Source organism: Bactrocera neohumeralis, chromosome 2 (assembly GCF_024586455.1).
Source record: "Bactrocera neohumeralis isolate Rockhampton chromosome 2, APGP_CSIRO_Bneo_wtdbg2-racon-allhic-juicebox.fasta_v2, whole genome shotgun sequence".
In the NCBI taxonomy this organism is placed as follows: Eukaryota; Metazoa; Arthropoda; class Insecta; order Diptera; family Tephritidae; genus Bactrocera; species Bactrocera neohumeralis.
The window spans coordinates 19361144-19433232 of NC_065919.1; the positions used below are offsets into that span (position 1 = coordinate 19361144).

General features: G+C 35.8%; 2 protein-coding genes across 6 annotated transcripts in view; both read left to right on the plus strand.

Moving 5' to 3' along the window:
* The first annotated feature begins 11288 nt into the window (after nt 1–11288).
* On the plus strand, nt 11289–56522 carry LOC126759685 (helix-loop-helix protein delilah). Of its 2 annotated transcripts, none has more exons than XM_050474694.1 (3): nt 11289–11798; nt 54631–54831; nt 54925–56522. In XM_050474694.1, exons 2-3 carry the CDS (start codon nt 54666–54668, stop codon nt 55971–55973), a joined length of 1215 nt encoding a protein of 404 aa, XP_050330651.1. In that variant the 5' UTR covers nt 11289–11798; nt 54631–54665; the 3' UTR covers nt 55974–56522. The 2 variants fall into 2 exon arrangements, with proteins under 2 accessions (XP_050330651.1, XP_050330661.1); XM_050474704.1 differs by lacking the exon at nt 11289–11798 and adding an exon at nt 23118–23199.
* A 4317-nt stretch (nt 56523–60839) lies between these two features.
* The window catches only part of LOC126755740 (uridine-cytidine kinase), a 14565-nt gene continuing 3315 nt past the window's right edge, over nt 60840–72089 (plus strand). Inside the window, exons 1-7 of one of the 4 annotated variants that reach the window (XM_050468490.1) lie at nt 60840–61070; nt 61387–61452; nt 61532–61722; nt 61784–61929; nt 62013–62110; nt 62204–62252; nt 69054–69221. In XM_050468490.1, coding sequence (XP_050324447.1) covers nt 60969–61070; nt 61387–61452; nt 61532–61722; nt 61784–61929; nt 62013–62110; nt 62204–62252; nt 69054–69221 — 820 coding nt within the window. In that variant the 5' untranslated portion in view covers nt 60840–60968. Of the gene's footprint in view, nt 61071–61386; nt 61453–61531; nt 61723–61783; nt 61930–62012; nt 62111–62203; nt 62253–62733; nt 63363–69053; nt 69654–72089 lie in introns of those variants that run through there. The other 3 variants (XM_050468493.1, XM_050468486.1, XM_050468498.1) reach the window with 3 other exon arrangements.

Consider the following 72089-nt stretch of genomic DNA (forward strand, 5'->3'; position numbering starts at 1 on the left):
GTTGTGCGCTAGGCTTGTGAACCACCACTTAAAAACCGCACCGAACTGGAAAGAAAAAAACAGCCTCGGATGAGAGACCCCCCATTTGAGAACGGCTGCAAACGTACTAAGGATTGTGATTTAAGGGCATAGACCTGGAATGTCCAGTCCCTTAATTGCGAAGGTGATGCTACCCAGCTGGTTAATGTACTCGTGAGAGTAAAGGCTGACATTACCGCCCTCCAAGAAGTGCGATGGACGGGACAAGGACAAAGACGAGTAGCAGACAAGTAGTTTTTGAGGCCATATAAAAGAGCGCAAATTCGGTGTAGGATTCGTAGTCGGAGAGAGACACCGTCGCCCGATGTCAAAAACGAAATTTGCACCTTAAAGCCAGGGTGACCAAAGAAGGTATCTTTGGCACAACAGTCAGTAAATTCAGCCTCCACGATGAAACATCCCCAAATGGGTTGAGGCTGATCGACTTCGCTGGGGTCCGAAATTATTTTAAAACAAATTTTTTAATATTTTTAATATAACTTCTAAGGCTACATTGAAATTTAAAAACTATGAAAAAAAATTTAAAAAAATTTGTACTCACACTTTCTCCAACTCCGACCCACTGTGCTTACACCGCCCATTGCATGCACATTGTTGCGTCCACAAATGGTATTTGTTTTTAAGCCAAATGAGTTGTTTATTTTTTACAAGCGGCAAATAGAAATTTTATTTACCAGTTGAATGAGTGATAATTTCATTCATGAAATTACATGCTTGCGCACGCTACGCCATGGACATAATGAGCAAATATGGCAGTAAAGCGTAGTGGCAACAAAGCAAGCAAACAAAACCGAGAGAGAGAGAAGAAACCGCTTTACTCATGTGGTAGAATATAAAACTGTGGCTTAAAGCACACACATACATATACACATAAATATATATTTGCGTATGGGCGCAACAGCTGGCGCACGTTGGCAGTCGGTGCATCCACACACTGCATTAAGTCATGACTCGAGTTGACTTTTCCTCCAACTTCACCCCCACTCCACGACAAGTCGACATCACTCAGCAGCCGCACTCGAGTTAATATTTAATAATTGCAGTTTAATTGAGCGCGCACTCAATGTGTGCATGTGTATGAGTGTGTGCGCGTGTTTACTTGTTTGCTTGCCCGTAAACTAGCCGGAAAGTGAGATGCTGGAGCAGTGGAAGTGAAAAAGTGGCGGAAAATCAATAAAAAAAAATCACAGCGACTAAAATAAATTTGCGTCCAAACAGCAATCACTCACTCAGTCACTTATTCAGGCGCTTACTCAATCGTTTAAGCGGTCAGCGGGGCAGGCGGCCAGGCAGTCAGTCGGCCAATTGAAATGCCACTTTCCTTTCAATGCCATTTTTAGTAGTTTTTTCCACTTTATTACCTAGAAAAGAAACGAAAACATATTTGAGCAAGAAAACACCTACATTTATGGCTTAAATTAATCACAATGTCGGCATCGGCTTCGGCAACGACGAGGAAAATATAGAAAATAAACAATAGTAGATATAGCTACATATGAATGTGTGTGTGGATCTGTATGTATATATGTAGTATAGGAAGTATTGATGAAAACGATGCCAACAAAGTGATAAAAAGATATAAGAAAATTTGACGGCGAGCGGCTAGTTTGTATGGTAGCTATGTGTATGCTACAGTGATCCGATCTGAACAATTTCTTAGGGGTTGCTCTACTGTCTTAGAAAATAACTCATGCTAAATATCGTGAAGATATCTCGTCAAAAGAAGATATGTCCATACAAGCTTTTGCTTCCGATCGTACAGTTTGTGTGGCAGCTATATGCTATAGTGGTCCGATATCGGTTAATCCAACAAATGAGCACATTCTTGGAAAGAAACGATCGTATACATAATGTCAGATCGATATTTCAAAAACTGACATACGGACAGGGCTAAATCGGCTGTTCACTATTGTTTACATAGTGACATAAAAGCAACCGGAAATTATAATTAAACTCCACAGATATGCAATGATATTTTAAAAAAATGTATTTTTCTAAGTTAGTAGGACTGTCCCTAATTACAACGCCAAATATGAACGCGATCTGTCAACCAGTTTGTTGATAGCAGCTGCTTAAGTCGGCACACCTCAGTATTGCGTTGCGATTTTTCCAATGGATAAAAGTGTCAAACAAAGAATTTGTCTCAAATTTTGTTTTCCTAAGCAAATTTCTTATGCGGAATCGTTACAAATGTCGGGAAGGCTTACGGCGATTTAATTTTATCAAAAACACGAGCCTACGAGTGGTACAAAGCCTTCAAAGACGGCCGAGAAATCATTGAAGACATGCCTCGTTCTGGACGTCCTTCGACCTCTTCAACTGATGAAAAACTAGGATGCATTCTAAAATAATAAAATTACAATAACAAGAAGATAACTTAAACTAAAAAACAGAATTGTGCCTGAAAATTCGTCCCTCTTGAGGGGAGTGTTCGAGAGATAAAATGGCACTAACAACGCTGGGGAGTAGTAGTGCTTGAAAATCGACATCAATCGCGAGACCGTTCGAATGATTTTGGCGAATATTTTGGGTATAAAAGGCGTTCTTGCTCGACTCGTCCCGAGAAAGCTGATTTTTTTTTCAAAAAGAGTACCGCAAACAGATCTCTTTGGCTTGATCGGGCCAAGGAACATATGCTATGTAGCAACTTTATCAACCAGATCATTTATAATGGGCGCTCGATTTCGAGATTACTTATTTTTCTAAAGAAAAAAATAGAAACAAATTTAATGGGGAATGTTTATTATCATTCGAAAGAACATTATTTTGTTTTTTGAAGTTTATGCCTTTCAAATGTTGGCCGCGGCTACGACTCAGATGGTCCATCAGTTGAGTACAATTTTCGATGATTCGAGTGAGCATTTCGGTATGATATCACATGATATTTATGGCCAATCGACCAGTCCAAAAGATGATTTGCTCACCGAAGTGTTCTCTCAATAAATCCATTGATTGCGTGGAAGTGGCACCGTCTTGTTGAATCCAAATGTCGCCGAGATCACGAGTTTCAATACCAGGCATAAAATAGTCGGTTATCATGGCGCGATAATGGTCGCCATTGACGGTTACGTTATCATCGGCATAATTTTTGAAGAAATATGCACCAATGATTCCACCGGCCCACAAACCATACAAAAACATGTTTTTTTCTGAATCAAATGGCAGCATTTGAATCCCTTTAAGTTGCTCTTCGTCCCAAAAGCGGCACATTTTGCTGTTATATACCCATTGAGCCAGAAATCGGTCTCATCGCTCAACAAAATTTGGCTCGAAAACGTCGGATCTTTTTGAAACTTTTCAAGACTTAATAGAGCGAAGCGATGTTGTTTGGGAAGGTCAAACAGATTCAGTTTTCCGTGAGCTGTATCTTGTACGTTTTTAATTTAAGATCTCGACGTAAAATGTGCCAAATCGTTCCACATATCAGTCCGAATTGCTGCGAACGGCGCCGAATCGACCCTCCACGGTCTTCGCATACACTCTCAGCTACGGCTGCTTCATTTTCTTCATTGGGCGTGGTATATTCGGTCAAATATTATCCAATTATGAATGCTGGGTCTCAAGATGGGTGATGGTGTTGCGAAAAGTACGCTCAGTAGGCCGAATATGTTGACCATAAGTTGAGAGAAATGAGCGAAACACTACTTTACAGAATGTAAATTTTCGTAATAAAGTTGACCGATTCGTAAACATTGTTCAAGCGTAAGTCTTTCCATGATGAAATGCCAAACAATACTGAGGAAAAGTAACGTCACAGCTTGACACGATTCTCGCGAGATCTGTTGAAAAGACTATTGGAAAAAGTACCTCTACTTGGATCACCCGTTATATTTAACTCTATATCTAACTCGATTATTTTTAGGGGATACAAACAACCATGAACAAAACTATTACATTCTGTAGTACGTGTTTCGAGGGTGTAAATATAAAGAAATGATAAAGAAAAATACAAAATCCAAAATAAAATACTCAAAATGATCTTCGGTAGTTCGTCTAAAAATATCGTACACTAATTATTCAATTTAATTAAAAAACATTATAAAAAAAAAAAATAGTAAAAATCCTAAATACAAAAACAACGAAATTCTAACCCACTGACGAGTAATCTTGTGGCGAACCTGTTTCGTTCTTGTTTTCAGCGCTGAGCAACAGTTAAGCACAAACATAAACAAAATATGGTAAACTAGTTCTTGCTTACAACAACAGCGACACAACTTTAATGTTTTGATTCACATTCATCGGCACCTACACATTTCGGTGTATAGGTATGTAGCGGGCATTGCTGTTAGTTGATATTTATATAGACATTGTGTCATTCCGCTGAATTATTTCAATGCCAAGCGAATTTCTTGCTCAAATTTCAATTCAATTCCACACAGCTGATCCATGCGAGCGCGAGATAATTTAGCGGAAATTTGACTAATTAGCGGTGTTAAGCCATGTATTTCGCATGACTAGCAGGTCTGGAATAAATTTTATTATTAAAATTAATTTTCGAAAATTAAAATTTATTTCCTCATAATTTATTTCATTGTATTTGATGATGCGAAAATAAGCCAAATTATTCAAAATAGTTGTTAATTGATATCCATATTTATGAGATTATCTCAATCGATGGCGGGTGGAATTGTGAACAAGGGTAGCGCACCGTATAGATAATTTTTTATGTTCGGGGGTTCAGATGCTCCCTGCGCTATGCATAATGGGAGCTTTAAAAACAACTCTAACGGCGCCTCTTGAACAGGTACTAAACCTGCCACCTATAGACTTCTTGGCTGAAAACTGCGCAGCAAAATCGACGGGACGACTACTGGCTGTAGGAGAATTTACATATAGAACCTTCGGACATAGCTCGTTGGGTAATAGGGGTTGGACAAACACCGACTACGTGATCCCACTTTTCAACTGGCAAAGAAGGTTCAAAGTAAACATAGAAAAAGAGGGCTGGCGTAAATGTATAGGATGTTAGCTACGCGCGAAACTCTAAAGATCTTTACGTTGGTGTGGGAATATATTGTTTAGAGTTATGTAGCCAAGCAACAATTAGGCAGTAACCTCGTATCACATTTCGGCCAGAAGTGTCTTGGGAAATAGGGCGGCAGTGGAAGAAAAGCACAGAGGGCAATGAAATAGTGGAAAGAATGGTGTACGGCTAATATCCGAAAACAAGATCAATGCGTGGATCTCAACAGAAACATGGTAAAGAGTGCAAAAATCGTGTGCAAAATGATAGATTGGAAGTACACAAAATTCCTATTGGCACTCAATAGAAGAGGCTGTAGTGATGACTGTCTGATAGCGACACACGCCCGCAAAATGGAGCTGACAGGTCGAGACCCACTCTAATACATTAAAGGAGGTATCGATAATGAGGCCGCAGACTCAACTGACAGACTGTTGAAATTTGCGTCAAGCGCAAGCATCCTAAAGGATGACTACTTCTCTTGAACCTCGCAACTGAACTACACCTGGAATCGCAAAGGACCGAAACTGTTGTATGCGTGGCTTATTGGCCTACCAGATTAACCCAACCTAACCAAACCTAACCTAATCTCCACATTTAATTTCCACATCTCTTTAGAACGCAAAATATTTGCCAAGCGATATAAATGTTAAGGAGACTGTACTTTAGACACGAGTAATTGAGTGGCACAAAGCATTCAGAAAAGATCGTGAAGCCATTGAAAACTTAATTCATGCGAGTTGTCCATCTACCTTTGTTAAGGGTATACATGGGTTTCACGGCTTCAAAAAATCGGCGTAACAGTTTTGGAGACACTGTCTTAAAAATCTCGAAGTTGGCTACTTACAAGTATATAGACACTTTAAGCTTCAAAACCGAGAATTTTTTCGATTACAACTATTTAAGTGGAATCAAGAAATTTTGCCAAAAATTTGCATTTAATTTTTGTAAAAACATATGCCAAAAAAAATTTAATGACGAATCACGAAAGCAGGCGCTTGAAAATCTCCTCAGAGAGGTAGCAGAGGATTTCAGCACATCTTCTGAATCGACTCAATACCTTTTGGTTATTGATTTCATTATGAAGCGTTGGAAGGTTAAACCCGCACCAAAAGACCTGAATCTTCTCTAAAAACGGCGTCGAGTAGATGTTAGAATAGAGTTACTAGACAACGTATTTGAAGACCCTACATCCATCTAACGCATCATTACTGGTGACGAGACGTAAGTTTATAAATATGACATCGTAATTAGCTAACAATTCATCGAATAATCATCACTTAATGTATCTTCCACTGGAGCTTGGGCCTCAATAAAGCATTTCCCTCTACTTCTGTTTTTTGCTAGAATCTTTGGCTCGGTCCAAGATTTTTCGCATTCATCGATATCTTTTTGTAAGGGTCTCCTCAACGTGGCTTTAAGGCGGCATCTCATACGACTTGCTTGTGGGCTTGAAACCAAAGGTTGGCGGCCAATTTATGTGGCATCTTTTCGCAGCGGATGTCATATCTGTCTCCATTCTAGTGGTATAATAATCTACAGTGCTTGTTATAGTTCAATTATGCAAGGTGTTTGTTCGATTCGCCACTAAACTAAACTATACCAAAGGTCATTTTAGTTGCGTCTTGAATCTTAAACTTCCTACAATTAACAAGTTTTCTGCTTTAAAAACTATATTAATAAATAGTTCTGAAATTCGTTTGACGAAGATTTCTTTACGAAAGTAACATCTTTCAAATTCAAATTCTAGATTCATCCATGTAGAAAAGGAACTAAATCTCTCCAAACCGGTTTTTAGTGTTTTCAATGATATTTTTATTATCATTTTGATAATTTCTAAGTTATTTTTATTGGTTTTCAACTAAAATAAAATATATATGCCTCTTTCTATTTAGAATATATACCCTTAATCTATATTAGTTCCAAGAAACGTATGGATCTTTTATGAAGAAGCAATCGACCAGCTATCACATTAGCTTCATATATCGGACGCAAGCATTGCTGTTGCTCTAGTCTGCAAAGATTAAATGAAACAATAGAAAACAAATTAATTAAATTGCAGTCTCACTGCGTGAAGTCACTGATGAAAAGTGGTTACCCAGTACGCAAAATGCCATGGAACTGATTGATATTTTCTAAGGCTTGAAATTCAACGCAGAATCAGTCTTGCCAACAGATGCTATTTTGGACTGAGTCAGTTGCCTACGCAGCCCAAAGTAGCATCTGTTGGCAAGCGTGATTATGCGTAGTAAAGTCCTCTCTTGACGAACAAAGACCAAACTCTACAAGTCACTCTCCATACCCGTTCTTCTGCTCAGTGCAGAGGCATGGACGATGACAACCTCGGATGAGTCGACATTACGAGTTTTCGAGATAGACTAGACCGGATAGAAGAGAGCACTCCAGCTTTAAAGGTTTTCGATTCACCGCCGGTGGAAGCAGAGGAAGAGGAAGACCTATACTCCATTGAAAAGAGCAGGTGTACAAGGACCTAGCTGTATTTGGTATCTCGAAACGTCGCCAAATAGCCATAGCTGATGTTTAGCCCTCGTATTAAGGGTCTTTATATATATATATATGTATGTATTTAATTAAGGTCTAAGTCCTCTATTTTATTTCATTACGATATTTGTTCTTGAGGGCTCTAGAGCTCCATAGATTCTAAAAATGTTGGGTATTCTACTTGATATTATAAGATAATGCGCTTGAGTTATCTTCTGTTCAACTGAAATCCCTTATAATATTCCGAACAATATTTAAATTGCTTTAATGATTTTGGTCTACCGATTTTTAATGACATCTACCAGAGCTTGGTGCCTGTTATAACGGTCGGATAGTTCTAAATTGAGACAAGCAGAATATTTCATTGACATACTCTCATCTAACTACGAATCACTCCCATTAAATAATGATTCAAAGTTAGATTATGTCATATTTCAGTAGATTCAGTAGATAACATGGTGTATTCAGTGTCTTTAAATTTTTGGATTGTTCCCTAAAGTATTATTGGTTTTAAGAATGATATGGGATATCTAGAACAAAGCATTCAAGGAATTCTGGTACATCATCTTACCCGAACAGCTAGAAATTCACTCAGCACTGGAGTTCTATCGGGTCCAGAGCGACAGTATTCCAAACTATTTCTAGAAGCAACTGCCTGGTTAAAGCGAATTATTTGGTGATGCCAAGAAACGACGAAGGCAGACAACAAAAATACTTTTATTGTGGCATTTTATGGAGAATGGAAATTGGTTTTTAGATTCCCGCAAAGTTCAAACCATTTCGAGTTCTATTATAGTCAAAACTAAACAAGAAATATTTGAACAAGACGGAAAACCTTTATAAGTTTTTTGCAAAAAGATCTTTCGACGTCTTGGATTTCTTGTAATACATAACAGTTTTTTTGTATTGCTAATATAAGCCTAGAAGATGTTGCTAATTGGAAAGTTTAAAACCGAAGCCTTCCAAACCACTTTGTTGCTTAAACTTTCGTTTTTTTCTTACTACATTCCGCGCTTTCGTATATTCAACGGTTCGCTGGGTTATAAGCGAACTGTATTCACTGCTTTTGTGCTCAACTTATTAAGCGAGTAAGCAGTATATTGATAGCGATGATGACGATGCTGTTGGCGCGATGATGGTGACGCTGCTGATTGTGTGTGGTGGTTTCCAAACGATGCGCATGCGTTCATGGTTCAACTGGTTTTGATTGGCTTCATCACACTTTACGCGCCATATACTACTTGTTGCTGTTGTTGTTAGTATTATTGCAGTGTTTGATTATTGACAACTGGTATCATGGTTTTGTTGTTGCCACTGACAGCTTACCACTAACACGCTTGACTGCACGCTGTCAATAAGTCTGTATTGACAACGAAACGCTGCAGGCGGTCAGCAAGATAGAAGAGCGAATACAGCAGCGCGCACAGTAGGTGCATATATGTATATATATAAACATATGCGTTTTGGTAGCTATAGTTGATTATGTTACTGCAAGCGGTATTTGTAGTGCGCGCAAGCCAAATTCATTCATAGAAATCAAAGTTGCGCGGCTGCACATACGCGCTACCGCGGTGCTTAGCGGAGGTTTTATGTCGCGCTGGTTTTATTTTATACAACTTTATTTGCTTAGTTTTTAGATATATTTTTTTAAATAGTTTTTTTTTTTTTTTATTTTACGCGCACCGCGCTGCCCCCAGCACTTAATATTGTAAGATCGAAACCAAAACACCCACGCTAGCGCGCGAGTGGGCCGTTTATGAATGTCACCAGCAACAGCGGCTACACTTAAGTCAAAGTCAAAACGCCTCGCTGTTAAGTGGCATCGAAACCGAGCGCTTGTGCGCGCTCGCACCTTTGCTTGCTGTTCAGTCGCTGTTGAACTTGCGCCGCGTTAAGTTCTTTTTAGCGCGCTTAGTTGGACTTATGCGCTTTGTAAATTCGAGTTAGCGCGTGCATTTAACTCAACGCGCTATTGTGCTTATTAGCTCGATGCGAATTTAATGTGATCTGGCAACGCGCCGGCAAGTAGCAAAATTAAAAGTTAGTGATCACTCCAGCGTTAGTCAACGCGCGCCTTCTCTATATAAGCACAGCGCGTCGCCGCGAGGTAGCGCACACACATCAACAGCAGCAGCAGCGTCAACATCACTCAAGCGTTTACTTTTCGTGCTTGCAGTGCGCTTACTACTTGCCAGCGATTGACAGCGCATTCAGTATGTTTTAGACGCGCGCAGCTAATAGACGCAGCATATTGAAAGCACTCCTCGTGCGCGCGTTCAATACGTTTAACGGCAGCGTGAGTAAGCACACACTGGTGGCAATAACTTTACGCTGAGTATATTTTTGGTACAAATATAAATTGTGTACATCGCATAATTTGAGCGTATTCAGTAGATATAGATTTGCTCATCACGCAGCGCGTCTACGCGGTAACGTCATCAGCAGGAACTAGCGCGCAGCTAAACACACATACAAACAAAAAGCAGGCATATAAACGTTGTGTCGCGTGTATTAGCTGCTCGGTTTCGGTTTGTGGTGCTATTCGGGAGCGCGTTATAAAAATACCGTTGTGATGCCATGCGTCGTTGTGGGACATACTCGGATGCGCGCTGAGCGATAGATACCCAACTACAATGGGAATGCGTTGCGGCATCGTGCATAGCTGCGGACAATTCTGATAATTGGATATTTTTAGATTGCATGTGAATTTGAAACGGTAGCTAACAGCAACAGAGGAAAGGCAAAAAGAAAAGTACAACAGAAGACAAGAAAATTCTTAAGTTCCAAATCAGCAGTGAGTGTATAATTCGGTCGGTGTGTGCGGTGTATAATTGTTAAATTAGTAAATTTTGATTAGCACTGTTGGCAGTACGACATTGATTTCCTCGCGTGCGGTTAGCTTGGAAATCTGGAACAGTTAGCGGCTGGCTGAGTGATTGAAGGAAGCGGCAAGAAGCAGCACGTTGGATGAAAGATTTATGGCGAGAGAAAGAAATGAAAATTTATTAGAGGAAATATTATAAATAAATAGCTAAATTAAAGGTGTAAATACGACGTGTGAGTGAGGTGTGGAAAAAACAACAACAACAAGCACGAAAAATATAACAGAAATACAAAAATATACGCCGTGTGAGTGAAGTGTGGAAAAACAACTACAACAAGCACAAAAAATTTAACATAAATTAAAAAAAATTAAAAAATATTTTAAAATAATTTCAAAATTTAAAAAACATATTCAAAAATTTAAAATAATACAAAAAATATTTTTAAAAATTTTCAAAATTAAAAAACATACAAAATATATAACAGAAAAAATTCAAAAACAACGTCCTGTCAGTGAAGTGTGGAAAAACTTCTACAACAAAAACAACAAAATTGAACATAAATTAAAAAAAAATTAAAACTGTTTTTAAAAAATTAAAAAATAATAATATTATATTAGAAAAAATATTTTTAAATAATATTTTTAAAAGATTTCAAAATTTAAAACACATAAAAATATATTAAAATATTATAAAAAAAATATTTGAAAAAATTTTAATACTAAAAAAACATATAAAATAGTATTAAAATAATTAGAAAAATATTTTTCAAAAATTTCCAAATTTAAAAAACGTAAAAAAAATATTTAAATAATATAAAAAATATTTGTAAGAAATTTCAAAATTTAACCAACATAAAAAAGTTTTAAAATAATTAAAAAAAATATTTTTTTAAAAAATCTCAAAATTCAAAATACAAATTTATAGAAATTAAAAAAAGTTCAAAAATTACAAAAAAAATATATATATAATAAAAATTAATTAATATTAAAAATAATAAATACGTACTAAAACAGAAACAACAACAACAAAAAAATCACAGAAAACATTTTTTTTCCAAACTGAAAGACTCGAAAATTTAAAAAGAAATTAAAATTCAAAGAAATTAAAATTAAAAAAAACACGCACCAGAAAAGCAAAAAAACACAACAACAAAATTTCCAAATTTCAATCAACCACAAAAAAAAATAAATAAGCAAATACACCATAAACCAAAAATTTTCTTGAAAAGTGTCCGCCATTTCATTTGATGAACTTCAATAAAAGGAAATAAAAATATCCCGCGGCTACGTAGTGAGTGAGTGATTGCATTGCATTGCTGTTGAAGACAGCCGCATAGACCGCATACATACATACGTACATATGTGCATGCATGCGTAGGATTTTTCCCCCAGCAAGTGACTGAGTGATTTATTAGTCAACGGCTGTCAGACGCTCCAGGAGTACTTGCACTTGTACACAAATAAAAAAATGTATGTATATATTGCTGAAAAACGAGGGAAATATGCCTATAAATATAATAATAGCACAACAACACTAAAACAAATACAAAAGTTAAGAAAACAAACAAGTAGTCCACACTTTCAAGCAGGTGAAGGTTAGAGTGTTGATATTGATGTTTAATATTGTTGTTATTGCAGTTAGGTGCAAAATGCCGATTTGGTTTTAAAATTCATTCTTTCTTATACAACATGGTTCCCATCACTTTTGTAGTACGATTTGTCCTTTCCTTTAAAATAAGCCTCAGTTTGGCGATCACCTCTTCCTTCGACGAAAAATTCTTTCAAGTAAGCATTCTTTTGAGATCTGAAAGCAAAAAATAGTCGCTGGGGGACAGATCTGGAGAATTTGGCGGATGCGAAAGCAATTTGAGACCCAATTCTTGAACTTTTGTCAACGTTTTCACTGGCTTAAGATATTGCCTTGGTGAAACAGCACTTTCTTTTTCTTTAAATACGGCCGTTTTTCGGCGAATTCGTCCTTTAAACGGTCAATGTCGCTATGTGGTCAATAGTCGCTGTTAGGCTTTCTTTCTTTCCTTCCTTCAAGGTAGTCAATAGCAATTGTTACAGGCGCATCCTAAAATACAGACAACATTATCTTGCCAACCGACTGTTGCGTTTTGCCACGCTTGGGAGCGGGCTCATCGTATGCAGTCCACTCGGATGACTCTCAGTTGCACTTCACAGTGAAATGATGGAGCCATGTTTCATCCATTGCAACATGTCGACACAAAATTTTAGTTTATTACGCTTAAATATCTCCCAACACTGCTCCGAATCATCAACTCGTCCTTGTTCTTGGTCAGAAATGAGCTCGCGCGACACCCACTTTGCACAGAGCTTTCTCACTTTACGGTCATCCAAATCTATTTTGTTGACTTTGTAGATGTTTTCGTCGTTAATAACGTCTTTTGAGCCTCCACTGCGTTCACCGACTTCAGCGCTCGTTTCATCAAGTCTGAACATAGCATACCAATCCTTAATGGTGAGTTTTCCTGTGGCAGTGTCCGGAAACTCTCTCAAAAAGCAACATTTTATCAACACACAAAACTCTTGTTTATCCATTTTTTACAACAACATAAGTTGTTGAAAAAAGATTCACAAAATAATGATCTGACAGCTGTCAAATTTATACACGCGTCTTTTGAAGGGTAGTACTAACTAAAACTCATCTGGGTTTTTTTCAATTAACAAGTTACTAAAAGAAACCGGCGTGAGGAAAATAAAGGGATTTCAGGAAAAATGTCAAAAAATGCGAGCTTCTATTCGAGAATTAAGGATAATATTTAAAAAGCAAGTTCTGAGCGATGAGTGACTTTTGGTTATATTTCCTTGAGTTTGGAAGCTAATGGTCAAAATTTTGGCTCCAAAGAAACTAAACGAATCAACCTACACACACTTCTCGTACTGTTGGAAGTGACTTTAAATACTATAAATAATGCTTTCTCACATCTAAGCGGGTGTTCTAGTATATTTCTAACACCCAGAAGAAGTTTCGGAGACCCTATGAAATACTCCCTAATAAATAGCGATTTCTCCCAGAATCTGCTCATTTGTCGGAACCGCCGATATCGGACCACTGCAGTACAGCGTCTACTAATAGAGATGACGTGATTTTGACAGCTTCTGTCTGCCCTGTTTGTGTACGGATTTGTGCTAAATTTCGTCAGTGTGTTCAGTAAGGAATGCCATTTCATCATGTCATCTGTCCATTTGGTACAATCTTTGCAAATTTTTCAAGATTATTGTGCAAATTTATGTTCTCCGTTGGCTACCGTTCACCGAAAAATCATCTTCTCAGATGAGTCCATTTATGGTTTAATAGCTTCGTCAACAAACAAAGTTGTCGCTATTAGGGTGAGTCATATACTCGACTGGTTCAGAAAATGTAATTCCATCCCCAAGAACTGATCGTTTGGTGAGTATTGTGGCATCATTGGAAATTATTTCTTTCAAAATCAGGCTGGAAATGTCATTACCATCAATAGCGGGTGGTATAACATGTTTTTAACCGATTTGTTTTCCTGGAATTTGACGAAATCGATGCGGACGATCTCTATTTCCAACCAGACTGTGCACCGTCCCGTGTTTAAGGGGCTATACCAGTGTGACACTTTCAAAAAAAAAAAAATCATTCGGCCGGAATCATGTCAGCAGTTGGGGCACTTTTTTTGGTACCTCCGAAGACAGCACATAACTCCGTTATTTTTCAACATTTTTGTAAAAAAAAAACTTAAAATATTGCTGAAAATAGACCTTTTTACGTTCAAAGAAGTTCGAAACATTCAATCGAGTACTTTCTTTTGAAAAAATTCACAAAAATCGCCTAATTATTCATGCGTTACACTGGTATAGCCCCTTAACGTCTAAACATGGACAAAGTTTTTCTACACGTTAATTTCGAGAAATGGCTCAGTAAAATGGCCTAAGAGAGCATGTGAATTAACACCTCTAGAGCTCGAGGACAACATTCAACGCACTATATCTCAAATGCTACACTGCGAAAATTGTCTTAAACGGGTTGAGAACTTCTCAGACCTTCTGATTATACCATATTTGGACTCCAAATCGACACGCCTTTTCGAACTTCATTGAAGCTCCCATTATATTGGCGCATTACCAGATGGAATCTTACAATTTTCTGCACCCTCGTCTGATATATTCTGATCAATTACTTTGGCAAACATACTCGCGATTACATCTCTGAACTATAGAGAATGCGGACTGAGTATTGTGGATAATTTTCATCTGTTTATTTTAATTATACTTGTATTTCACTCTCGTTTAAGCAGCTAAGTATTTCGCATCATCACTAATTAACACGGAAAAACATTGCCTCAAATATTCTTTTTATGCCGAAATTTATGTTATTTGCACAACAACAAAAACGGCATTACTCCAAATGACTAGCACACTTCAAAGGCCATTACACTTCCCCATAAACAGAGAGATTAGCAAGTATGTAATTAGTAGCTTTATTTATTGTAGTAGGCGCCAAGTGCTTAGTGTCTTTCGCTCCCCCAGCGAATGTGGTTAGTATGATAATACCAGCGCAATTAGATTAAAAGTAATAAATGTTTTATACACTCGCTCATGAATGCAAATTAGCAAACAAAATAGAAGAAACAAATAAATATCTGCTGGGCGAAACAAGTAGCGCCACTCTAAGGCTGTGATATATGGAGCTGGCATAGCAGTATATCAATGAAATAATGAGGCTGCGAAGTAGGGGAATAAAGAGCAACACTTACTCAGCTGCTCGGCCCAAAAGTCATAATTAACTATCAGCGCTTTGAGTTTATAGCAGACCGTATCGCCCAAATTTTCGAAAGATTTTTACTCTTAAAAGAAAAAAGTTTTCAGGGGCTTCAAAAATGTCCTCTGTTTGTAAGATTGCCTCTTCATGCGATCCACACTACTATCGAAGAATTTTTTTCATGTATAAACAGCAAATGCTAAATCTTGGGAATGTACCCTCAAAATATCGATTCGGGCATTGTTGAGACAATCTCAACTCGTCTGAATGTGTGCATTCAGCCGGTTCGCGGTTCGCGTCTGGATTATTGTATTGTGGATTTTAACAACGGATTTTGATTTCGGACGGCAAGGAAAACTTTAACCGTCGATGTTTATATTGACTATCTGAGTAAGTTACAGATCAATCAGCCACTCCGTAGTGAATACAGCTCGCCAAAAGCCAAAACTTCTCCCTTCGTCCGATAACTTCAAGACATAGATAACGAACAACGTTAGGTTAGGTTATACTGACCGACTGTCATGCCATATACAATCCTACTGGTCGTTAGTAATGCCAGATTGAGGTACCGTTTATGTTGCCATACAAGACGACAATGCTCTTTGCGAACTTTAAGAACGATTTGATATCTAATTTTGATACCTCATCCCCTGAACTGCGAAGCTTCTAGACAACTAAGACGAGTTCTAAATGACGTTTGAAACATAGGCGGTGTTCCAGCATTACTTTCATGCCTAACACCGTGCACTTCCTCGCCGTAATTAATAATGGCCATCAGACTAGTACGTGATGCCTGTAGGTTGTGATCCGTTATGAGGCCAAGAACCCTGCTTTCGATACCGTGTGAGTAAAAAGCATTTGTGTTTTTCTTCGGGGCTCTTAGACATGATTTTAGCGATTCGCTTTCAGCTCTTTCGAAAATTGCTTTGTCCATCTTTTTTATTGATATTCATATTTCAGTTACTGGCGCGGTAGCCAGACGGATGGCACTTTTTGCAATCTCATCAATTATTTCGAGGAATATCTTATTGACCTGGAACCCAGTATTAATGCAGACGCTTTATCTACTACCTCCCTGCTTCGACAGACATTCTCTGACTTAATGCAATGTGAGATTATTAACTTAATTGCCGCCTAGCTATCGACATATTCAAGTATATTAATCATCTTTATGTTGTTTTCTGCATTGGTAGCCATCTCAGACGTTTTCCCAACCGCGAAAATTTCCGCTTGAAAGATACTGCAATATTCGGAAGCTTGAGGGGTCGCCTGAGATCCCACTCCCCACTCAATTGGCTATTTTTTTTGCCTCCGTATAGATGTTATAAGTTCTGCTGGCGAGTCGCATACTCTTGCGCCATCCATCCTCGTTTAGTGTGACTTCAAACCCTCTCCCAAATAAAGCGCGGGGGAATCTGATGTATTTTATTCACCAGCTTCCTGCTTATTGCGTTATGCCCGAAGGTCCCTGTAGAGCATTCACCTAACTTAGTGGTCTTCCAAAAGTGAGCCGAAACCAAAAAGCCAAAATTCGCTGAGATCACTGAAGGCCATCTCAGCCGTAGCTTATAACAAATATATGGAAAATTAGATGAAGCTTTGGCATTCTTGTACTAGCTCAGGAGCCTATTTTGAAGGTGATAATAAAGATTTGTATTAAAATATACGTGAAAATGTAGTTTTTCGGCAGTCCGGGTCAAATTTGATCAGACCAACAAAACTTATATGAACACTGAATACTTTCTAAACAACTTAAAGAAGTAACCAAAGCATTTAATTTTTTTTTTTTTTTGGTTTTGTTGCGGTTTTTGGCATTACAATTATTGGTCCTCTAACTGTTATCTTTGCAAAAGAAGCAATGAAGTCCTTAATTTAAATACCAACAAACGACAATGTTCGACGATTTCAAAATTTTCTCTGCGCCAAGTGTGGATCTGAATATTTGATTGTGCATGTGTGTGTGTGTGTGTGTAGACTCGCTCGTTACTGCACGTACGATAATAAAACATTCAATGTATGAGCGGTATCTGCATGCTTTCGCATAGAATCAGAGGCAAATGTATTTAGTATAATGAAATAAAAATATAGACATACACATACAGGCATGCATACACACGTACATATGAAGATATAGAACTCATTGCACGCTATTGCTTGGGCGAACAGCGGTGGGTGTACGGAAACGCAAGCGGACATACCCATACGTAGCCGTCAAATAGGCAGACAGACAATGAAATAGTCAAATAGGTGACTGGGCTGGCATGCCGTGTGATGCTCTTATTATACAAATATATAGTACATACAAACATAATGTACATACATATTTTTATATATTAATACGATTATATATATTGCTATGCATATATCTGTTGGAGATTTGCTTCAAGTAGCAGCGAGCGCGGACGGGAGAAAGACGAAGAAAAGCACGGTGATTCGCTGGTTGGCAGGCGAAAAGATAGGCACGCTCATTTAAAATAAATTTCTGCAGACAATGGTTGCATGGGCAAACATATTTACATTAGATATGCATATGTTTATATGTACGTCTGTTCTGCTACAGTGCTGTGACGTGACAAAAGCAGTGTCACAAGATGATGGCCCAGTGTAGCAGCCTAAAAAGATTTCGCTGCAGCGTTAATATTTGTGGAAACCTGCATTTTTTAGCAGATGTTTCACGGAGGATCAAACGTAGCTCAAGGTTGTTTTAGTAATCCTAGAACTAGAAGGCAAAGGCATGGTGGTCTGAAAATATGTTTATTCTTAGACGTAAGCTGGAATCCGAGGCTGTTTTCTTCTTTTCCTTGGTAGTGTTTTTTACGTGGCCGGTCCCAAACCCAGCGCACAACCCTGGAGAGGGATGATTCGTCTTCTCACTTTAGCTCGTCCTCAAACGGCTGTTTTTTGGCTACCCAGAGGATACTTCGTCTAAAACTGGAAGTTGTGAGCTGCTCGAGACATATGTAAGTAAAAAAATCGTTTCTGGCCACTCCCAAGTTAATGACGCTCAAGAACTCTCCTGACTTGTTTAAAGTCTTCTACAGGTCTGGTATAGAACCATCCTTCAACATTTGTGTGGAACTTTTATTTCTTGAAGAAAGTTCATAATATCTGAATTATTGCTATCCTAAAGTTGCAAAAGAGATGTTTCAGAAAATAAATTCTACAAGGCAAACACTAAATCGGATATATAGCCACTAACTTTGCTTTTGACGAAAATGCTATTCTACACCGATGGCATTGCCCTGACTTTAAAATGGTTCATACGCTTCATGTAAGTTCTGAAACAAATTGTTTTTCGAAAATAGTGCATTAGGAAAGAATGGTTATTATTCTTATGTGACTATCAAAACCTTTCCACTCTACCTTTCCAGCTCTCTGTCCTCCGCGGAGCCATAGGTTAAAATATACATATACATACTAGGGCTGTAGAAGTGCTGCAGAGACGTATGAAAATGATTGTTGACGCTCATATTCGTAATTTTTCCATGTACTCGTTGTATTTGTAGCGGCAGTAGAGATTCATCGCCGAGTTGAAAGTCTTTGGACGGATAAAATCCAAGTCCATTCCGATTACGTTGACATGACGTTTGTGGGAACGGCCCTTGAATTTTTCTCGAACAGTTTTGTTCAGTAGTAGAACTTGTCAGCCAAATAAGATCAGATCCCCTAACTTTTACACAAAATAACATACAACAATCTTGAGACGCATGAAGTTTTTAGAGGTTTGTTTACAAAATCCGTGGTAAAAATAGCGCGTCAAAAACAAAACCGTGTCTGCTTGGAGTGAAAGAGGGAGCTCCATACGCCAATTTGAATAAACAGCGCACAATATAGGGGGATCTACAACCAAAGCAGACATGGTCAAACTAAGATGAAACATAAACCAAGGACTTACTACGTAGTCTCAGGAGAAGTAAATACAGACTTACAGCTACCATAGGTGGGCACCAGCCATTTGGAGAACATGCTTTAAAAATGTGAAACCACACATTAGAACGCACCGTAGCTGCAAACTTGAATGAAGCAAGGAAACGGTTCTTCACTCTGTCAGTGAGTACCCACAAATCAGGTATTGAAGTTTTGGAATCCACCAGCCCTTGAATGCCTATCTACAAAAATAAAATAATGGAGATAAGTAGTTTCATTCAGGACACCAAATCGTTTGAACAACCCAATGGAATATGAACTCAAGATAACTTCATAGCCGACGGTTCGCCGGAACTCCCGAGAAGCGACTGTAGTTCCTCAAATATTTTAGCTTTTCTGGACTTTAAGCTCACAACACAACGTTTCGTGGCACTAAAATTGGAAAAACGGTAAATTCAACTGAAGGATGCTTACAAAATGGTAATTTCGGTCAGCAAATATAACCAGATATTTCAGAAAGAAAGTTCTACTTCCTCAACTTCTAATTCTTTTAAAATGCTTGAAAAGAATTCTCTTATCACAAAATACTACATTTGTTCAGCACGCCACTGTACAAGACTGCGCCAATTTATCATAGCATTCTATTGCCGGCTTCTACAAATCTTTGTTTTTCTATTTTTTTTTTGTTTGTGGCCAAAATCGCATATCGTGCGCTCAAGTAGTTCCATTAAAACCAGGAAATGTAATAACGAATGTCTGCCTCTAGACATCTATGAGTGTATGTACGAATGTCCGTCCGTATGTATGTTTGTATATGTGTATGAATGTGTTTGTGCCAGCAATAAAACCCAAATATCTACTCAAGTACAACACGTCGCGCCAACAAACAAAACAACAACACCAACTAATACCTAATAAGCGAGCCAACAACACCAAGCACACCCACCCACTTGAGCGCTTAGCAACAAAGACTAAACAACAACAAACTAAACTTATGATGCATTTGCCGGTTCATTGTCTTGCAAGGCGGCGGCGCATAAACTTTTCGGCACAATTATAAAGAGGAAACATACTTGATTTTCATGCCATTAAGTTGGCGAAATGTATGCGGTCTATTAAGGACGCCATAAATGTGGACACAAACATGCATGCGCATATGTACCGTTATGCGGTAAGCGCGTATCTGCAAGTGGCGAGTATGTGCCCACGTGCCCATGTCCTTTCCATATGGCAAGCCGATTGGCGGGCAGGTCAAAGTTCGTCTCTCAGCTAGTCAATGCCGACGTGTGGCCGGCACACGCATGTGTGTGTATGTGTGGAAACGTGTGCATGTGTATTCCTGTGGCTTGCCGCTGATAAGAATTTAGGCCACATTCATAAAACGTTCACTGCGTTTTGATGTGTGGGCGTTTCAAGGCGTTTGTCAGTTTCGCTGTCGACAGTTGGCTGTCTTTCGAGGTAAATGGTTCGAAGCTAAGCGTAAGGGTCTGTTTGTAATAGTGTAGGTAATGTGGTTAGTGCTTTCTTGTTGTTGTTAAATACCTCAAGATTTATTAGGGCTATTAAGTGAGTTAGTGAGAGAGTTTTCCATTAACAGAGAAATAAAGAGTACTTTATACGAAGCTCTTTAAGTCGAAAGAAGTGCTTGAGAGCTTACTGCTATCAGTTGAGCACACTGAAATCTACTTGAGATCTTTGGAATTGTCGTGAAAAAATTTTGTGAATGGAAGTGCTTTAAAAATGCATCCAAATTCATCCAAAATTAAGAGTCGCTAAAAACTAGTTCCGACATAAGTTTGGTCATACGCCATCAATTGGTTGTCCTCTCGTTTTTTGTGCAAAAAATTTGCATTGGCTTTTCCTCATAGTTATACTAAGATAACTTGAAGTCCTGGGTTTGCTCACGATTATGAAATTAATATTCAAGATCTTTAGCTTTAGTAAAACCCTCGGTAGATCCTTAGTGCAGTCTCTTTCAAGAAGGTGAGCATTCACTTCGACGCCAGACCGGTCATAGAAGGCAATCGGCTGCCTGGTCCTTAACTACACCGCGTCAATATGGTCATCTGGATGCAGTGAAATACAAACGAGGAAGCGACAGACATGTCAGAACACTGCACTCCGAACTACAACAGGATGCCTTTTGATGTCTCCCATCGAACACCTGCACAGTGAGGCCCGTAAGCTCTCTGTTAACTAGCATAATGTACTCCTCTCCAAGCAGTTTTTGCAGGGGTACTTTCGTAGAAATCATCCCTGCAGTCACCGGGCGCAACAAACTTCAGACATACACTCACCGCCATTCACCCAATACAACCTTTACCGACTCTTTCTCAGTGAATGGCGTGCTTAGAGTCTAACCACCACACATTGCAGACAACGAGCTCTACTGTACTGATACTGTAAGAGGTTAAACTCTTACTGATCCCAGTTTCCTGGGCCTACTGTTGGATGACCCCAATGACAACTTATCTAATCCTAACAAACCTAACAGGGATTATGTAACCGTTACAACAGCAACAACAACAGCGCCAGATCGACAAGACCTGCTCTGAACCCGCTCGCTGGGCGCTCAAAGTAGCTTAAGTGTCTGACCTCACGTTCATGCCATTGACTTTACTTTCTTATCACACTCGTCTGGGTACCTGGTTAGAGCGTTATTGCCGAAAACTGCCTAAGACAATCTGGTCGCAAGAGAGGTACCCGTGTCTCGATAACATCGGACTGCACTCTTTTGCGTTGTACTCTTGCATCTTTGCGCTGGACCTCTTAACATCGCTTGTCCTTAGCAGTCGCTGGTCATCAACGATCTGCAGTGCGACTGCAAGATTCTTCCCGCTTAGGAGAGCCACTGAAGTACTGGCCCTCAGTAAGATTCTTGCTGCTGCAATTGCAAATGTTCTTACTGGTCACTGAGCAGTAGGCTGTACAAGGTACAGCTGAAAATTTTGTCGCAAGCTAAGTGTCAAAGTTATATGGAGGAAAGTAAGCTGAAAACATTCAAGCACTTTCTCCGTCATTGTGCAGAAAAACTCAGGTTGAAACGTCTCAACAGTCATATCTTTGGGGAACTTGAGGAAATAGCCGGAATTGACCCCAACCGCCTTAATAAATTTTTGGTAAGCTAAAAGTGCTCAGCCGGGTTTTCAACATCTTTACGATCAAAACTTAGGTTAGTTTAGGTAGCACAAAGGACTGCCGTTCTCAGCTGTCCAAATGAAATTTGGTTTTTCGGTTCGACCTTTTAACTTAGCAGTACTAACGCTCTTAAGCCTTCAAAATTTTCGTTATAATCAAACTACCGAACAGAGAAAAGAGAGGTAAGCAGTATAGCCGAATTTAATCAAAGAAAGCTGCTGCTGTCGAAGTTATTGTGCGGGTTCTTGGTGACACTCGAAAGCTGCACGACTGAATACATTAGTCTGGAACGCGTTAGATACAGTGGAGCGCAAGGAGTCAATGATATTATTACTACCAACCTAGCCAAGAGCATGCAAACTTGGAATGTACCCGGAAACGCATACAGAACTTGTTTAAAATTCATCAAAGGAATAGAACCTTTCCACCGCCGCTGCATTGACGTTTTTTTGCATACTAGATCTCGATTACATCTTTCGGATAATCTTTCACAACAATCTACAGTGAAGATTTCTCAACCTATAGGTTCAATAAGTCATTTATGGGTAAGCTAATATTCTGAGAATAATTCAAAAACAAGGCCGTAACTCATTATCCTCAAAATGTAGGATCTCCCAACAGTAATCTAATGTGTGATTGAATATGAAAAAGATTGGCGTGGTACTCAGAAAGTAGGCGTACTAATAGAATAAAATTTTTAAAGTTACGAAACTGGGCTCCAGCTCTAAATCTTTTCAAAGATCTTTCAAAATTTGGAAATCGCTTTACTTCTGATTCGGCTAGGATATCTACTCAATACCATTATAATGTAGCGAGCCATTACTTTCGAATCATCTCTTATGAATATGTACTTCAATTGGAAGGAAGTATAAAATAGAAGAGGGTAGGATTAACCCTATAAATGGGTGTGACTAATGCCCAAGTTCGTTAATTTGACAAATATCAACCGAAGATGCCAGAAAATATTAAAAGTATGCTGATAGCGATATTCCTTCACAAACGCTGATAAAAAGGGTACAAAAATTAAACGAAATTTTAACTTCTCGGCAATTCAATATACAAAAATGCACAAGGACTTCAATATCATTAAAAATTGAATACTCATAATTGGTAAGGCCTCAAATTTATTTCGCTGAAACATAAAATATTTTACAACACTTCAATTTTTTATTTATTTTTTTTTTGTATCAAGTAATTCTGCAACTTGCACTTGCGCTCGTTTTTGTATCGAATAATGTCGAAAATATTTCGTAAATGCAACAATTGATAAGCCAGCAGTAACAACCACTATATGGGTACACCTACGCGTTAACATTGAAGCAGAGTGGAGGCAGTTGAAGAGGCGCCCACTCGCGCCAAGGAACGAACGATAAATACGATTGCAATAAGCTGCTTTGGTACACCCACGGCCATTGAAATATGTACGTCTGGTTTTAAAACTGGTCTAACTGAAATTTAAATTATTTATTGAATGAATTTAAATGTGAAAAATATTTCAAACGAATTTCGTATGAGTTTAGAAGCGGTGTTGCAACACACCGGGAACTTCTAGATTTTCGTAAAAGAAAATAATTATGTTCTTTAATTTGCTAAAGAGCAAGTCGTTAGAGACTGCTTCGAATAGCCAGTTTCTGCACGCTCCTGAAGTAACCCTACCAATTTATTCCAATCCAATTAAAAAACCTTCTAACTCAGGCTCTGTTTAAGAAGGTTCATAACCTCAACGGATTATTACCTTTCAATCATATGTGTAGTCTTTCTTCACCAGGATGAAGCCATGTGTAGAAGTTCACCCAAGTGAGGAAAGTTCTCTGAGCGCCATTCACTTGCGAGTGGTCAGAAACGATTCTTTTACAAGCAGCTCACGACTTCCAGTGTTGGACCAAGTATCCTCTCAAATATCACGTATCAATTAGGCAAAGAAACTTTGCTGTATGAAAGTAATTGCCGTGTCTAAAATTGATTATACGTAGTTCGGTTTTTCGGAAGGGTCATATGTCGAACTTCACGTCACGGAGAAATGAATGGAATTTAGGGTTTTGCACAAGCTGTCGGAATCTTTAAGGAACGACTAACTACCGGCTGTGCAGTGGTATCCCATTCTAATAAAAGTAGAGCTAGCGATACAAAAATTCAATTGTTTCGGTGTCGAAGTTTTTGGTTTCGACCAACCCGTTACGATCTTGAAGAAAAGATCTCACTCAGAGATTCGAACGGGCTTTGCGGTATACCAAAGTAGAATATGACTTGTACTGAGATATTTACGGATTTTCACCAGCATACAATATGGGATCGTATCAGTGAAGATCAAAACTCTGTTGTCTTGATGGGACTTCAAGCCGCTTAAGAAGTTACTGTGACAAGATAGACTCTATTTTGTCCTCGATAACGAGATCTTTAAAAAAGTAGCAAACGTGCAAAACTGCTTGTTGTAGTTATAGCTGCAGAAAACATCCCTGTAGTAATTTGGTGGAATGCTGCCAACTTGAATGTTCTTGGTCGGATAAAAAATGCGTGTCCGTTATGGATACGTCGACCAAAATGTCGTGGGTGTCGTTCTTATTCGCCGTTTTGAAGTCGAGTTGTCGTTTAGAATACTTAGTTTTTTTTTAAGACGCCAGTTTGGTACAAAGTTCGTTCAAAAGGAAAACACAGAAAACCTAAAATTGAAACTATAAGCTTTACTTCGAGAGTGAGTCTCATGATATTTCTGTTTTTTATCGAAACTTCTTGGACGCTAAACGCCTCTTACCACTATGAGCATATATTCATAAAACATACCCATTTCCATGGCGATATCCATATCGATATTTATCACTTTGCTGGCGCATAATCAGAAACACATATGAATGGGTCGCAAATAAATAAAGTTTCATAAAGGGAGAAAAAAGAAAATATTAACAAATCCAAACACGCTCACGTCACTTCGCCAGTGCCAAGTGCGGACAACTCAGCGCGCTGTGCACATGTGAACTCGCGCGCGCGCTCCGAGCAGAACTTGTATTTTTGCGGCACGCGCGGTCAGCCGCTGATGACGCTGCTGGACGGCTGGCGCTTCCGCTTGCGCTGTCGCCGTGATTTTTGCGGTCGGCTCAAAAGCGTTTGTGGGTGTTTTAATTGCACACATTCACGACAACAACAACAACAACAACAACAGCGCCAACAGCAGCGTAAGCCTCATTTGTGTGGATGAAACCAAATGCGGGTGCGCGCGGGCGCGGGCGCGGCAAGTCGCTGAAGTTGTCAGCTTTTGAAATATGCTTAAATTCACAAGTTGTTGCTGCTGCGCGACGCAAATACATAAGTCAATAAAATCGTAAGCCCACACAACCGCTATGCGGTCGACAGTGCTGGCTAGCTGGGCTCAGTTGTGGCTTAGCGGACGCGCGTTGATTGGCCAGCGGCGGCGCGATAGCGGCCGACAGCGGCTGAGCACACTACTACATATACATATATATATACATACATATATGTATGTACATAAATTGCCTGTATAATTTACATAAATAATCTTAATAGTATTAATTTTTGGTTTTTGTTTTTGTGCTTAATTCGTTTTGTTGACGTTCAACGCTGGTTTTTGTTGCTTCTTGTTTGCGATTTTTACTTTTGCTTTTGTTTATGGGCTTTTTATGTTGTTCTTTGCATTTAACTGTATTTGTTTTGTTGTTATCGTTGTTGTTTGTTTATTGGCCAGCAACACGCAACGCGATACCAACAGGTGTGAATGAAGAAAAGTTTTATTTTTGTTCGCATGAGTCAAGCAATGAATGAATGAATATGAGTGTATACACCTTATATATATGGATGTGTGTGTGTCTATATCACATGTGTATATATCGTAACTTTCATTGAATTAGTGCTTGACTATGTGTACTTTATTATTAGTCTAAGCGTTTTGTTGCTCTGCTGATTCCATTCGCCGTGCACCAAGTGCTACTGGGAACACTTGTGCTGCTCCAATCAAGCCTTGAAGTATACTTCAGTGGCATATAACACTACTTCAATTTCAAATGCGGTAAATACACCACTCAATGTTTCACACCGCAACAATTTACACGTCAACTTTTTCATATGTGTATAAATACGTAAGAACGAGGGCGAAGCAATAAGTGCAGTAACAGTTTCTATAGGAAAACTTGACTGTGATCGTTCAGTTTGTATTACAGCTTTTTGTTAAAGGTAGCGGTTTGGAGCGATAAGAACCTGGAAAAACATTCTGGTTGATATCTTAAATACTGAGGGACTAGTTCGCGTATATACGGACGATCAGAAATTTTATAGGGTCTCCTATGTTTCCTTCTGGTTGAATATACCATGTTCAGTGTATAAAAAAAGCTCAAAAAGCTCAAAGGTGCCATACTTATTTGAGTGAATAAGAATAAAAGTCTGTCGAACACTACGAAGATACGAAATGAATGAGATTGGTGGAAGAAGTCAACGAATTGCTAAGTTTTCTCTATTGGAGTAAAGCTCAAAAAGCTCCTAGGCTCATCAGTTGTTTTTGAGTTCACTTAAAGCACTTTAAAATTTATAGAAAACACGTTTGTTTTTATAAAGATACTTATTAAGAAAACGTGGTTAGGTATGTTAGGTAATTACGGAATTTGCTTTACTGAAAAAAGCTGAAAAAGCTCCTGAATTTAATATTTAAAATTAATTTCAGTGACTAACAACTTTAACAACTTACTAGAAAATACTAGATAGAGGCAAGAAAGATCCACGATATGGAAGGGCGATTTCATAATTCAACGTACTGTGAAATGTTGTAAAAGAAAAAAAGCTCAAAAAGCTTAAAAAGCTTTCCAATCTAATACTAATTATTTGAGCTAATAAAAATTTGGACAAAACCTGCGGATACTAGTTGGACACAGTGAAAATTTAAGCTAAGAAAGAAGCTGCTGATTTTACTGGCAAAAATGAAAACTTCTAAAAGCTCCTTATAATTTGAGTGACTAACAACTTTAATAACTTACTAGAAAAGACTAGATAGAGGCAAGAAAGATCCACGATATGAAAGAGTGATTTCATTATTCAACATACTGTGAAATGTTTAAAAAGAAAAAAGAGCTCAAAAAGCTCTCAAACCTAATACTACTTACTTGAGTTACTAAAAATTTGGACAAAACCTGCGGATACTAGCGGGACACAGTGAAAATTTAAGCCAAGAAAGAAACTTCTGTTTTTATTTGCAAGAAAGAAAAGCTCTAAAAGCTCCTTAGGTCATCACATTTTTTAAGTGACGTATTCCAGACAGCGAGAGACCACTTCCATAGATAACCTTGGAATCTGTAAAATGAACACTATGCTATTATATTGGAGACAGTCCCACATTATTAGCAGACCGCGGATAAAGACCGTTTCTTGACATAAACGTATATTGCAAAGAAACTAAGGCAACTTTATTTAGACTTATCAAATTGGCCTCGTAGTTTTCTATAGTGACCAAATGCTCCTGCGGCCTCTTGTATTGATCGGTATGCACACTCGTAAAATGATTTCAAGTGGAAATATTTGCAATGGGGCCGTGTTAAAAAAACTTACACTGAGGTTGGCAACCCTATTTCGGTGGAAGAATAATACCTTTTGGTTTTTTCCACTGTTTTTAATATTTTGAAATTCTTTTTAGATAAATACATTTTTGGATTTATTTTAAAACTCTTTGGAACCAATGCTACTACGTCAAGTGTAGGCTAGAAAGCGGAAAGTTAGTCTGACACAATACCATCCACAAATCTTCTTTAATTTTGTAGATATCTTAAGGAGGGGATTCTACTATCAATAGTCGAGCCGCCGTAATTCAAACGGGGTCAGCTCTTCATCTGCAAGAGAGTTCTCATCATGTTTTTGTTCCTCCATACTTTGCAATGTTGTCCGGCTGTTTGCACAGAGCACATGAAGAGGGAGGGATATCTAAAGAACAGGAGACTTCTACATGAAAGGGTTAGGTGTAGGTGGCAAGAATGTAGGGACAATAGCCTAGTGACTTATGAGTACATTCGGGACATTGGGTTTGTTGAGGGTAACCCAGACTTCAGATTTTATCTGAGTCTGAGTTTTCTGCAAACGGGGCATGGGCCTCTGAATGCATTTTTGGCGGCGAAGGCGTTTAACTGAGAATTAGGATTAGATAATTCTGTGAATAGTGAATGCGTGTAATGTGCGTATGGGGTCCAACCACTAGTCACCAGTCCGGAGCAGTATGGAAGCTCAACCGGTAGTAGTTTCGGCTAAGAGGTCTGGCAGGAGACTTAATTTTGGTACCACGGGAAGCAGGAGCCCTTGAAGTACGCTCTAACTTGCTCATGCGGACTGTCTCTTTTGGGAGTATCGTGGCGGTAAAAACCCGAATGCGGGAGGCACTGACGCTTTGTCAGTTGAATGTGGAGTTGCATTGCAACCGTTTTCCGGACTCAAAGTACGGCAGAGGTTTTAGATGGACCTCGAACACTAACAGATCGTAAAGTATAGAGAAAAAACGTGTTAGTTCTATGATTCTAAGAGAAGAATGAAGTCTCGAGAATTTAGCTCAATATTTCTGCAACTGACTTCTAAGAGGTTAACAACATAGGCATATCTTTATATAAATTGATGTCAAAGGTATATGGTGCTTTATGAGCAAATAAGTCGTTGAGGATGTACCAAGAGCGGTCATTACTCCCAAGCCCTGTCTCGTTGAAAAAAATGTTTTCTACGCTTATTTTTGTGAACCCTGAACCCCCTCAATCTGTACAGCTCTGTTGCCATTGACCATTTCAAGCCAAGAATGTAAATATTTTACACTTGGTATTTTAAATACTTGAAATACTTGAGGCACATGCAAAACTTGAATTAAATTCACGAACGGATGTGTGGGCCAACAAAACGATTACTTCCTGTCTGCCTATCGGTCGTCAATTGCCGGTTAATAACCAACTGGCAGGCGGTTCGTGTGGCCCACTCGAGACCATGAAGTTTGAAGATTTTCAAATTTTCGCACAGTTACTTTTTGTTTTTATTTTATTTTTTCTTGTTCTTATATTTTAAACATGCCACAATTTAACCGACGAGACTGCGGCGATCCAAAACAAACCCAAAAGTGCAAGCAAAGGCAAAAGGAAACAAATATAGACGGAAAGGGTTGATGTACATACATTCACGCGTGTGTGTGTGTGTAGAAGCATTCGTTTGCTAAGGAGCTGCGTTGAGCTGCCTGGCTTTTCTTGAACAGTTAGCGTGCAGTTTTGAAGCCTGATGTGTTGCTTGGCGGACTGAGTGGCTTCATTATAAGTTTTTCCTGTTTTCCTTTTGATTTGGACTGCTTGTTCTTATTTCGCTTCTGTACGCTGACAAAGTGGTGGGTGTGCTTTTGCGAATTTCCTCTTTATATTAAGACTTTATGTTTTCCTTTTTGTAAAGCAAGCTGTATTTATGCTTGTGTGTGTGGGCATGGCTGTGTGTGCTAAGGAGGCAAGGCAGCAGCTAAACGCAACTTCATTTCGTGCTTTGGGCAAATTTGCCAGAAATTGCATTTAAGCTGTGAAAACATAACATAAATACAACTAAAACTGGAATATTTGTAATTGAGTGAATAAAGGGTGCTTTTTTAGGGATTTACATTTTAAATCAAAATATTTTGAATCACAAAAAAAACATGTACTATCAAAATTAGTACTTTTAAAATTATCTTTGAATAAAATTTATTTAAATGGGGTTGCCATATTTCATAAAATTTATTTAGTATTTTGTAGCATATTTCTATATTTGTTATACCAAAAACTTAAGTAGCACTCGAAAAATTAACTGCAGTGATTTAGATAAAATATTTTTGCTAGAGTTGCCATAGGTCAGAAAAAAAGAATGCCGACGAAGAAAATAAACCAAAATATTTTGAATTACAAAAAAATTATTCTGACAAAATTAGCACCTATAAAATTATATATACAGAAAATATACCCAAATAGGGTTGCCACATTTAAAAAAATTTAATTAATTTTTTAGAGATATGCTACATATAAAATATATATAAAACTTATACTAAAAAGCGTTAGTAGCACTCGAAAACTCAACAATTTAGTTAAATATTTTTGCTAGAGTTGCCATAGGTCAGAAAAAAAGCGTGCCGACGAAGAATTAAACCAAAATATTTTATGCCATAAGAAACAAAGCATAAATTAATAAGATTTATGAACAATATATTATTTGTGAGTAAATATTTCTGACCAGGCTTGCCAACTAATTTGATTTTTTAATTTAAAATTTAAAAACTATCACATCGACTGAACCAATGAAGAAATAACAAAAAGAATGTCAGAGCGAAAATTTGTGTTCTCTTTGTAATTATAAAGTTGTCTACTGCTAAAAATACAACAAATTCTAACAGTGTTGCCACTTTTGGCAAAATTTTAAAATTAAAAAAATGTATGGCAAAATGAAAGGCGTTAGATAAGGTGACGTGATGACAACTTAAGAACCCAAAACTTTTTATAGAGTTGCCACATAGCAGGTCTCGTTTTTGTATGGTCAACATAATCGGCCTACTGAGTGTACTATTCGCAATTTGACCCTGCATTTATTGTTGAATAATATTCGACCGAATAGACCACGTCCAGCACGCAGTGAAGAAAATTTAGCAGCCGTAGCTGAGAGAGTACAAGAACACCGTGGTGAGTCGATTCGGTGCCGTTCGCAGCAACTCGAACTGCCGTATGGAACGACTCGGCGCATTTTACTTCGAGATCTTAAATTGAAAACGCAACTTGTGCAACAACTGAAGCCGCTCGACAATCCCAAGCGACATGGTTTCGCTCTATAGGCTCTTGAAAAGTTCCAAGAAGATCCGACGTTTTCGAGCCAAATTTTGTTCAGCGATGAGGCCCATTTCTGGCTAAGCGGGTATGTAAACAAACCAAATTGCCACATTTGGAACGAAGATCAAGCTGAAGGAATTCAAGTGCTGCCATTTCATCCAGAAAAAACAACAGTCCATATTTCTTCAAAATTGGTGCCGATGAGAACGTAACCGTGCCATTTTGATGGTTTCAACAAGACGGCGCCACTTCCCATGCATCGCTTCAATCAATAGATTTATTGATGAGTAGATAATTTCATGTTTTGGTCTAGTTGATTGGCCACCAAGATTGTGTGATATAACACCGTTAGACTTTTTCCTGTGGGAATATGTAAAGTCTAAAGTCTATGCGGACAATCCCAACCAGTTGAAATGTTCGAATGAGTCATCGAAAATAAATTGGTCTCAACGAATTGACCATCAGAGACGTAACCGCGGCCAACATGAGAGAGATAATCTTCAAAGAATAAATGCCAAAGAATGTTCTTTCGAATGTTAATAAACCTTCCCCATTTTTATAGCATAAAATAATATGAAAAGTTTATTATTCGGTTTTTAATCGGTCAATTTAGACAGTAGCTATAGCTACAATGGCCCGATCTCAACAACATTTTCGGAAAGTATAGCCTTATGTATGCCTTATTCTGATGAAGATACCTTGACAAATAAAAAAGCTATCATACAACTGACAGATCAAACTCAAGTCCTTGCATGGAAACTTTTTTATTTGTCAAGGTATCTTCATCAGAATAAGGTAGCTATATACAACTGACAGATCAAACTCATCTATCTGCTATAGCCATACAATCAGGACGATTTCTTTGGAGATTATGCCGTTGCTTTGAATAATTATCTACTAATAAAGAAAATAAAGAAAAGGATCTATCAAAAGCTGAGTGACTAGTTCTAGGACAGATAGAAGCACAGGGCTAAATTAACTCGGTTCGTCACACTGAATCCTATATATATCTACTTTACAGAGTTTCCTTTAGAGTATACTTACTTACAGGGTTTCCTTTTGGATATTACAAACATAGTGGTAAATCCTGTACAGAGTAACCCTGAAAGTGTTAGGGAGAAGTTGTAAGGGCTTTTGTGCTTCTCATTTCAGTGGCATGTTGCCGATACAGTCCCAAATCAAGACCTCTAGGGACGGGAAGCCGATTACTTCATTAAAAAATTGCACTCAAGCAAGGCCACTTAGCCGCCAACCAAGATAAAAAATACCCACGATCTCCCTCATTCTAAAATGCTAACCGTCACAAGTAATGACGGAGAACAAGCGCAAACAAACTAGAGAAAAGTGCGCACAAAAGACACACTGTATGTGCGAAATGCGTGCGAATGCTTACAAGCCCACGACACCATTACAAATTTACTTAAGTCTTGCAGCTATTACAATTTGAGTATTTTGGGTAAACCAAAGCAAAGCAATGGCGGCTAAGACCTTGTCGTCGTGGAAGCGCGCGCACGCACCGCAAACACGCCCCGCTCCCGTTCAGCAGCGTTAAGTTGTAAAGACGTTATACGTATATATATGTATATGTATGTGTGTGTGTTTGTATGCATTGTACTCGAAGCGATTGCATCGCCGCCTGCCACTCATATCCTTCCTGACTTCCTTCCTTCCTTCCTGCCCAGCTAACTTGACTGCCAGGCCGGCTTCCTTCGATTTCAATTTGCTTAGTGCTTGAGCCACGTCAGGCGGCAACAACTCGTAGACAATGGCGCGCATGCAAAAACAACATGAATGAGCATTGTATGTGCGGGCGGTGGTATATTTGATAAGTGGGCGTTGAAGGATGTTCAAAATGCTTATGCGTGTGTGAGTGTTTGTGTGTGTGTGTGTGGCGCTGTCATTCAATGCGCTCAATTGAATACTGAAATCTAAGTGTTAGTTTGTTATTTCTGTATAAATACTAAAGGCATTTCTGGGAGTAGCCAGGCTGCAAGCTGTAGCCACCAGAGATGCGGGGGAGTGCGGCAGTGCAGAACCGTGCATTAGAATGCATTAAATCACCTGCAATGTTGTATGCCACACAAAAACCAACTCTTAGTGCAGATAACGAGAAGCAGAGATGCGGAACGGCAGCGGGAGTGGTTGAGAACGCCTGCCGTCTCACGGCCAAGAGAGAGCCGCCTAAATTGCTCAACTCACAATTCGTATGCGTGCCGATTAAGACGAGAGCCCAAATTTGCACAAAAGCACTGCAGAACTTCTGAAAATAATAGGCAATAGCAGGATAATGCTCCGTAGCACATGCAATTCCAATAAGCCGAAGCCATTGTTGCCGCAACACTGTTCGCCACTCGAATACACAATACAACTTACGAACTCGATAGATATATAGATACATACATATGTATGTATGCGCATACGTCAAACTGTTGGCCATTGTACGTCTAAATCACATTAAGCATACTCATACCGACATAAACAAGCCGGCGACGTGCTGCTTCATGTCAAGCCTTCGTGCAACCAATGTTTTGCAATTTAACCCAAAATGAACCCACTCAATTGAGCACGTTTCCACTCAACTCAACACGTTGCAGCACAGCAAATGGCAATTCACAAAAGACGAGAGACGAGTCTGCAACACAAACGGTGGTGCCGGACTCTGTGGCGCAATGGGTCAAGTTAGAAAATGCCAGATTTAACTGGGATCAATTGTAAATCTGTGTCGATGCATGTACCTGTATGCAACAACCTACAAACGGTTCGTCAACAAGGAGACATGTCAGTGCGAAAAGGATTTAGAGATCTTACTAAAACGGTGCCAGTACATTTTATTGAATTAACGAAATTTTGTTCGATAACTGTGTAAACCTCGGGCAAACAAGTTCGGGATCTGAAAATCCGAAAATTGCTTAGGAAGGAGTTTTGCAGGGTATCCAATGTGGAGTTTGACACGAAAGTTATGCAACAATAAGTTTTCCTTCTCGACTGAACCGGTTTTGCTGAGACTAATGTTAAATCAGATTGTCCTTCAGTTTTTTTAACCATCCAGGAAAACTATCTGCTACTGGAGCTATACACTTTTACAAATTTGCGTCGATCTCATAACAACTTGTCAGTTTTGGTAGGACTTTTTTGATGAGAATTGTAGTAGTATTATTAACGATCATAATAGGTTGTCAAAAAAGTATTGCGGTATTTTCGCTACTTGGCGCTGAAAGCGCGTAGTTCTAGTTTTATTCGTCGCATCGGGTCATGCTATACCTTTTTGGAAAGCTCATTTCACGCGTTAACACGTGTTTGATTGATTGTCGTTTCTTTTAAGTCGTTCGTGAGTTATAGCGTCGCAAACATGGAGCAAAATAAAGAGAAAATACGGCATATTTTACAGCGCTACTACGATAAAGGCAAAAATGCATCTCAAGCCGCCAATAAAATTTGTGCAGTTTATGGACCCGATACAGTTTCCATTTCCACCGCACAACGATGGTTTCAACGTTTTCGTTCTGGTGTAGAGGTGGTCGAAGATGCGCCACGCTCCGGAAGGCCTGTCGTCGAAAACTGCGATAAAATCGCTGAATTGGTCGAAAGAGACCGACATAGTAGCAGCCGTAGCATCGGTCAAGAGCTGGGCATGAGTCATCAAAAATTCATTTCAATTTCAATAAAAAAAAAAAAAATCCAATAAAAGTACCGCAAGACTTTTTTGACAACCCATTATTTATTCCATATGCTACTGGCAGCGAAAACGGTATCAGACTCATGGTAACCATCTGTAATAAGGGACATACAAATATACTTGGCAAGTTCCCTTTTGCGCAATCCTTTAGAAATGATCCTTAATTCGGTCCTCAATATTAACTTGCTCTCCAGGGAGGAACACTATCCCAGCCCACTATGAGGTGAACGAAGACGCAGAGATTATACGGAACAAACTGGATAATAGAGTGGTTGATGGTATTTTTCAGCAAATTTAGAGATCAGCATCGCTTTCTGACTACCATATCACTGGCATGTCTTCCAAGGGACGACCACAGCAATTAGAGAAAGACATATTGTTCTGACAAAGTTGGTACTTACAACAAGAAACATATTTGTATTCACAGATGACCAAGCGGCCTTGAATTTACTAAAGTTTACTAGGGTTTCATTGCAGATAGTGAAAGAAGAAAAGCGGAACTAGCATTCAATTTTGTTCGTACTAAAATTAAGTCCGAAGACAAATCCAAAGATCCGCACCGCATCCGAGTTTGTACTTTATAACGGGTTTTTCAATGGCGACGCTGCAAAAGTAGACCGATAGGGACAGCAAACGACGTTATATTTTTCGGGCTCTTTTGACATTCCTCTTCAGTAAGGTTTGCCATTTCATCATGGAAAAATATACGAACCAACAACGAGTCGAAATTATTAAAATTTACCACCGAAATTCGGAGTCCGTGGCCCCAACTTTAAGAGCGCTAGGTTCAATTTATGGTCGTCATAATCGTCCTGTCAAATCAACAATTGAGCATCTAGTGGAAAAATTTGAATTCACAAGCATAGTACAGAATGTTTCCGTGCCAGTGAAACAAAGAAGTGCCCATAGTGTCGAGCATATGTATTTGTATTCGCCGCTAACGCATTAATTGAGAAAGACCCAAATCAGTTTCCCACACGTTGTTCTCCAGCGTTGGGCATCTCTGTGACGTCGTTGTGGCGAATTTTGCGAAAAGATCTTGGAATACATCCTTACAAAATCAAATTGACGCACAAACTGAAGCCACTTGACCACCAGAATCGTCGTATGTTCGTGAATTGGGCTGGGCAACAACTTGAAAATGATCCGGATTTTCATCGAAAAATCATCTTCAGCCTTGAGGTTCATTTCTGGCTGAATGGCTTTGTCAATAAGCAAAATATGCGTTATTGGTCATTCAGCAATCCACACGTAAATACTTCATGAGTCACCATTGTATCTTGAAAGAATTACGGTTTGGTGCGGTTTATGGACTAGCGGCGTCATTCGACCGTACTTCTTCCGTGATGATCAAGACCGGCACGTTACTGAGAATGGGAATCGCTACCACTCAAATGATAACCGATCTTAACCGGGTTGGCTTCTCTGCAAGCGATATTTAGTGCGCTGAATAAACTTAGCATTTTTTCCTGATTTAAATGAATCTGCTCAAAGATTAACTTCTTAATTTATATGAAACACAATACTCAGTTAAACAATCTCTCTCTCTCTCTCAACCGCTATTTCTACACTATTTTTTCTCTGCCCCGTTGCCATTCGAGAGTTTGTAGTGTGCTTGTTAAGACGACTTACATAAAGCTCACTCTCTGACATTTGCTAAAAACACTTACTATATTTCTGTTTTAGAACACAAATAATATCAAGTTATCTGATTAATAATATACCCTACATCATCGTCATCAGCTCGAGGCATGCATAGTAGGAGCTTCGGAATCAAACTTTATGAATAGAGGAATACTAAAAATAATCTTTTGGAGAAAGTCTTGTCACAGCCCTCTAAAATTTTAGCCAAAAGTTTATCTAGCTTCATAAAATACAAATAAATGCAAATGAATTAATTTTCCAATTTTAGTTCATAATTATATAATTATTACACATAATGAGTGCAGTGAGGCGTAAAATAATCTAAATTACATTGCCGGCCAATGTTGAGGAAATTAATTGAATTGTATGTCCATGCAATCTAATTTTGCAACACATTTGCACCAGGAATTGCTTTGGCAGCAACTCAACGGAAATATTCTGCATGCATGAAGAGTTGTTAAGTATATTTATAGGTATATGAGAGTTAGTTTGGCAGTTAGTCTGGGATTTAAAGCCTAGTAGGAAAAAAATTAAAGAACTAGGAGTTCAAAAAATTATATTTTTTTATTAATTATACTAGTAAGACCTTATAATTTGTGCTAGAGAATCGACGATTAGCAGTCAGAGATTGTACCGGAATCGTTGGAATATCGGAAGGATCAATGGAAACCATTTTGAAAGATATTTTGTGCCTAAGAAAAGTTCTAGCGCGATTGGTTCCAAAATCACTAAATTTTTACGAAAAAAATCGTCTAGTTAATGTCTGTGAAAAAATGCTTTACGACTATCAGGATGCCATGAAAGGTACTATCACTGGCGGCGAGTCTTAGATCTATGCCTGCGACCGGAAGCAGACATTCGATCATCCAAATACCGCGGCAAAGGTGAGCCGATGCCGAAAACACCACGTCAAAACAGTTCAAATATCATAGTTATGTTGACAGTTTTCTTCGATTATTGAGGTGTGCTGCACTCCGAATTCCTTTCGACCAGTCAAACTGTCAACAAGAAATACTATTTGAGTGTTATGCGTCATTTGCGCGTTGCTATTCGTAAAAAAGCCGCAATTATGGGCCGACAAATCTTGGTTTTTGCACTACGACAATGCACTACTGCATTGATTCTTCGTGAGTTTTTCGCCAAATTTTCAACCGATTTCGTTCAGCAACCACCGCATTCGCCTGATTTAGCTCCGTGTGACTATTCAGCAAACTCAAACGATGCTCCGGGGAAACCGTTTTGAGTCAATTAAAGAATTTAATCGTAAATCGCGTATTGAAAATCTCTACGGGGTTAATATTTACAACTGGTTGCTTCCTCAATGTGTATATGTATGTCAAATAAGCCGACTTTTAAGTTATTCGTTATGAAGAATGTTGAATTTCACTCATTCACTGCCGGCGCAGAATGTTGTGGTCACTTGACTTGGTATTTGTATTACATTTCAGCTTGTAAATACCGGTACAATGTTACTTAACTTAACGCTTCAGAAAATATTAACAAATTTCTAATATGAATAATATGTATGTAAATAGTTTGCAATTTCCACTGAGATTTCGAAAATCATTTGCGTCAATGGCAGCACTGTAAGCACAGTAAATCCGCACATTTGTTCCAAGCTTGTCTGCATATATAACTTATTATTACATATAAGATGCACATAGAAGAATTTGGAGCAAGAAATTATCATAATAAATATGTAGTACATATTTATTGTAAGTCTTCCGACAACTTTTTCTTCATCTCATCAAATATACGCAATTCAAATTTGAAACAAGTGGCAACCCTCAAATATATTCTCAAAAATATGTTCAACAATAAGTCTTCAATCGATTTTTACGTTACCTTTATCTCAACAAATTTACTCACTTAAAATTTTTAACAAGTGGCAACCCTCAAATTTATTATCAAAAATATTTTTAACTATAAACCTTCCGACGACTTTTTCGTCTTCTCATCAAATTGACTCAATTAAAATTAAAAAAAAAAATGGCAACCCTCAAATATATTCTCAAAAATATTTTCAACTGTAAATTTTCTGACCACTCATCTCATTAAATATCAAAAATATTTTCAACTGTAAGTTTTCTGAAGACTCATCTCATCAAATTTACGCAATTAAAATTTTTAAACAAGTGGTAACCCTCAAATATATTTTCAACCATCAGTCTTCCAACGACATCTTCGTCATCTCATCAAATATACGCAATTAAAATTTTTAAACAAGTGGCAGCTCTCAAATATATTCTCAAAAATATTTTCAAGTATAAGACTTCCAACGACTCTCTTCGTTACACTTATCTCATCAAATATACGCAATTAAAATTTTTAAACAAGTGGCAGCTCTCAAATATATTCTCAAAAATATTTTCAAGTATAAGACTTCCAACGACTCTCTTCGTTATCCTTATCTCATCAAATATATTCAATTCAAAATTTTTAACAAGTGGCAACCCTCTAAAACATTTTTAACCTTAAGTCTTCCAACGAACCTTTCGATATCTCATCAAATGTACACACTTCAATTCTTATTATTAGGTGGCAACCCTTCTTAGCTAGTATTTTTTGCTGTAGGTTTTATTAAGGCCACAAAAATACCTCAGACCTTACCTAAAAACTTAATTTCAAACACTCGTTTATCTTTTGAACTAAATTGGGGTCTCCCTTTTTTTGAACTGAGCAGGTCACACTTAAATTTCAAGCGTCGGACATGCTTTCGTCCGACCATATTCTACAAAGAAGCTGATGCATGCTACTTATCAGTTTTTCCCCGCCGTATTTGAATAGCTCGGCCGGCAATATATGTATGTATGTATCGACCCCCGCCGATTTGTTGCTCTGCAGACGGGTAATTGGTATTCCAACTGCTTCTTGGTCGGGCAATGAAACGTCTGCTCCATCGTCATCGATTAGGAAATTGGGTTCACAATCTCCTGGTGTTTTGCTTTCACTGTCCTTCAAGAGGATGGAGAAGTGTTCCCTCCATAATTTTAGTATGCTTTGGGCATCAGTCTTTAGATTACCTTTGGGGGTTCTACAAGAGTATGTTCCGGTCTTGGAACCTTCTGTTAGTCGCCACATCTTTTCGTAAAATTTTCCAGCGTTACCCCTGTCGGCCAGCTTGTTAAGTTCTTCGTACACACGCATTTCGGCCTCTCACTTTTTTGTCTGCAAATGCGTCTCGCATTCCTTTTCAACTCACGGCTTTCGTAGTAGTCTGTTTCCTCTGCACTGCATCGTGGTACTCCTCATCGTACCAGCTGTTTTTTTTCTTGCCTTTTCCGAAAATCGATGGTTTTGTTTGTGGCGTAAGGCTTGGCTTGTTAGATAATTAAAGATTTCTTAAGTGATTGACGAGTTTGATACTTAGTATAAAATAGGAAATGTCGAATATATTTAAAAAATATATACCAAATTTTGAGGAATGATTCTAAGTTGTCTTTGACCGGTTAAAGTTCTGACCCATTTTGTAGACTCGACTGTTATTGCGACGGTTGTTTGGGATGCCTTACTACTTTCGATCTTGTCCTTTGCTTCATCCTAGATTCGTTGCTATATAGGAAGCTTAGCAGAGTGGCTTACTGACGACGCACCTAGGTCTTTCCGAGACCCATTTTAAAACCACCGTTATCCAGCTGTACGCTTTACTTTGTTTACGGTATTCGTTATAAACTGTGGTTAGTTGTGAGCTTCCATATGGAGACTATTATTTGGTAAGGATGTACATTATAACCAAAAAAAAAACGAGGGCCTGGGTTCGTAAGCATCTAAGAGAATCGATTGCTTCAGGTTTCTTTTGACCTTATATAAACTTTAACGACGTTTTCGACCCGACTTTGACGCATGGTCCGATTATTGGCCGTTCAGATTATACCGAAGTCGGCCACCAGAGGCATATAGAAGTAGGTATAGACTAAATAGTAGAATAGTTCAGCGCCACCTCTCAACTTTGCTAGTCTCTATCTTGAAATATATATAAGGTTATAGTTATATAACCTTCTCTATTTCTTCCACAAGCGATCTAACTCGCTTTGTACCAATCTTTAATTAATTGAATTTGACAAAAAGCGCACCGACTAATGTGGCTAATGACATTTTACAACAACTCGGCTTATGTTATTTTAATTGAATATCTCTTTAATTATTCTTGGCTTTTGTTTTTACAATCGGAAATCATTGAAACACGAAAATCAGACACAAGTACCAAACGTAAAACTCGACGCCGATCATTACTAATCCATTACAAGTAGTGTGCGCGCGTACTCTTTTTCTATTAAAGTCACACGTAAGTACATTTGCGGTGTTGCGCCATTTATGGGCACCGAGTGATGTCCGAATTTGGAAAGTTCTTCGAACTGTTCAATGCTGACAATTTCTCATACTTGGCGGAGATGTGAAGCGTTCACACTCGGAACGGCCAACACGAGCACACATATCGACTAACGACTGCGAGTTAAGAGTATTTGTGAAAAAAGAACGAAACGATTTTTGGTGTATTTGTACTCGTTAAGCGGTGACATAGTTAGTTAAGTTTGAGGACTGACCGTCACGTCAATATGTCGGCGTAACGCGACAATTTGTATGACATTTGTAATTTTTAGGATTTGATTTTTTGCTATTGTTGTAGTTGTTAAATATCATTTTTATGCCAATGATAGTCACAGCAATCATCGAAATATGTCATTTGTGCGGCGGAAAGAGAGAGAGAGAGAGAGAGAGGTAAGAAAAGAGTAGTGCCATAAAAGTGAATGTGCAAATGTGTGGTGGCACAGTGGAAGTTCAAGTGGCCTTGAAGTGTGTAAATGATACTTTCGAGTAGCTGAAAAATTGCGCTGTAAAGCAGTGTCTTGACGTTTTCAGCATTTTCAACGTCACTTTTTCACAATATTAAATTTCAAATAACTTTTTCGTACTTATCTGCTGCTCTTCTACAAAATTACTTATACGAGTATATAGAAGCCATATGTACATATGTATGTATATAGGATTTCCATAGTAAATATATAAAGGGACATACGCTTAGTTGCAGCATGAAGCTCAGTTGCAACATGAAGCAGTCTATGTAGGTGGATGCCTTGAGATGCGCCGGCGAATGTTTTAGTATAGAAGTTACTACTGGTTTGATGTGCTTGCTTGGAGCAAAGCTTGAAAGAACACAAAAATGCGCATTAGGGAGACAAAAATTTGGTTATGATAACGGAAATAAGTTCTAAATTTTTGATACTTTATAAATTATACATCTAAATGGTTATGATAACAGAGACCAGTTTTAATGTTTTCAGTATTTATAGACGAAGCCGATCCTAAAATAATATGCGATATGCCAAAATCTTTAATACAAATACAATTGTATTTCTTAACAGCGTTTCAAGTGCCATCGCTGGAGAAAATGGCGATGAAATAGTTTTTATTTTTATTTTTTAGAACCACCCTAATACAAAAAATTATATCCAATATATCCCTCAATCTGACTATAGCTTTTGATGATGATAATGAAATATTTAAAAAAAAAATTAAGAACCACCCTAATATAAAAATAAATTATGTATACATACATATGGTATATTCGGCAGTAGTGGCGTAGCTTTAGTAAATGACACTGAAAAAAAATGTATTCAATTTATTGTACACCACCCTAATACACAAATGTGAACACCGACATGTACACATACACTAGTTTCCAAAATTTTAATTTCCCAAAAACATTTAAAAACCACCCTAATACAAAAAAGATGCATATCTAATACAAACCTCAATCATGTCATAACTTCAGATGATGACACTGAAAAAATATTAGATTATATTATTTAACTTTTAAGGACCACCTTAAAAAAATAAAGTATGTTTATGTGATACATTCCTCACTCATGGCATAGCTTTGGAATATCGCACTGAAAAAAGTGTTTATAGGATTTTTTAAGAACCACCCTAATTAAAAAAAATATAGGCGCCTGTGTGCGGATCTTCAGGCAGAGAAATTTTAATACTTTTATAGCTTGAGTGATGTAATGGCGCTATTTATAACGGAAATACCGATAGCTTAGTTTATATGTTTTTTTTTTTTTAGAGTAGTGGGAGTCATACGCTCTGAAGGTAGTCAAATTGCACAATGTATCCTTTGCCAAACTTATTCCATTCTTCTTTGGCACCACGAACATAGGTCAATCGGGGCCGACAACACAATACTTCGCCAATTGCCTCTATCCTTTGTACATCCCTAGTCTACATCGTCTTTCATGCCATGTGGTACGGCCCAGCCAGCGCATTGGTTAGAAATTTATTCACTTAACTCTATTCAAGTCACAGTCGAGATCACACAGTTCGTTATTCCATCTTCGGTTCCATAGCGTGGTCGTCGTCCATGTTTTTCGCCATGCTGTATAATAGGACAGGAATGATAAGAGACCTGTAGAACGCAATTTTTGTTCGTCGTGAGAACGACTACCGATCCCAACTTTTGGCAAGACTTATTCTGCGCCTAATATCTAGCCTAAGATGGTTGCTGGATTTTATACTGGTTCCGAGATAAAAGAAGTCTTTCACTTTTTCAAATTTATGCAACCAACAGTTGTAGTTCCGAAGAGGTAGGGACTTTTTGTGCGTGGCCTCCACGTTCTTTGACTTGCCCTCGCATACCACAAAAGCAACTTCTTTCGTTTCTTCTTCTTGGATGGAAAGGATAGCGTTATTAAAGGCCTTTCATGTCAATCTCACCTGTGTACTGTAGTAAGATTGTTTTATTAGAGTCGATAACATCAATTCAGATTAGCGACCCGTTTCACTTTTTCCAACATTATATAGAAGAAAGCGCACGAGAGGAAATCATCCTATCTAATGCCTCGTCTAGTACCGGATGATTCAGAGAGGTCTTTCCCATTTCGACGGAGCTGATGGTCTCCGTCATTCTGCATAACCGTACGAGTTTTGCAGGGATCAAGACTGCTGAGCTGTATTTATTTTTAAACGACGACTATGTAAATGAAATAGTACTTGGAGTTCTCGAGAGAAAATAAATCAATCGACAGGAATTTGTCAACGTTTTTTATATTTAAAACTTCGTGAAATTCAAATGATGAATTTGGAACTAAAGCCATATAAAATGAGGTTGTTATAGGTCAGAGAAGACTATTTGCATTGTTACTGTGTAGTTTATTTTTACTTTTCCATCGCGCCAGCTCGGTCTTCATGGTGCTCTTTCTAAGCGTGCTATTCAACGCATAATTGCAAAATTCGAAAATTATTATAACCTCCACGATATTTTGCCACCTTCTCATTGAAGGAAAGTCGGTAATGAAGGAAATATCGCTACCGTTCATGCCAGTGTTGAGGCCAATTCGAATCAATGGGTTCAAAGTCGTTCTATAGAGTTTAGTTTCTCCGATGACAACATGGCGAATTTTACCGTTGGAATATGCTCTGCATCCGTATAAGATTGTGTTGCCACAAGAACTGAAGTCGACAGACCAGTTTAAGCGTCTTAGCTTTGCCGATTTCGAGCTGGAAATGATCGAAAAATCATCTTCTCAGATAAAGCCCATTTTTGGCTTAATAGCTTCGTCAACAAAACAAAATTGTCATTATTGGAGTGAATCAAACCCTCTTGTGGTTCAGGAAACGCAATTGGATCCCCAAAAATAGACTGTTTGATGTGTATCGTGGTACGACAGCATCATCGAGCTATATTTTTTATTTCGAAATGAGGCAAGAAATGCCCTTAGCGTCGATAGCTAGCGCTATAACACGATTTCGTCCTACTTTTTCCTGGAATGTTATTAAATCGAAGCGGACGATCATTATTTCCAATAAAACGCCATCGCTTGTTTCACGTCTTAACATGGACACATTGCCTGCAAAGCTTGGCGACTCGTTAATTTTGGAGGAATGGCAGTCAAGATCATGCGATTTAACAATTATTTTCTCTGGGATTGATAAATCAAAGGTCAATCAATCAGCAACGTTCGAGGAGCTGAATATATGCAAACGGAATCGTGATGGTCATTTAACTGACATTTTGTTCAAATCTCACAACAAACGGAACCCATTTTGATCTAATTTGAGTGTTTTATTTCATTTAATTTTAAAATCACGTTCTTAATGGTAGACCATTTATACTATATTCTATATAATACTCAACATACTCGTTAATATGATGTGTTAATTTCTTTTCACATAAATTTATCACGCAAATTTATGCTGGAGTCTCAATGTCTACAACTGATTTAAATATCAATAAACTATTTATAGGGTGTGCTTTTAGAGAAATAGAATTTTTCTACAGGAATTGCTGTCACGCTAACTGTCACAGCAAACATACAGGTATGAGTGTTGAGGCTTATGATGATGCCTATACCGTGATTAAATTACGATGCACTGGCAAATGCCGGTACAAAGGTTAAGATGCGTTGAAATTTTGTTACAAAGCAACTACTTTGTGCAATATACTTGTACTTATCTTTACAATTGGACTCAATAAGCTTTCAAGCACTCAGAACCAGTTAATGTGTTGTGTGGTCTGTATGCCGAAGTCAATAAAGGTTTTTTTTTCAAACAGAAGATAGAATCGTACCTTTTACTCTATAGCTCATGACGCTAGAGGCAAGCGCGTCAATATCAGTCATCCAGGATCTACATGTATGGTAACATTGTAGGAAATAAATGATGTAGAATCCTTGACTCATTCGCAATTTTTGGGCTCATGACTTACATCATATAACAAAAAAATATGCGGTAATACTTCTAGGTGAAGCCCCTGGGCCTACTACATAAACGTAAGGTAATATTTTAGGAAGTAAATGATGTTGAATCCTTGACTCATTTGCAATTTTCGTCTGGGTCTGAGATTCCAGATGTATGGATTTGATCTTCTTGTGAACCTTCGAAGCTAAAATGAACCTTAAGGGGGTATTCTGGTCTAGAAATTTAAAAAAATCGAAATTTTTTTTTTTATTTTCAAAGTTTAACTATTCAAGAATATGTGTACAAGAGGATTTTTCAAAATTCAAATTATTTTCGGAGATATAGGCATTTTTCTGACCCGGCATCCAAACTGGTTCGGCCGGAACTAATCGAACAAAAGACTTTACGCGAAACTTTAAACGCGTTTTTCTCAAAACTGACCTTTTCGGAAGGATACCCACGATTTCTTAGGTTCTACTGGACCGATTTACTTGAAATTTTTATAAAGTCTTCTTTATAGGCTTGTCTATGGTTGGAACTAGCCCCATCTCCAAATTTTTATTTTATTATTTTTAAAAAATTCGAAATAGTCAGAAAAAGCGATCCAAAAAAACTTTTTTTTTCAGGCAGTCGCTTTTTTGTGAAAAAAATTTTTCCCACTTTTCCGTAGTTCCGGCCATTGCGACATTATTCTAGATTAATAATCTTTTTTTTTGATTTCAGATAACTAGGAGGGTTGAAATCATGGGTATGGTCACGTGGAAATTTTTAGAGAACCCCCACTTCGTCAGCTCATAATTTTTGAAATTTTTTATTTTTTTTTCAGTTTTTAATTTTTTTCTGTCCTCTTCTAAAATTAACAAATAACTAATAAAAAATGGATAGTAAAAATATGAATTGCCTTTTTTTACGACACTTTAAAAATTACCTGAAATTCATGCTTCTAGACCAGAATACCCCCTTAAGTTGATAAGCGTACCCTGTAGAGACTATCGCTAAAGACTTTAAAGATTTTAAAATTTGCACGAATATGCTCTATAATGTAAGCCGGATGGTAGCGAACTGCTATAGGACAGTAACTAACGCATCTTTCATCTGAAAAACATATAAGTTGTTAGAGAAAGAGACGATGAAATTCCTCTTATGCATAAACTAACCTACACTAATGTTGCTTGGTTTCAAGATTGAGCTTTCAAGACAGATATGGTAAAGAACCGACGAAGGCTCATTTGCCTGATAATCAATTTTGATTACTTCGAAAATTGAACGGATTGGAATGAATCTAGTATATTTGGACCACAAACCATAGAACGGACGAAATTTTGTTAACTGAATGATATTAATAAAATTTTACCACTTAGCCACCTTGCTCTTGAGTTTTGACTATATAAGACTACGTTTTATCGGAGTACGGCAAGGTGAAGGTTGATGCACCTTAACCTGAGCTTGAAGTGAAGAGTTGAAAGCTCTATATGGAGCATGATTGGCGCGTTAAAGTAGACGAAGTGGTGCAAAATTTTACTGAGGGAATGGTCTTTCGAAGACACAGTTGCGAAGATGTTGACCATATGGTCGAGATTAATGTCAAACACAGAGTGAAATAACATTGTTTAACTAAGACAACCAAACTATCGACATTTTTTTCATACTTCCGTGTTTCATTTCGAACAAATTTCATACACTTAAAACAGCACCCTTTAAGTTTACGCACACATACTTATATATGTTCATGAATATTTAAATTTTTCTTTATGCGTTTTTATTTATTCATTTTTTATGCCAATGTATGTGTATGTATGTGTGCTGGCCCATTCACACCTAAGGACACCACAGAAGACACTCGCAATCGCCATTCATTGAACGAACATTTATTTATTGGATTTAATAAAAATTTATATTGACATCATTTAAAAGCATATTTTACCCAATTGATTAATTTGATTGCCCAGCATTTTGCATGCGCAATGGCAGCACCATTTGGCGGACAGACCGGCAAAAGCCAAGCAGCCAACGGACCAGCGAGCAATCGAACAGACGAGCAAAGCGATGGGAGCCGTTGGAATTGGGAGGAATTTTGCCATTGATTTTTGTTTGTGGCAATATGAGCAACGGTGGGAAGTAAGATAGAGGCATTCAAAAAGTATATGATAATAAATATGCTAGTAAGAAGAGGAAGACAATGCAATAATTTTCTTGAAAGATTTTGATTGCCAAAATTGGTGTGGGTTGTTGTTAGAGGCGAGCAAGGTCTGCTATTTTTTTTTTAATTTATTATTTAATTATTTTATGCACATACACACATACATAAATGCATATGTAGGTGGCTTGTAGCAACACAAGTATGCTTGTATGTTATTATGATTTTCCGGTAGTTTTGTGACATTTGTTGTCATGCGTATGTCCAATTAATGGCAGCGATTAAATTCAATTTACTTTAATTGGTATCGAAAAAGGCAAAATACAAAAGAAATTAATAATATACGCGCACATACACATACACAACCACCAGTATGCGGCCGCCGAAAATTATATTATTTCAACGCCAGCGGATGTTTAACCAAACCCTAAATGCAGCAGAAGAGGCGAAATGTTAAAATAAAAACAAAAAATACATAAAACCAAGCAGAACCAATGAAATAAAATGGAAAAATCGGAAAATGAAATTTGCTGCCCGAAGAGCGATCAATAATGTTAATGAAGCGTGAAATGTTAAGGCTCTCCCTGTGTCATTAAAAAAGCGTATAACAGTAAAACAATGACAAAAAACGAGTATGCTACAGTGGGTGGCCAAAGAAATACAAGTCCATAGTACGAGGTAGATGTGAAACGTGTAGGGTGCGGCTAAATGCAGTTGGAAACGGAAAGAAATTAAAGCAACTTAAATCGGCTTATGCTCTTAAGCAGAATTCGTATAAGTTATGCGAGACTCGACAGTGTTTTTTAAGGCAAGCAATAGTTTGTCATCAAGTCGTCAAAAAAAAAAAAGAAAAGGAAACACGCTTTTTCATTATCGACTGAGGCATCCAACTTTTAGTATTAAGTCTACTTAAGTTTGTACGCACGATTTCTGTAATTCTGAACAACTTAGTCGAAACTCGTCATTTTTTTCTATATTGTTATCGGACATATCCAATTAAAGCAAAATATGATTTGATGATGATGAAACTATAATACCCTTTACATACGCATTTCTTATTGCATTAAAAGGTATACTCTTTATCTTGATTTTGATTGGTCAATTTGTATGGCGGATATTGGCTATAGTGGTCCGATCAAAGAATTTATTCGAAGACTGTAGCGTTTTCTTGGATAATAATATATGCCAAATTTCGTGAAGATACCTCATTAAATAAAAAAGTTTTTCATACCAGAACTCGATTTTAATCGTTCAGCTTATATGATAGCTATATGCTCGAGTTCTCCGATATCGGTGGTTTCAAAAAATTACCAGCTTCTAGGGGAGAAAAAGACATGTAAAACTTTCAGGTCGATATCTTTAAAAGACAGGGACTAGTGAGCTTTTTCAATAACCTTTTTTTGACAGATAACCCGTGAGTCGTGTCAAGCTGTCATATTATTTTTGTTCAGTATTCTCTGACATAGCCTGGAAAGACTTACGCCTGAATAAGGTTTACAAATCATTCAATTTCATTACAAAAATCTCGTTCTGTGAAAAATGTCCTTCGCACGCTTCGCTCAACCTATGGTTATCATAATCGGCCTACTGAGCGCACGACGGGCTACACCATCACACATCTTGAGACTCAGCATTCATTATTGGATAATATTCGACCAAATAGACCGCGTCCAGCACGCAGTGAAGAAAATATAGCAGACGTGGCTGAGAATGTACAAGAAGACCGCAGAGAGTCGATACTGTGCCGTTCGCAGCAACTCGGACTGGCTTATGGAACGACTCATTTTACGTCGAGATCTTAAACTGAAAGCGTACAAATTAGAGCTTGTGCAAGAACTGAAACCGCTTTACCCTTCCCAAGCGACATGGCTTCGCTCTATGCGCTTTTGCAAAGTTTCAAGCAGATCCAACATTTTCGAGCTAACTTTGTTCAGCGGAGAGGCCCAGCTTGAGTTTTGGAAAAAAGTTTCGTCTTTTTTATAGTATGCTAACTACTACTACTAATTTAGCTAAGAGCCAATCTATATAATACAATATAATGGTTATCATTTTAAGGTTAGGTACGACTATATTATACCCCTCAACTCAAGATCCACAGTAATTAAAGTAATAATTTAGGAAAAGGTGGGTTCACTTTCTCTTAAAATGTAACATATTTAATTTGTAAGGAGAGGTAGGATCTTACGGGTCTGCAATGACAGCCAAACTGCCAGAATGGAGATTCTAAAGGTTTCAGTGGGTAGAGGTTAGTTTAGGTTAGTCTGCTAGCCTAGTAAGTCACACATACACAAGTTTTGGGCCTTAGCGTGGTCCGTTCAGTCACGAGGTCCGTGCCCTCACTATCAATACCTCTTCTAGTTACACATACCGTGGGCCACCAGATGCTTAAAACGTAGCCTTACTAATGTGAGCAATTACACAAGTGATCGTCTATTGTTTCCCTGTTGCCTTGCTCATAATATTTTCTGCAGTCTTTTCGATCTATTAGCCCCATTCAGCAGGCGTGTGCCATCACCAGACAGTGGCTTGGGAATATTCCGATCTTGTTACCACAGTGTTTTCTATCGAGTCCCAAAATGAATATTGTTTACTTCCGATCTACTGCTTTACACATGAATTTTTACTCTTGCAACCAAGTAGCTCTTTCCATCGTGTTTAACATGCTTCTTTCCAGACCGTCGTATAGACAAAGCACTTTTTCATGTTCATTGTTGATCACGTTTTCGGGTTTCAGTAGAACTACAAACAATTTCTTTGATCGTATACGGATATTGATCCAATTTAATCAAAAATCATCTAAACGTAAGATGAAAAATTGATCCGGCCTGTTTTTGATAAGATGCTAAGTGTAGGAAAAGCTTTATTTGGGACTGTCTCGTGTTCGAGAACAGCTTGCAAGATTTTTTTTAAGCTGCGCCAAAATTTCCATAGAAGCACTTTTTATTACGAGTACGGCAACACAAATAATATTACAGTACCCTTGGGTAACATCTTGCGCTTGGTTATAAATTCATGCGACATGAGAAAGTGTATTGCTTAATCTACGACGGATGAAAGCCGAAACCCAAATTCGGAAAATCATAAATAAGCAAATTGAAATATATTATTTGGGCAATATCAATCAACGGCGAGACGAACAGAAATTAAAAACCACTAACCAGAAGGCGGCCAGCAGACGGGCGTAGGCGTAGGTGTAAGTGTAGGCGTTGGTTAATCTTGGCTTACTGTCGTTAGAGAGGAAAAAAAATCATTTTTTCAAACAATTAAAAGAATGACAAGCCACATAAAACAATTGGAGCGCATTGAATGTGAGGGCACACTTCCGCTTAGGGCACATCTGGGACTGCCAATGTCTAGCCTACTGTCTAACAGTCTACAAAGCTTTTTATTTGGTTCACTGGCTCAGCGACGCTTCGGATGAAATGGCCTACTACCACTGCTGTTGAGCTAAATATTTATGACAATCGCTTTGAATACATAATGCGCACCTTTACGTGGCGGGGGGTTGAGGTGTCTGCACCCGGCTGTGCCGAACCATATCGATCGGATGTGGCGAAGCCAATCAAATCAATCACTCAAATAGTCATACAAATGGAAAACTTATGACAAAAATGTATAATATAGCTATTTAGAATGGCGTTGTCAGTGAAGCAGGGCTGAATTGAAGAAATCATTGAAATCGTAGTGGCCCAATATGGATAAAACTTCTTAAATTCCAGCACAGCAACAGTAGTACGCGCGTTTTACAAACAGAAACATGCATAAATATGTATGTATATAAGTATTTGTACAGTTGCTGAAATAAATATTCGGAAAGCTTGTAAAATTTTAGCTTATAAATTTTGACGTGGAACTCAATCCAAACAAAATTGAGGTTAGAAAAAATTATTAAAGTGGCTTCTCCTAAATATATTAAATAACTATATAAGCCTACTTGTGCTCTAACGATATAGGTTTAGTACAAAGAGGAAGCGAGTTTTTCCAGAAGTTTCATTGCCGTCCTTTTTATAAAAATCCCTGAAGAGCCCTGGGTTCATTAGTGTTGCTGATGTCTAACTTCGCAGCCAAAGTAAGCTATATAGTAAAGAAATAACATCCTAGTCGGCTAAGCCTGATATATGTAGGTTTGTAAAAAAATCAATCACTCTAACTATTTTATCTCCGTTGAGAATACAAAGGGGAAAAAATTGCAAATTAATAAAAGACTGGCTCAATATACCAAATTTAGGTGAGCAGAAATATCTTTTTTACCGATAAGACTCACTAGAAACAAATAAAATGTATTTAAGAAGCTCCACATTAAGGCTCATGGGTACTGTAAAGAAAGAGGTTTTGATCCCTAGGTACTTTTGTAAGGGATTCTAAATAGTATTGCATTGAAAGCAGCTTTGAATTTCACCACTGTAATATACCTATTCAGTAGTACCTCTGGATGAAGATCCAGATCTAGATGTATGGTAAACTTGTAGGAAGTAAATGATGTAGATTCCTTGACTCATTCGCAACTTTTAGGACCATGGACTGAATCATATAACAAAAACATATCCGCAATACCGCTGGATGAAGATCCAGGATCTACTACATAAACGTGCGGTAATATTTTAGGAAGTAAATGATGTAGAATCCTTGACTCATTCGCAATTTTCGTCTGGGTCTGAGATTCGAGATGTGTGGATTTGATCTACTTCTGATACTTCGAAGCTAAAAAGAACCTAAAGTTGATAAGTCTACTCTCTAGAGACTATCGCTAAAGACTGTACGATGTTAAAATTTGCACGAATAATCTCTATAATGTAAGCCGGATAGTAACGGACTGCTATCGGACAGTAACTACCGAGTCTTTCGTCTGAAAAACATATAAGTTGTTAGAGAAAGAGACGGTAAAACTCTTTTTATACATATACTAACCCACACTGATATTTCTAGGTTTCAAGATTGAGCTTTCAAGACCGATATGCTAAACGATTGATCCGAGGGCTCATTTACCTGTTGACTATTATGATTTCTTCGAAAAATTAATGGATTGGAATGAGTAATATACAAACTGAGTAATAAAAATCTAGGCAATGTTCTAAGCTGGGACCGTTTTTAGCACCGATCTCAAGATTGCTCAACTAAGGAAACTCTAAGTAAAAGACATGTGTATGAAATGGGGTAACAAATTGTGATCTCTTAAAACTAAGAGACATTCAAATTCAATGTTAATATGCGGTAAGGAACGCTTGTCTGAAAAGACCACAAGACACTTTAGGAAAGGATTTCTACATTTGTTATAGAAATTGTATAGCCGACTGTATTGTTCACTAATCTTAGTACCGGCTAAAGCCTATAGTCGCACATATTATTAGTGTTGCAAATCGTTAGTCTGGGCGTTTACGTAGCCTAGCTTGGGCCGCACACATAAAAACAACGCGCTTGAATGAGTGAGCGGTGGCGACACATTGCCTCTTGGATTAGGCAACACTGGCAATGAGTAACAAATATAAATATTCTTCGTCGTCGTCTCTGCTATTGCTATAATATAGCGCTTGCGGTTGGCTGTCGCCGCCGTTTGCCGATTTTGTCGTTTTCAACTCCTTAATAGGAAGTTTCATGGCATACATGTTTGACGTACACGAGCAATGGATTCTCACGATTGCTTGCCACACACACACCGCCGGCTCCAGCTCTAGCTCCAGCGCCAGCGCCAACAACTAGTTACAACAATTTCGTATATATTATAAACAATTAATACAATAAAATAAATAAACATTTTTTAATGCGCAAATGCCGTTGTCAGCAACAAAAACAATAAACAAAGCAACAACAAAGCCAGTTGTCGACGAAAACGAAACGACACGAGATAAATGTGTTTTCATTGGATTTTTCCTTATTTAAGCTTTGTTGTAGGTGAGCGAACTCCAACAACAGCGACAATCACTTGAAATTGTTTGCTAATTCAGATTTCCTTTTGTCGAAGACGTCGTTGACAACATCCTTGACTTAGTTTTGTGCGCCTGCGCAGTGAAACTATAATGACACAGTGAAGTTGACGCGTAGTTCCGAATGCTTATGAAATGGAATAGGTCGCGAAGGCATTACAAAGTGACTAGAGAATAGGAATTTGAAGAAATGCTGAATGTTATTACTTGTTGTTATTGGCTCTATGAACCGTTATGGGTTTTTTAACTTAGAAGTTGTGCCTTCTTCCTTTAGGAATTCGGGGTCGAACTGTATGCAAAAGTTCATTCGATGCCCGCATTATTCAAGTTCTTTTCAAATCTTGGCAAAACCATTAATCATTCTAATTCACATTTTATTAACTATTCTCAACATTCGAGCATGCTCTTGGCAAATCTTTCTAGATCTACTGATCTTCAGTAATGTCAGATGTAGGTTTAATTTCAGGTGAAGTATTCTTCATACAGGACGTCAACTTGATATCTAATTTTGACACTTAATCTTGTCACTTAATCTTGTCACTTAAGCACGAAGCTCTTAGATATCTCAGACGAGTCCTAGATAAGGTTGAACAGAAGCAAAGAACGTGTTGCAGCGTCTTTCTCATGCCTACTTCCCTGCATTTTCTGCATTTATTATCGTTACCTATGCCCATCCGACTCGGCCAGTAGACTGGGACCTGCCATTAGGCCAAAAACTAACCTGCAGTCCTTTCGAGACCATGTGAGTAAAAATCATGCATTTCTTCGGGGCTGCATGTTCTTAAAACATTTCTTCTCACCCCAACCCATCAGTCAGCACTTTTGGAAATTTTATTGTGTATCGTTTTAAGTTCCTTCCTTATTGCCTATGCTGTTACGGGAACTAGACGGATGACACTCGTGGCAATCTCACTACCCATTCCTTTTCCCGGCACAACCCAGTATATAAGCAGCCGTTTTCCGGCTGTAGCCAAGAGAGTTCTGAAAGTATATATTTTTTATCCTAAATCAGCGATGATTAACCGAACATAAAAGATTTGGTAATAAATTTTTGGACAATGTTAGGATCTCCAAACTTTCTACGGTTAAGTACCCAATGAGTAGATAAGACACTAAAAAAAGAGGGTGTGACGATTTTAAGTACGAAGATCTTTACAGATCTATTACGATATGAAGAGCGCTGGTTATTTCCCGTCGGATTGATGCCATTACATTTGGCATTGGACAGCCTTTTGACCTAAAATTGTACCGTAAAGGAAAACTAAGACTTTTAACGCCTCTTTAAAAATTCTAAACATATCTTGGTAGATATTTTGGCTTTATGGATCGTAACTATTCGCAAAAATAACGTCGAGCTGAGAGGAAACGGACAATGAGCCAAAAACAGAACTCATCTCAGTCATCTTCCTACTAATTCCAGCTTTGTCTGCCTGTAGTTTTTACCTGTTAGCGAAACTCTAAGACTCAGTTTGGTTAAGGTCAAAATTGTTTTCTTTCCACAAGATCAGTCGAGTGATGTACAAGATACAATTCAAGATATATTGTAGTGCTGAGTATTATTTCCGATCAAAATGAGCCAAGTTCATAAAAAAATGTAATAAACGATAGAAAATTGAAAACAAACATATGCATAACGAATTCCTATTTTGTACTACCAATTACACTGTCTACAATAGCTTCATTTACGCTTCATTTCAGATCTCCTCGACAAATTCATCAGTGCCAAATCCATAATGCACGATTATACGCCATTACTAGGCGGCAGCCAGCGCGCTGTGGACGATGGTAAATGCAGTAAAACGGGTAGCCGCAAGGAGAAATATGCGCTGCGTGAGCGCCAAAAGCGGCGGCTTGGTTTGGCGAGTGTGGTCGAAATGCCGAAACGTTCAAACCACAGAGGTAAGCTATAAACTCAATAATACGCCACCGCGCACATAGCTCTTCGGAAATGCTAAATCTCTATATTTATGTATGCATTTTTGTACATTGCAGATGATATGGAAACGGCCACAGGACAGCAGCGTACAGCAAGCAGCACAGCTTCCAAATCGAAAGCGCCGCCGCTCAGCAAATATCGACGGAAAACCGCCAATGCGCGCGAACGCACACGCATGCGTGAAATCAATACCGCATTCGAGAATTTGCGGCATTGTGTGCCGCCGAGCATAGCAGTCGAAGAGGCAGGACCGACCAATGAGAAACTAACGAAAATCACAACATTGCGTTTAGCCATGAAGTATATCGGTTTGCTAACAGAGGTGCTGCACAATCCCGACTTTAAAGGTGAATTGCCGTTCGACTTTTTATGTGCCAATGAGGAGGCAGTGATAAATCAACCCACAACCGTAAAGCCAACTATGAAAATGGAGCCCGAAATTGCTGTTACAGCATCAAAGAGCAACAAGGCAGCAAATAAAGCGACAGCGGCTCACAAAACGAAAAATGCTGCGCTGCCGAAGGCGCCAAAACGTTTGGGCAAGCGTAAAAAGAAAGATGTGAAATCCGCACCTGCCACACAGCCCAGTAAACGTAATACAAAGTCGGCGCAGTGTCGTATACCAACGCAATCAAGCCATACATCCTCGTCCATCTCCACCTCATCATTTGTTACCTGCAGTGGCGATTCACTCTCATCACACTCATCGAGCTTCCTCGATAGCATAACCAGTCCGAGTTATTCCAATAGTTTTGTGCCTGCTATGGCCGAACTTAACAATCTAACGCTCGAGTCAGATGGCGAGTCGCTCCATCTTTCGGATCCCTGCAACAGTCCTTTGCAAGATAAATACGACAGGCTCTTTGGTACTGGCGCTTTGAATACCCGCACGTCGGCGGAACAAACAATTTTAGGTGATATCGATACGCCGCTAGAGCTGAGCTTACAGTTCCTTGGCACAACACCTGGCTCACTGGACTTCTCTATGGAGCAGCCACCGACGACATGCATTAGTCCGCTTGTGGCTTTGGACTCATTCAATCCATTTAGCGATTTTCTGCATGAATATCCAGAACAAGCATCATTAGACTTATTTCTGACATAACACCACCGAAATCGGTGTAAACTATATCCCATCTTTTACTAGTATCTAACTTAGTTTGAATTTGCTTCTATTGCTCGTGTGAGCTTTATCACTATCATTTCACGTGGCCATCACTAGTATTTCACATTATTTCTCTTCTCTTTAATTTAATACTCGTTAATTATGTTAATTAAAAAAATATACATACATATAAATATATATATGATGCATTTAATCGAACTGTACTGAGAGAATGCGTGTTAAACTTACATACTTACTCGAATAACAAATGATCTGCAATAATGCATTACTCTTACGTCCCTATTTTATGGAGTTGACTGTACTTTTTAACTATTTTTTTTTAATTTTTTATGCTTTGTAAGAAATTAAGCTAACACTTTGAGATTGTTTTTATATAACTAGGAACGAGTTTTTTATTGTAAACATTTTTCTATGAAAATATTTATTTTTTATTATTAACAAAATATTCCCAATAATTGTTGATTTTTTATTAATTATGTATACACAATATATTAAAGCAGACAAAAACTGTCGCTATGTTTTAACACAGATACTAAGGTTTCAATAACAAATAAATGCAACAAAAAGACAACAACAAGAAGTTTGTGGACTTTTCATTAGTAAAGAGTGATCCATTTCAAGGTTCCATACTTTTTTAAAGAAGAAGCACAAAAAATTCAAATTCAATGGGAAATGTTCATTCGAAAGAACACTTAGCATATATTTTCGGAAGATCATCTCTTGGCACGACTTTCGCGTGATCTGTCAAAAAACGCTATTGGAAAATATTTCTCCACTTGAATCAACTGTTATACATATATTGACCATTGCGTTTTGACCACCTTTATGGATGAAAGCAAATGGTAATCGGAAGGAGCCAAGTCTAGGGGTAGCAGCTCTCAGCCAAGTGCTTTGATTGTATCCTGAACCAATTTTTCTTTGATCATTCTGGTAATTTTTCGAGCAATGCATAATTGAAATTGATAATTTGTTGCCTGCAGCGATTAGTATTAACAATTTCACCAGGTTTTTGAAGCTCCATGATATACCACACCCTTCTGATCCCATCAAATACAGACCGTGGTCTTCTTACCGAATAGATCTGTTTTTGTAATCGATGTTGAGGGTTGTCTCGGACTAACACATGATTTTCTCCATGGCGTTTTTCAACGCCAGTGATAATTCGATGCAAAACTGATTTTTTTTCCACAACTGTTTTTGTTTTCAATTTTCCCGTTATCTTTCATTCAATTCATGTGGCTTCGACTTTCCACGCTTTCGGTTCTTTCCTATAGCTTTCAAAAAGTGCGAAATTGTTTGTCATGCAACACTTAAGATTGCTATCACTTGCTTTAAACTCAAAGTATTATCTTTATCCAATATTGCATGCAGTTAGGTGTCTTCAAACTTTTTTGGTGGTCTTCCACGTTCCTCATTTCTCACATCAATATCATTGGCGCTCAACTGTTGAAACCATCTTTTGGATGTTGCTGTTGATAGAGCGTGATCACCATATGCCTCGATAAGCACTCGATGCGACTCTGCAGCACTTTTCTCCAAATGGAAATAAAAAATGAATGCTTTCCGCAAATCATCACGTTTTGGTAGAAACCAATTAAGTCTCGTTCACAAAATAAGACAACATCACATTTCATAAATTTAGCGCTGAAGGAAAATACGATATAAAATAGAAACTAAGTAGGTAGGAAGGTTGATTGGCTTTCTGACGACCAACCTAGGCCTTTCGGAAGCTCACTGTGAAACCACCGGTACTAAAACTCTCTCACTCTATTGTTTAGTCTCTAAACCACACCGTTCTTATGTCATATCTTTTGAAATTTAATAATCGGCGTGATGGCCCAGAGGCATATAAATTCCTTCTCATCCAGAGTCTAATTGAAGAGTATTGCCGCCTATTCTGACTAGTTCATCTGCTCCACAGTTACCAGGAATATCACTAGGTTCTGGAAATTTCGGGTTTATCGTGAAATAGGATGTTGGCTCGAGAAAGATATCAAGGTAATATTTCCATTCCAATTTTTATTATGCAAAATATTTATTTTTTATTTGTTGTTCTAGTTAATAAATGTTCTCACAAATTTTATTTAAAAGCCATATTTTTAAAATAAAATTAAGCAATAATATTTTCCATTTTTAATCCCAATAATCTAAGATTAAAATAATTTTTTTTTGAAATTAAAATTAAATTTTAATTAGGGTGTATATTGTATATTATTTTTGATCTCCCATGAGATAAGTCAAATTATGGTTATGTTATCAAATTTGCTTATTATTTACTAAAATAGATTGCAAATAAAATGTATTTAACAAAAAAAAATTAGAGTGTTTTCGTTAAAGTTTAAAAAGTTAAATTCGTAATAAAAAATAGAAAATTTAATTGGTGCCACAACTGAAAACCAATTTGGAAATAACTTTACAACAACTAAATACAATTTACTCGCATTTAATAAGGTCTAACAAAGTTTTTCTAATTAGTTATACTCGTATTTTGTAAATTAGACTCAAATTTACCATCTCAAAAGCTTTAGCACTTCGTTTTTCTAAGGTATAATTTTCCAAATATAAAATAAGTCTATTATGCTTAAAGCAAAATAAGAAAGAAATATCTAAGAACTCACTCTTTTCTAAATCTCGCACTAGAGACCTGCTCATATCTAACTGCTCTTTCGACTTAAGACTAAAACGTTTTTAGGGAAAAATATAATAAATTATAACGGATTGTCAAAAAAGTCTTGCGGTATTTTTATTGATTTTTTTTTTTTATTGAAATTGAAATGAATTTTTGATGACTCATGCCCAGCTCTTGACCGCTGCTACGGCTGCTACTATGCCGGTCTATTTCGACCAATTCAGCGATTTTATCGCAATTTTCGACGACAGGCCTTCCGGAGCGTGGCGCATCTTCGACCACCTCTACACAAGAACGAAAACGTTGAAACCATCGTTGTGCGGTGGAAATGGAAACTGTATCGGGTCCATAAACTGGACAAATTTTATTGGCGGCTTGAGATGCATTTTTGCTTTTATCGTAGTAGTACTGTGCCGTATTTTCTCTGTACTTTGTTTGTTTGCGACGCTATAACTCACGAACGACTTAAAAGAAACGACAATGAATCAAACACGTGTTAGCGCGTGAAATGAGCTTTCCAAAAAGCTATAGCAAAAAGGTTTAACATGACCCGATGCGACGAATAAAACTAGAACTACGCGCTTTCAGCGCCAACTAGCGAAAATACCGCAAGACTTTTTTGACAACCTATTATTTAAGTATATTTATATAAACAAGGCCTATTTTATCAATGGAAGCTGAGTGGTTGACCATGCAAGGCACTAAATGTAGCAAAAGTAAGACTTGAATCAAATTAAGGATTTAAATATATGCAAGAATTTTTATAAATAATGCTTACAACAAGCAATAAAGCAAGCTGTAATTGTCGTATATATCAGATTATCATATTAAATATATTGATATTTCATAAAATATATAGAAACTATATCATCATTAATAGAGCGATCATAACATGTAATATAAATAACCGACTTACCTGTATTTGTTGTAACTTTAGCTCCTCTGGTTGTTGCTAAACTCACAGCATTCAATTTTTTTTTCTCGCAAGCAGTCTTCACCGCACGAAGACGATTTAATGTGACGATATACATATTTATATATATTATATACATATATTGAATTTAATAACACTGAGAATTGCTATGGTGATTTTATTATTGATATCTTACACGAAAGGCCTTCCCCGCACGAAGGCACTATTAATTTTCTACCTATTTACAATTTAAACATTAACGAACCATTCTTTCCGACACTATTTAAGATGAAAATTAGTTATAAAATGTGCCTTTCCGCACAAAGGCAAACACATTTTCAGTGTTTTTATTATGTTTCTTTTAACCGTTTGTTAAGCACTTACTGCATTACAATATTCAAATTTACATCTTTCGATCATTATAGGTATAATTCGCTAATAATTTCCAAAGCCTTCAGCGCACGAAGTCATTCAATTTAGTCTTTTCAATTACAGGTATTCAATTTGTTAGAGAAAGCACTTATGCGCTACAGATTTTCAATGAAATCAATACAACACTATTTTCCTATTGAAGTCATCTCATTGCAGTACTGTCCATCACTTTATATAGATACCTACGTTACATTAAATACGTAAGTACATTCGAGGTCAAGACTCTTGCCAAAAAGATTGCAGATAAACGCTGACAGCCGGCACCAATGTTTTATTGCCTACAACTGGTCTTAATGCAGATAAGCTTAATTGTAAATGTTGAATAACATGTTCAGTTACCTTCCTAAAACACAGTATCCAACATCCGGAAGGAGTTTTAAACGTTTGGTGAAAATGTTATCGAGTGGCTTCCTCAACCGAAGCCAAACATGAATATAGTCAACATATACAACTCATCACATTATTGTTGCTTTTATGTATTAGCAACACATTATTTTTCACTATATTCAACAAAAAAACGCTCAATACAGTTCAAAATCAATTTAATTGCACATTTTCAATGGTGATAAAATTTAAAAGACTTTTAGCAGCCGGTTCTGACAGGAAACTGCATATTTGGCGCACAGCTACAGGGCTGCATGTAACACTAAGAAATACTACTGAAATATTTTTTTATATTTAAAAGAAATTATTTGAAGTTGCGTTATGCAAATGCTTAAAGATTTCATTAATATTTTTGAAATATAAATATAATATTTATTAAGCTTTTATTTTGTTTTTGTTGAAACTTTTCTAAAATTCACTGCAGAAGTGGCAACACAAAAATTTTTTACGCGCATCACAAAACCGGCAACGCTATGCATATCAGCTGTTTTGATGTTTTACACAATGCGGTTGCATGAATAAAAAAAACTGCAAATTGTTTGACATTAAGTGAATAATATTAAGCCGTAAGTTATAAGTGAAATTTGTGCTCCAACAGAAACTTCTTACAGTCATAATGGATATCGACAATACTCTACTGCTGCCGAATAGCGAGCACAAATCTGACATAAAGACTCCATTTCTAATTGGTGTGGCTGGTGGAACTGCCAGTGGAAAAGTGAGTATAGCTAAGGAGCTGAGAAACGCACGCAAATCTCCTTTATTTCCAGTTATATAGAAGTGCCTTTAAAGTATTGTGAAATAAATTGCTTATATATTTATACGCATAAGTTGGCGTTATAAGCATTTATATGCTCATATGTAAATATGTATTTGATAAGCGGCAAAAAAATTAAAGGAAATTTCTAGGAAGCACAATTATTCCAAGCATTTAGGGCTTGCAAATGTGTTTGTTTTAAATCTTATATTACACTTCACAAGTTTGGGCATTTCTGTTGAAATGAAATGTTTATATTTTAATTGTTTACTTGCAGTCGACAGTATGCAAAAAAATCATGATACAACTCGGCCAAGCCGACATGGATCAAGCGCAACGACAAGTAAAGTATTTATACAACCATATGGTGCTTCTGATTTATGTTATTTTAATAATTTTTTTTCATTGTTTCGTTTACGTAGGTTGTCTCCATAAGTCAAGACAGCTTCTATCGTGAGCTAACGCCCGCTGAGAAAGCCAAAGCGAAGAAGGGCCTCTTCAATTTCGATCATCCTGATGCATTCAATGAAAATTTAATGTATGATACGTTGCAGGAAATATTGAAGGGCAGAATAGTCAAAGTGCCCTGCTATGATTATCGCTCAAATTCGCTGTAAGTTTTCGTTTTTTTATTGCTCTTTTATTTTACTAAATATTTGTTATCTCTATGGCAGTGATCATGAAAATAAGCTTACTATATACCCGGCTGATGTTGTATTATTCGAGGGCATACTCGTATTTTATTTTCCTAAAATACGCGACCTCTTTCACATGAAACTCTTCGTTGATACGGATTCTGATACGCGTTTGGCGCGCCGAGGTAACACTCCTGCATAGATTACTAAAAATTAAAGCTTATCATAATATTTATATATAATATGTTTTGTGTATACAACTTTTTAGTGCCGCGTGATATCAACGAGCGTGGGCGTGATTTGGACGCAGTGCTGACTCAGTATATGACATTCGTCAAGCCTGCCTTTGAGGAGTTTTGCTCACCGGTAAGTAGTTTCTGGAAGCGCGTTCATTGACACGCAAAAATATGTATGCAGTTAATTTAATTTTTTTAATTCCTATAATTTTCATTTTTGTAGACTAAAAAATTCGCAGATGTTATAATACCGCGCGGTGCTGATAACACGGGTAAGTAATGTTTTATATTGTCTCGTTTTGTTGTTGTTGTTTTCGTTTTAAATTATTTTCTTATTTTTGCCATTTCTATTTATGTGACAATTGATAACACTCAGACTATGTACATATATATACATATGTATGTAAATGTAGCATTTAGTTGCGCTTCTTCGGTTGTTACTATGTTACTCCATAAAACGACTAAAAGATTATGTAGTTTGTTATTATGCTAATTTTAACCTATTTCTTAAAGGCTTTTATTAATATATTGCAAAAACAACATACACACTACAATTATACCAGGTTATCAACCAAAAAAAGTAAAGAAATAATTTATTTTTAAATTGATTGTTGTTGTATACGTATTTTTTTTTAATCTTTTGAAATTGCACTAAGCAAAAAGAAAGCTGTTATTGTAAAAAGAAAAAAAAAACATGTTTAGTGCTTGATTTCCAGTTTTCCGTTTTTTTGTTACTTGTTATATTTCTTACAGTTGCCATTGATCTCATTGTACATCATATCGGAGAAATTCTTAGACCCGGCGGCAGCACTAACAACCTAAATGCCTACTCGTCAGTGCACACAGCAATAAATAATACAGCTGACGGCATGGTGCGCGAACACTAGAATTAAATAGACAAACAATTAGGCAAACCAAAATAAACACAAATACATACATACATGTGTATACCTAATAATAAGATAGGATCAAAACGATTGGCAAATTAATTAGACGAGCAAATATTTACATACGAACACACATACATGCATACATACAGGCGCACAAGTTTCCATGTGTCGCGTTGTATAAACTCGAGAGTGTGCTAAGCACACTGTCTGCAACTTTGAAGTTGAAAAAAAAAAAAAAATTGCCGCACAATATAAAAAAAGGCTGCAAATTAATTAAACACTGCGCTGTCTTTCTTTTTGTAGTTTTTCATAGCATTAAGCATAACAGTAGCTCTTGGCAAAATATTTGTGAGCGTGTTAATTTCGCAGAAAATTAAATTAATTAAAATTTGTTGTGTATTTTGTGAAAATTTTCAGACTTAATTTTTTTTAATAAAATAACAAAATTTAAAAAATTCAAATTAGCAAAAATTAAATTTAGCAGTTTTTAACAAAATTAAAATAAGCAAATTTTGCAACATTTTAGTTTAAATTATTTATTAATTAATTAACAAAATTAAAATTCGCAAATTTTGTTAATCTGAATTCTTTTAATATTTCGTTAATTAATATTTAATTAATTAAATAATAAATACTTAAATGTAAGAATTTATTACTTGATTAAATCTTAATTTAATTAATAAAATTAAATTTTTTGTTTAATAAATTTAGCAAAATTTACTAATTTTAGGTTTGTTAATTAAGTAATAAATACTTAATTTATACTTACTTTAAATACTTAATTTATTACTGAATTAACAAAACGAAAATTAGTAAATTTTGCTGAATTTATTATTTTTTTAAAAAAATAATTTTAATTTTGTTAATTAAATTAAGATTTAATTAAGTAATAAACTATTAATATTAAGTATTTTTTACTTAATTAATTAAATTTTAATTTTAATTAAATTTTAATTTAATTAACGTAATTTTAACAAAATTTACGAATTTTAATTTAAGTAATAAATTAAGTATAAATTGAGTATTTATTATTTAATCAATTAAATTTTTATTTGGTACATTTAGCTAAATTTAATTTTGAAAAATTTTGTTGATTTTAGTTTTATCAAATAAATAATAAATATTTAAAATGAAAAATTTCTAACAAATTAAATTTAGCAAAATAATTTTAATTTTGTTAATTAAGTAATAAATAATTAAAATTAAAATACGTCTAAATTTGCATATATTAACTTTGTCAAAAACTATAAAATTTAATGTTTGCTAATTTTAATTTTTTTAATTTTTATTTTTTATTACTTAATTAATAAATTTAAAATTAAAATTTTGCAAAATTTTCTAATTTAATTTTGTTAAAATCTTTTGATTTAACTTTGTTCATTTTAATTCTGTGAATTAAGTAATATATAATAAATTGTTCAAAAACAGGATTGTGAATACAGGATAATAATCAAACATTTTTGATAAAAATTTAGTTTTTCAAATAAAAATCTTGAATTAAAAATAAAATTTTCAAATTAGATTTAATTCAAACATCTTGGATTAAAGATCACATTTTAATTTTTTTAATTAATTTAATTTCAAATTTTTAATTAAATTTTTAATTTCGGTTTTCATTTTTTAATTCCAACATCTTGGAAAAATTTTTACTTCCCAATTTTTAAATTACATTGGAACTAAAAATTTAAAATTTAATTAAAATTTGAACCATCACACTTTAAAAAAATCATGCATTTTTATTAAAGATTTTTAGAAATAAAAGCGCTCTTAAATCGTTTTGCCATTCATTAACCCAAATAAATACACGTACTCTCTAAGATAACCCTATGTTTTAACCATTTTAAGCGTATTTTAACAAACTTACTTTTCAAAGCATTTAAAACTAACTTAAATGTACTATTTTTTTATATGGTAAACATTATAACAATATATCAATATAATGCTTTCAAATGATGAAAATATTAAAAAAAAGTTTTAATAATTATTTTCTTAAAAATATGCTTCAAAATTATCTCGACATATTTTCTCTTAAATATACTTTCAATGTTATATTCTCGAACTTTTTGCACTTTGTAGGCGCAGTATCGATATTTTTATAGATACCAATATCTCTGAATTTACCTACTGAGTTATCATACATATCTGAGGGATATATAAACTACTAATATCTACTTTAAAAATACATATATATTAACATTATATGTGGAAAAAGCTTTTTCCACTTTTTCAATATTTTATTGCTATAACTGTAAAGCCTAAAATTCAAAAAGAGCTTAGAATTGCACTCCACAATTTTAGTTCCGCTTCAATAAAGTATTTATGTAGTATTAAAATGCAATTTATCTAGTTAATTCTTTATGCTACTATAACATTTTTGAACTTCTGGGGTAGTAGATAATAATTTGGCTATAAAAGATTTATGCGAAAAATGCGGCTTCTTTTTTGCGGGAAAATTTAAGCGTGTGACCACACTCTTTGTTCTAAAATTTAAGTTTCGTCGATGATTTTCCAAATAATTTTTCAGAAGAGGTTCAAACGAAATGTTACAGTCCTCTTCATTGAAGTAGAATTTTTAATTTCTTAAAATTAAAAAAAAAATATTTATTTATATTAATTAATTTAATTTATTTCGAAAAAAAAATTGGAATACTTTTTCAATAAAACCACAAGTAATGATTACTTTTTTCTCAACTAACTTCAGAAAATTATTAAATGATTAATTGGTAAAGCTGATAACTTATACATATTTTTAGTATGAAAAATAGATTTGAAAAAAATTGTTGTATACATTCAAAACATTTTTAAATATCCTATTATCATTTTTTTTAAATCAAAGTGTTTTTATTTTTTTTATAAAAAAACTAAAATTGTTTTTATATTTTTTATAGAAAAAAAATTTTTTAAGTTTTTTTTTATAAAAAACACTGTTTTTAAACTTTTTTATAAAAAAACTTAATTTTTTTACTAAAATTTGAAAAATTATTTATTTCATTTTATTTATGAAAAAAAAACTAAAATTTTTTTTATTTATGAAACAAAACTAATTTTTTTTTTATTTTTATAAAAAAAAAATAATTATTATAGTTTCCTTTTCATAAAAATATGTTTAGTGTTTTATTAGAATATACACAAAACTTAATTTTTTTTGTATAAAAAAATGTTAGAGTTAAAGAGAGAAAATATATATTTTTTTTAATTTTAATTAAAAATTTTTTTTATAGTTTTTAAGGAAATAATTAAAAACGCTTATATACATATTTTCTTTCTCTAACTCTAACATTGTTTTACAAAAAAAATGTTAGAATTTCTGTATATATTTTAATGAAAAGAAGCTTAACTGTTTTTTGTATATTTTTATAAAAAATATTAAATTTTTTGTGTTTTTGTACCAAAAGAAATAATAATTGTAGTTTCTTTTGAATAACAAATATTTTTTTTTTATTTTCTTATTAAAACAGTAAAAAATATTTTTACATACATACATATATTTTTGTGTATAAAAAAATTAAAATTGTTTATATACTTTTTATTGTTTTTTTTTTTTTAATAAAATAATTTATTATGGTTGTGTATTAATAAGAATGTTTTTATATATTTTTTATTAAAATTTTAAAAAATTAAAAATGTTTTTTATGGCTTTCTAGAAAACCAGAATCTTTTTATTGCTTTTTTTTTTTTTTTTTGAATAAAAATAATTTATTATGATTGTGTATTAAGAAGAATGTTTTTATATATTTTTATTAAAATTTTAAAAAATTAAAAATATGTTTTTATGGCTTTCTAGAAAACCAGAATCGAGGGCTTCATAATTTTTCGAATTTCAAAATATTATTTCTTTTTAAGCGAAAGTAAAATAGAGAAACAAATTTGTATTCTGTCTAAAATCAAAAGCAATTATAACTTGTTTTGTGGTTTTTAATAATAATTCACTAGAACATTGAAGCCCGTTTCCTGAACTTTTACTGAAACATTATAATTGAAGCTATAAAAAATATTTTACTTTGCTAAACAATGCAATAAAGCGGAAAGTTATGGTTAATTGTTATTTTTGTATAAATAAAATAAATTCAAAAACATTTTTCATCGTTAATTTTCTCAAGCTTCTATTTAAGGCTGTTGGTCAGCATTTTGCCTAAACTAATTAAAGCATTCGAAATAACGGGAAAAACGCATTTCTGCTAAAATCATTTTTTTTTTTTTTATTGAATGTTTATAATTTGTTTAATTTATGAATAAAAATGAAAAAAAAAAATATTTTTTAATTTAAAAATTTATTTTAAAAATTCAATTTTTTTAAAAACGTTATTTTGAGGTTAGGTTGTGCTACGAAACGAATGGGCAAATACCTGCTTTGCGTTGAGAATAATCGTCTTGTTTGTGTATACACATTCATAATTAGGAATTTATTTTTGCTGTAAAAAATTCCCAAAGTGACCATTTGCCTGACAGTCGGCTCTTCGTAAACGGAACTTGGTTTGATAACCGAAAAGAAACACCTGAGAGTAAAGAAACAGTTCCTAAAACCACAACAAAACCATGCTTAAGCATTACCGAAAATAAGTGTTGACGTGGCAACCATTAGTTGGTTATCAAACTCGCTTAACTGATCCCAATCGGTTATGGTAAGCTAGGTTGGATCAGTCACCAGTTGACTCATTAATATATAATTCTTTTTTATAAAACTTAGTCCATTTATAAATTTTAAATTTCATGTCAATGTAAAATTTGTTTTATTTTTTTTTCAATTTTGTTTTTAAAATTTTTTTATCTTATTTTTCTTGTTATGTAATTTTTTATACATAAAAAATAAGTTATTATAAAAAATATTATTTCAAAAATTTAATATTTAAAAAAAAAAAATTTTCAGATGTAATTTTTTATAAATAGTATTTGAAATGTTTGACTATGTATTCCTAAATCATTTTTTTCCGTTTGTAACTTTGTTTATTTCTTAATTTTTTTAATATTAAATTTGTTTTTAATTATTCTCAAAATTTTTTTCTTTTTTTTTAACTTAAATTCGTATTTTTTTTTTTGTATTTTATATATGTATATTTTTTAAGCATTCTCAATGATTTTTTCTTAATTTATCCCTTTTTTTGTATATTTTTTTAATTACTCTCAAAGATGTTTCCTTTTTTTTCTTAGAAATGTTAGACTATGTATTCCTAATTTTTTTTCTTTTGTATCCTTGTTTATTTCTTAATTTTTTAATATTAAATTTTTTTTTAATTCTCAAATTTTTTTTTTTGACTTAGATTCGTATTTTTATTATTTTTTTGTGTTTTATATATATTTTTTAAGCATTCTCAATGATTTTTTCTTAATTTATCCCCTTTTTTGTATAATTTTTTAATTACTCTCAAAGATTTTTCCTTTTTTTTTCTTAGAAATATTTGACTATGTATTCCTAATTTTTTTTCCGTTTGTATCTTTGTTTATTTCTTAACTTTTTTAACATTAAATTTTGTTTTAATTATTCTCAATTTTTTTTTTCTTTTTTTAACTTAAATTCTTATTTTTATTATTTTTTTGTTTTTTTTATATATTTTTTAAGCATTCTCAATGATTTTTTCTTAATTTATCCCCTTTTTTGTATATTTTTTTAATTACTCTCAAATATTTTTCCTTTTTTTCATAGATTCTTTTATTATTTTTTTTGTTATTTAAATTTTTTTATATTTATTTTTTTTTTTAGTATTCTGAAAGACCTTTTCGCATCATCAGCTTTTTTTTCTTTATAAGACTAAACCCCCTTTTTTTAAATTTACCGCCATTCAGCTAGCCAGCATTTAAAAAAGTAAATTTTAATGAAGTAACTAATTTATTTTTTAATTGTAGTGAACAGAAAATAACTATAAGTAGTTTGATAATAAGTAAAATAAACAAAATTGTATTATATATTAACACAAATTGTTGAAAAAAAACTAGTGTTCACCCATAACAGACATATTTTAAGAAAGCTATGCGGTCTCCATAAAATCCTTTACGAGGTAAGTCAACCGTTTCTACAAAGTATGTATGTGTTTATAGCTCATTCAAAATTTTATTTTCTTAGCTTTTTCGTAAAAACAAAAAAAAAACTTAAAAACGTTTACTACTAACTACTTAACATACAAAAAATTTTACACACATATTAAATAAACATAACACTTACATTTGTCTACCCGAATTCTCTTGCAGTGGCCATTGATCTGATTGTCCAGCATATAGCCGACTTTCTCAACAATCGTTCGCGTTACGGCTCGTCAACCAGCATCTCAACGAATTGCACGAACGTGGACCATGAGCATGGCAATTTCAACGGTATTGGATTTAGAGGTACTGCTACTGCTGCCAGTGGCGGCGGAGGTAGGCCGGCTACTGCCGATTGCACTGTGCGCTTAATACCGCCCCCACGTACTAACAACAACAAGCACACGAAAGTAAATAATGCTGTGTCCTATATAAGACCGCATTAATGCCGTTGCATATAGTTTTAACAAAAACAAAAACATTATTAACCAAAGTACGCTGCTGGCTACTAAAGAAGACAATGTGATAACATTTTTGCTTGAATTCTGCTCATTAACAAATCCAATCGATACTTTGTTGCTTTTAAAGCGAAAAAAATATTTGTTGTAAATTAATATGCACATACATATGTTGGTATAATCATACATATATTAATTATGTATAAATATTAATTATCTACATATATTAAATTATGTATAAAGTTACTTTATCAATTACAAAATATATTTATAAGCACGAAAATATATAATATTTAAATGTTTTAAAATACGCACGCTTTTGTTCAATCCACTGCATAAACAAAAACAAAAAATAATAATTATTGTTATACATTTCAATATACTTATTATATTATATGTATATACATTATATTATAGTATACGCAATTGTATTTTTGAGTGGAAAAAATATTTTAGAATTTTCTTCATGTTCTTCGCAAAAACCATACATTTATGCACTGATTTTTAAACACTTTCCGTAGTCAAAGATACCAGTTTTATATTCGTCAACGATTTTCTACAAAATGAATTTATTATATTTTTTAAAATTAAATCTAGAACTAAACGAAACTTTATCATAATCGAAGCTTCGGTTTTCTTAATTGAAATTCTAAATATTTTTTAATTTTAGTTTTGGAAGCTGTAAAAACTTTACAGCATACAATTTTATCGAAATGTTCCTTACAAGAATAATATACAATTTTTTATTAACTAAAGTTGTAAGCAAAAATTTTCAAAACCTTTTTTTGTTTTAAATTTTTTATTTGAAATATTTTAACCAATATACATTTTATTTTTTAAATAATATTTTTTTAATAACTAAAGCTATAAGCAAATTTTTTAATCAAAAATGTTACTTTTTATATTTTCTTCGGAAACAAAATCTTTTTTTTTGTTTCTTCAATTTTTTCTTTTCAATATTTTAACTAATCTACATTTTACTTTTTAAATATTATTTTTTTCTATTCACTTAAGTTATAAGTAAAATTTTTTTAAACCAAAATGTTATTTTTTCTATATTTTCTCCGGAAACAAAAACATTTTTTTGTGTTTCACATTTTTTTTTGTTCGGAATTTCTTAACTAACATATATTTTATTTTTTAAATATTATTTTTTCTATTAACTTAAGTTTATGCAACATTTTTAATCAAAAATATATTTTTTTGATATATTATTCGAAAAGTTTTATCTAATATATAAATTTTAAAATATAAATATTATTTTCTCTTTCCGTTTTTACCAACATTTTTTAAATTTATTTTTAAATATTTTAATCATAATATACATATATTTTACATATTTAAGTCTATTTTTCAATTACCTAATGACACATTTTTATTATTTTTTTAAATAAACATAATTTTTTGAGTTTCATAGCAATAAGTCCAGTAGTAATTGAAGTTATTTCAGAAAGTTTAGCCGTTATGTACAATTTTTTTTTGATCATAAGTAGGTTTTAAAATGACTTCGCACCATATAGTCCATATATTGATCGACGCCAGAGCGTCCGCGTCCATATCCTTTTTTTATTGGGCAGTAAAAATCCCCGCATTTTGCTGCTAGTTTCCGCTGCTAGCTATCTCTTTTCTATTAGATTTTCCGTGTTTAGTTGGCTCAGCTTGCATTCCAATGTTTTTTTTGTGCTTCTTTCCATCGATGGCACTTAAAAAAGGTATGGTTTGCCTCAACGAGTGATTCATCTCATGCAGCATTTTCTGTTTTTCCCATATTGTACAGGTATTTACGGAAATACCTGTGACCGAAGAGCGTCTGCATTGGGTAGCAGTTCGCCTAGTGTACCACACCTCCTTATCTATGATCAATTTGGCGATCCATCTTCCTTTGCGCTCTCTTATCTACCGATCCTGTCAGAGTTCAAGTGTTTGCTTTTTCGCCTATTGTCTTGACATGTGTGTTTCTATTCCGTCTTTCTTCCATATCCAGACTTTTATTCTCTCCTTTGCGAGTAGATCTATTAAAATAAAGCCGCTTATAACTAGCAAAGCTGATTCGGATACGTTGCGGTACGCCAAGGCGACTCTCAGGGTCTTTACACCTTAGCGAGAACTTTACGTCTATGTTCCCCGTTTAATGTATCAGCCTACATTCCGCTGCCATAAAATAGCATTGACTGTGTTGTGTCTCCTTCTACTTGTGAGCGACTTTCAGCCGTGCTCATTTTCTCTAAAGTAAAAGGTCTATTGCGAACACTCTGGTGGATCTCTTTCCAGATAGTGGGTTGGGAACATGGTGTTTACGATGTGCTTAATCGAAGCAGCACCTAACTCGGGTGGACTGTTTCGCCCATCTTGATGCTAGAGGGCTTTTATCTGTGCCCACAAGATAGGATATACATATATTCGTGATCGCTACCTGTGTAGTCTTCCAGCTGCCATTGCAAGGGTTTTGCAGCCCCTTGAATTTGTTGTCGGTGTGTTCCATTCCATGGCCTTGGCGTTTAAATCTCAATTGTTCCGCATCTGCTATGGCATCGAGCTTTATTTGGAAGTCTGTCATAGGATCAGGTAACAGCTAATTACCATTATACTTTCATTGCACCTTTCAGACGCTGGAATATAGACTGCGCTTCTGTTCCACGCAGGTGGAATTTTGTGGTCTTTCAGCTTTTTTCGCATCATATGCATATTCTTTGGTCTTTTTCTGTCGGCACTTTGGCATTCCCATTGCCAAATGATCGAAATTGAA

Coding starts and splice junctions, on each gene's coding strand:
- LOC126759685 (XM_050474694.1), top strand. CDS start 54,666: ATGCACGATTATACGCCATTACTAGGCGGCAGCCAGCGCGCTGTGGAC. Junction 54,832..54,924: donor GAAACGTTCAAACCACAGAG/GTAAGCTATAAA, acceptor TGTACATTGCAG/ATGATATGGAAACGGCCACA.